This window comes from Maniola jurtina, chromosome W (genome assembly GCF_905333055.1).
Source record: "Maniola jurtina chromosome W, ilManJurt1.1, whole genome shotgun sequence".
In the NCBI taxonomy this organism is placed as follows: Eukaryota; Metazoa; Arthropoda; class Insecta; order Lepidoptera; family Nymphalidae; genus Maniola; species Maniola jurtina.
In genome coordinates, this window is record NC_060057.1 from 6,519,664 (window position 1) to 6,591,752 (window position 72,089).

The following is a 72,089-nucleotide window of genomic DNA, read 5'->3' on the forward strand; positions in this document are numbered from 1 at the left end:
TTCAATACCTTGAGCGGACCCTTCACCCGTCTCCGACATCCTCGATCATCAGCTATTTCCAAATTTTTCCTCGATTTTTTTTTTGTTTTCTATATGAAACCATCAGTGAAAAAAAATAATTTCATACAAAATTTTACAGGAGGAGTTTTTGGGGAAAATCTCGAAAATTTCCCCAAATGTGGCAACACTGTTTACATATTTCGATACTGCTGGTTGAGTCACACAATCGATTGATACATGTCGACTTTCCAAAATGTTGCCAACTGCCACAAAAACATGATCAAAATATCGGAAAATTTAAAGAAAATACAAAATGGCCACCAACTCTTTTTGCAGAAGCAAATTAGATAATTTTACAACTTTCCTATTAACTACAGGATATACCGCTCCCGATGACGGTTCAATCTCTCCTCTCGCTTGCACCCACGCGAAACGATCGCCCCTAAAAAAAGACCACGTCGAAAATAACTTTTTTTTTGATAAATTCCAGTGTTGCCAGTCTCCGGCGACGAAAATACTCAAATGTCATTTGTACGAGCAAAACACGTAATCGTTCATACTCGGATTTTGCAAAAAGTCCGTATTTCGATTTTTTACATTTTCCCAAAAACCTTGAAATTTCCCGAAAAATGGGGTAATTTTTCCCCACCAATCTATACCTCGAGTCTATACGTACAACCGCTTCATAGAAGCCGAATCGCTCCGATGTTGGCAACTTTGAGATATTTAACTTTTAAAATTGCGATTTTTCGTGTCTCTAACATAATGGCCGCCACGACAGCCGCCATCTTGAATTATTAAAAACTACTCCCGTTCTGTCAAAATTCAGGATAATCGTAGACGAAACCAGAACAAAATAATTATTATCGATTTCCCGTTTCGGATCTGTGGCGCCGCGGTTCGGGGTCGAAAAATCAAAATTTTGAAAACGCTACGGCTCGGCCGCCATCTTGTTTTTCCAATTTTTTCTACTTTTTTTATCAATCATTTACTACTTTCTTCAAAGATTGCAAAATTCAACGAAATCGGTTGGAAAACAACGGAGCTGCAAAAATCACGTCGGCCGCCATCTTGTTTTTCCGAAAAGTCATAATTTTTCCCCAGAGGGTTCCCGAATCCAAACACATCTCCTCTACATCACTATATCATTTTCCTTCTCTTTCTAGGAGAACAATTATGTCAATGAGTCAGTCAGTCAGTGGTAATCGAGCTATATATAGTATAATAACTAGCTTTTGCTCGGTGCGCGAGCTGCTAAAGCAGCTCGCGTGACGTGGTAAGGTTAATTTTATTATATAAAACCAAATTGATTTATTAAGATACAAAATTCACCCCGAAACACCATAAAACGACACCCACATAGATTTTTTTCTTAAAAAATGCATGTCCGCCATCTTGGATTACAAAATAAATGTCATTATCAAAATCAGCACCGTGGAAAACTCTGAAAACGACATCCATATAATTTTTTGTAAAAAACGGGGTAGTTGAGGTTAATAAAGTAGGGTGCGTGGGTGCGCGGACCACTAAAGTGGTCCGCGAGCATGCAGAGTTTGTTCCACCGAGTAGACCTTCGGACCCTGATCATCTTTTGCCAAGAAACCACTCTTCCATCTTTTATAGCCTCCGAGATAAACACCGACGAAATTTGTACGGCGGCCATCTTGTTTTTCCAAAATTTTCCACTTTTTCTATTAATCGTTTACTACATTCTTCAAAGATTGCGAGTTTCAACGAAATCGGTGGGAAAACAAAAGAGTTGCAAAAATCACGTCGGTCGCCATCTTGTTTTTCTGAAATGTCATAATTTTTCCCTACTCGCCTCCCCCACCCGAACACATCTCCCCAACATTATCGTATCGTTATCCGTCTCTTTCTAGGAGAATGAGGCATTCAATATTCGCCATACAAAATGTATGGAAAAATAAATTCCGCCATTTTGATTTTTTTTTCTATTCATCGAGTAAACCTTTGGATCCTGATCCTCTTTTGCCAAGAAACCGCACCTCCATCTTTTATACCCTCCGAGCTGGACGCCGGCGAAATTTGTATGGCGGCCATCTTTTCTTCGCCATTTTGAATTTTTTTTCAGCTTTTTGGCAATTGGATGATGTCATGAATGACATTTGGTCGAGCACCCCCCACCTATCTTCAATACCTTGAGCGGACCCTTCACCCGTCTCCGACATCCTCGATCATCAGCTATTTCCAAATTTTTCCTCGATTTTTTTTTTGTTTTCTATACGAAACCATCAGTGGAAAAAAAAATTTCATACAAAATTTTACAGGAGGAGTTTTTGGGGAGAATCTCGAAAATCTCCCCAAATGTGGCAACACTGTTTACATATTTCGATACTGCCGGTTGAGTCACACAATCGATTCATACATGTCGACTTTCCAAAATGTTGCCAACTGCCTCAAAAACGTGATCAAAATTTCGAAAAATTAAAAAAAATACAAAATGGCCGCCAACTCGTTTCACAGAAAGATTTTACACGGTTTCATAATTTTCCTATTAACTACAGGATATACCGCGCCCGATGACGTTTCAATCTTTCCTCTCGCTCGCACCCACGCGAAAGGGGATACCGTGAAAAAGACCGTGTCGAAAATCACTTTTACTTTGATAAATTCCAGTGTTGCCAGTCTCCGGTGACAAAAATACCCAAATGTCATTTGTACGAGCAAAACACGTAATCACTCATACTCGGATTTTGCTAAAAGTGCGTATTTCGATTTTTTACATTTTCGCAAAAATCTTGAAATTTCCCGAAAAATGGGGTAATTTTTCCCCACCAATCTATATCTCAAGTTCATACGTACAATCGCTTCATAGAAGCCGAATCGCTCCGATGTTGCCAACTTTGAGATATTTGAATTTTAAAATTGCGATTTTTTGTACGTCTAACTTAACGGCCGCCATGACAGCCGCCATCTTGAATTTTTAAAAATCACTCCCATTCTGTCAAAATGCAGGATAATCGTGGGCGAAACACGAAAAAATAATTATCCTCGACTACCCCGTCTCGGATCTGTGGCGCCGCGGTTCGGGGTCGAAAAATCAAAATTTTCAAAATGCTGCGGCTCGGCCGCCATCTTGTTTTTCCAATTTTTTCTACATTTTCTATTAACCGTTTACTACTTTCTTCAAAGTTTGCAAAATTCAACGAAATCGGTTGGAAAACAACGGAGGTGCAAAAATCACATCGGCCGCCATCTTGTTTTTCTGAAATGTCATAATTTTTCCCCAGAGGGTTCCCGAATCCAAACACATCTTCCCTACATCATTATATCATTTTCCGTCTCTTTCTAGGAGAACAATTATGTCAATGAGTCAGTGAGTCAGTGAGTGGTAATTGAGCTATATATAGTATAATAACTAGTGTTTTGCTCGGTGCGCGAGCTGCTAAAGCAGCTCACGTGACGTGGTAAGGTTAACTTTACTATATAAAACCAAATTGATTTATTAAGATACATAAATTACCCCGAAAACCCCCATAAAATGACAGGCATTTCTATTTTTTGTAGAAAATGTAAGTCCGCCATCTTGGATTTGAAAATAAATGTCATTATCAAAATCAGCACCCTGGAAAACCCTGAAAACGATATCCATATTATTTTTTGTAAATTAGGATAATATTTTAGTAGGGTGCGTGGGTGCGCGGACCACTAAAGTGGTCCGCGAGCATGCTGAGTTTGTTTCACCGAGTAGACCTTCCGATCCTGATCATCTTTTGCCAAGAAACCACTCTTCTATCTTTTATACCTTCCGAGATGGACACCGATGAAATTTGTATGGCGGCCATCTTGTTTTTCCAAAATTTTCCACTTTTTCTATTAATCGTTTGGTACTTTCTTCAAAGATTGCGAGTTTCAACGAAATCGGTTGGAAAACAAAAGAGTTGCAAAAATTACGTCGGCCGCCATCTTGTTTTTCTGAAATGTGAATTTTTCCCGACTCCCATCCCGCACCCAAACATATCTTCCGAACATCATCGTATCGTTTCTTGTCTCTTTCTAGGAGAATGAGGCATTCAATATTCGTCATACAAAATGTATGAAAAAATAAATTCCGCCATTTTGTTTTTTTTTTCTATTCATCGAGTAGACCTTCAGATCCTGATCCTCTTTTGCCAAGAAACCACACTTCCATCTTTTATACCCTCCGAGCTGGACACCGGCGAAATTTGTATGGCGGCCATCTTTTTTTCGCCATTTTGAATTTTTTTTCAGCTTTTTGGCAATTGGATGTCGTCATGAATGACATTTGCTCGAGCACCCCCCACCCATCTTCAATACCTTAAGCGGGCCCTTCATCCGTCTCCGATATCCTCAATCATCAGCTCTCTCCATAATTTTGGCTTACTAACTTTTTGTTTTCTATACGACACCATTAGTGAAAAAAAAATTTTTCATACAAAATTTTACAGGAGTTTCTTAGTTGAAAATCTCGAAAATCTCCCCAAAAGTGGCAACACCGGTTGCATATTTCTATACTGCCAGCTGACATACACAATCGATTCATACATATTGACTTTCCAAAATGTTGCCAACTGCCTCAAAAACGTGATCAAAATTTCGAAAAATGAAAAAAAATACAAAATGGCCGCCAACTCGTTTCACAGAAAGATTTTATACGGTTTCATAATTTTCCTATAAACTACAGGATATGCCGCTCCCGATGACGTTTCAATCTTTCCTCTCGCTCGCACCCACGCGAAAGGGGATACCGTGAAAAAGACCGCGTCGAAAATCACTTTTACTTTGATAAATTCCAGTGTTGCCAGTCTTCGGTGACAAAAATACCCAAATGTCATTTGTACGAGCAAAACACGTAATCGCTCATACTCGGATTTTGCAAAAAGTCCGTATTTCGATTTTTTACAATTTCCCGAAAATCTTAAAATTTCCCGAAAAATGGGGTAATTTTTCCCCACCAATCTATACCTCAAGTTCATATGTACAATCGCTTCATAGAAGCCGAATCGCTCTGATGTTGCCAACTTTGAGATATTTGAATTTTAAAATTGCGTTTTTTCGTACCTCTAACATAATGGCCGCCACGACAGCCGCCATCTTGAATTTTTAAAAACCACTCTCGTTCTGTCAAAATACAGGATAATCGTGGGCGAAACCAGAAAAAATAACTATCCTCGATTACCCCGTCTCGGATCTGTGGCGCCGCGGTTCGGGGTCGAAAAATCAAAAATTTTGAAACGCTACGACTCGGCCGCCATCTTGTTTTTCCAATTTTTTCCACATTTTCTGGTAACCGTTTACTACATTCTTTAATAGTTGCGAGTTTGAACGGAGTCCCTTAAAAAACAAAGGAGCTGCAAAAATGACGACGGCCGCCATCTTGTTTATCTGAAATGTCATAATTTTTCCCCAGAGGGTTCCCGAATCCGAACACAACTCCCCTACATCATTATATCATTTTCCGTCTCTTTCTAGGAGAACAATTATGTCAATGAGTGAGTCAGTGAGTCAGTGAGTGGTAATCGAGCTATATATAGTATAATAATAACTAGTTTTTGCTCGGTGCGCGAGCTGCTAAAGCAGCTCACGTGACGTGGTAAGGTTAACTTTTTTATTATATAAAACCAAATTGATTTATTAAGATAATTCACCCCGAAAAACCCCATAAAATGACAGGCATTTCTATTTTTTGTAGAAAATGTAAGTCCGCAATCTTGGATTTGAAAATAAATGTCATTATCAAAATCAGCACCCTGGAAACCCTGAAAACGATATCCATATTATTTTTTGTAAATTAGGATAATAAGTTAGTAGGGTGCGTGGGTGCGCGGACCACTAAAGTGGTCCGCGAGCATGCAGCGTTTGTTCCACCGAGTAGACCTTCGGACCCTGATCATCTTTTGCCAAGAAACCACTCTTCCATCTTTTATAGCCTCCGAGATAGACACCGACGAAATTTGTACGGCGGCCATTTTGTTTTTCCAAAATTTTCCACTTTTTCTATTAATCGTTTAGTACATTCTTCAAAGATTGCGAGTTTCAACGAAATCGGTTGGAAAACAAAAGAGTTGCAAAAATCACGTCGGTCGCCATCTTGTTTTTCTGAAATTTCATAATTTTCCCCTACTCATATCGCGCATCCGAACATATCTCCCAAACATCAATGTATCGTTTTCCGTCTCTTTCTAGGAGAATGAGACATTCATAATCGCCATACAAAATGTATGGAAAAATAAATTCCGCCATTTTGAATTTTTTTTCTATTCATCGAGTAGACCTTCGGATCTTGATTCTCTTTTGCCAAGAAACCACACTTCCACCTTTTATACCCTCCGAGCTGGACACCGGTGAAATTTGTATGGCGGCCATTTTTTCTTCGCCATTTTGAATTTTTTTTCAGCTTTTTGGCAATTGGATGACGTCATGAATGACATTTGGTCGAGCACCCCCCACCTATCTTCAATACCTTGAGCGGACCCTTCACCCGTCTCCGACATCCTCGATCATCAGCTATTTCCAAATTTTTCCTCGATTTTTTTTTTGTTTTCTATATGAAACCATCAGTGAAAAAAAATAATTTCATACAAAATTTTACAGGAGGAGTTTTTGGGGAAAATCTCGAAAATTTCCCCAAATGTGGCAACACTGTTTACATATTTCGATACTGCTGGTTGAGTCACACAATCGATTGATACATGTCGACTTTCCAAAATGTTGCCAACTGCCACAAAAACATGATCAAAATATCGGAAAATTTAAAGAAAATACAAAATGGCCACCAACTCTTTTTGCAGAAGCAAATTAGATAATTTTACAACTTTCCTATTAACTACAGGATATACCGCTCCCGATGACGGTTCAATCTCTCCTCTCGCTTGCACCCACGCGAAACGATCGCCCCTAAAAAAAGACCACGTCGAAAATAACTTTTTTTTTGATAAATTCCAGTGTTGCCAGTCTCCGGCGACGAAAATACTCAAATGTCATTTGTACGAGCAAAACACGTAATCGTTCATACTCGGATTTTGCAAAAAGTCCGTATTTCGATTTTTTACATTTTCCCAAAAACCTTGAAATTTCCCGAAAAATGGGGTAATTTTTCCCCACCAATCTATACCTCGAGTCTATACGTACAACCGCTTCATAGAAGCCGAATCGCTCCGATGTTGGCAACTTTGAGATATTTAACTTTTAAAATTGCGATTTTTCGTGTCTCTAACATAATGGCCGCCACGACAGCCGCCATCTTGAATTATTAAAAACTACTCCCGTTCTGTCAAAATTCAGGATAATCGTAGACGAAACCAGAACAAAATAATTATTATCGATTTCCCGTTTCGGATCTGTGGCGCCGCGGTTCGGGGTCGAAAAATCAAAATTTTGAAAACGCTACGGCTCGGCCGCCATCTTGTTTTTCCAATTTTTTCTACTTTTTTTATCAATCATTTACTACTTTCTTCAAAGATTGCAAAATTCAACGAAATCGGTTGGAAAACAACGGAGCTGCAAAAATCACGTCGGCCGCCATCTTGTTTTTCCGAAAAGTCATAATTTTTCCCCAGAGGGTTCCCGAATCCAAACACATCTCCTCTACATCACTATATCATTTTCCTTCTCTTTCTAGGAGAACAATTATGTCAATGAGTCAGTCAGTCAGTGGTAATCGAGCTATATATAGTATAACTAGTGTTTTGCTCGGTGCGCGAGCTGCTAAAGCAGCTCACGTGACGTGGTTAGGTTTATGAGTTGTATTGAACCGATTTTTTTTATTAAGATACACAAATTACCCCGAAAACCCCATAAAACGACACCTATATCAATTTTTTTCTTATAAAGTGCACGCCCGCCATCTTGGATTTCAAAATAAATGTCGTTATCAAAATCAGCGCTCTGGAAAACTCTGAAAACGACATCCATATTATTTTTTGTAGATTAGGATTATAATTTAGTAGGGTGCGTGGGTGCGCGGACCACTAAAGTGGTCCGCGAGCATGCAGAGTTTATTCCACCGAGTAGACCTTTGGACCCTGATCATCTTTTGCCAAGAAACCACTCTTCCATCTTTTATAGCCTCCGAGATAGACATCGACGAAATTTATACGGCGGCCATCTTGTTTTTCCAAAATTTTCCACTTTTCCTATTAATCGTTTACTACATTCTTCAAAGATTGCGAGTTTCAACGAAATCGGTTGGAAAACAAAAGAGTTGCAAAAATCACGTCGGCCGCCATCTTGTTTTTCTGAAATATCATAATTTTTCCCTACTCATATCGTGCACCCGAACATATCTCCCGAACATCATCGTATCGTTTATTGTTTCTTTCTAGGAGAATAAAACATAAAATATTCGCCATACAAAATGTATGGAAAAATAAATTCCGCCATTTTGATTTTTTTTTCTATTCATCGAGTAGACCTTTGGATTCTGATCCTCTTTTGTCAAGAAACCACACTTCCATCTTTTATACCCTCCGAGCTGGACGCCGGCAAAATTTGTATGGCGGCCATCTTTTTTTCGCCATTTTGAATTTTTTTTCAGCTTTTTGGCAATTGTATGACGTCATGAATGACATTTGGTCGAGCACCCCCCACCTATCTTCAATACCTTGAGCGGACCCTTCACCCGTCTCCGACATCCTCGATCATCAGCTATTTCCAAATTTTTCCTCGATTTTTTTTTTGTTTTCTATACGAAACCATCAGTGGAAAAAAAAATTTCATACAAAATTTTACAGGAGGAGTTTTTGGGGAGAATCTCGAAAATCTCCCCAAATGTGGCAACACTGTTTACATATTTTGATACTGCTGGTTGAGTCACACAATCGATTGATATATGTCGACTTTCCAAAATGTTGCCAACTGCCTCAAAAACGTGGTCAAAATTTCGAAAAATAAAAAAAAATACAAAATGGCCGCCAACTCGTTTCACAGAAAGATTTTACACGGTTTCATAACTTTCCTATTAACTACAGGATATACCGCGCCCGATGACGTTTCAATCTTTCCTCTCGCTCGCACCTACGCGAAAGGGGATACCGTGAAAAAGACCGTGTCGAAAATCACTTTTACTTTGATAAATTCCAGTGTTGCCAGTCTCCGGCAACAAAAATATCCAAATGTCATTTGTACGAGTAAAACACGTAATCGCTTATACTCGGATTTTTCAAAAAGCCCGTATTTCGATTTTTTACAATTTCCCGAAAATCTTGAAATTTCCCCAAAAAATGGGGTAATTTTTTTCCTCCAATCTATACCTCGAGCCTATACGTACAATCGCTTGATAGAAGCCGAATCGTTCCAATGTTGCCAACTTTGAGATATTTAACTTTTAAAATTGCGTTTTTTCATACCTCTAACATAACGGCCGCCATGACAGCCGCCATCTTGAATTTTTAAAAATCACTCCCATTCTGTCAAAATACAGGATAATTGTGGGCGAAACACGAAAAAATAATTATCCTCGACTACCCCGTCTCGGATCTGTGGCGCCGCGGTTCGGGGTCGAAAAATCAAAATTTTCAAAACGCTGCGGCTCGGCCACCATCTTGTTTTTCCAATTTTTTCGACATTTCTCATTAATCGTATACTACATTCTTTAATAGTTGCGAATTTGAACGGAGTCCCTTAAAAAACAAAGGAGCTGCAAAAATCTCCTCGGCCGCCATCTTGTTTTTCTGAAATGTCATAATTTTTCCCCAGAGGACTCCCGAATCCGACCACATCTCCCCTACATCACTATATCATTTTCCGTCTCTTTCTAGGAGAACAATTATGTCAATGAGTCAGTCAGTGAGTGAGTGGTAATCGAGCTATATATAGTATAACTAGTGTTTTGCTCGGTGCGCGAGCTGCTAAAGCAGCTCGCGTGACGTGGGTATGTTAACTTTATTATATTTAATAACCCAATTTATTTATTAAGATACACAATTCACCACAAAAACCCACAAAACGACACCCATATCAATTTTTTTCTTAAAAAGTGCATGTCCGCCATCTTGGATTTCAAAATAAATGTCGTTATCAAAATCAGCACGCTAGAAAACTCTGAAAACGACATCCATATCATTTTTTGTAAAAACGGGGTAGTTGAGGTTAATAAAGTAGGTGCGTGGGTGCGCGGACCACTAAAGTGGTCCGCGAGCATGCAGAGTTTGTTCCACCGAGTAGACCCTCGGATCCTGATCACCTTTTGCCAAGAAACCACTCTTCCATCTTTTATAGCCTCCGAGATAGACACCGACGAAATTTGTACGGCGGCCATCTTGTTTTTCCAATATTTTCCACTTTTTTTATTAATCGTTAACTACTTTCTTCAAAGGTTGCGAGTTTCAACGAAATCGGTTGGAAAACAAAAGAGTTGCAAAAATCACGTCGGTCGCCATCTTGTTTTTCTGAAATGTCATAATTTTTCCCTACTTGCTTCCACCAGCCAAACACATCTGTCCTACATTATCGTATCGTTTTCCGTCTCTTTCTAGGAGAATGAGACATTCAATATTCGCCATACATTTTCTATGGGGAAAAAAAATCCGCCATTTTGAATTTTTTTTCTATTCATCGAGTAGACCTTCGGACCCTGATCATCTCTTGCCAAGAAACCATACTTCCATCTTTTATACCCTCCGAGCTGGACGCCGGCGAAATTTGTATGGCGGCCATTTTTTCTTCGCCATTTTGAATTTATTTTCAGCTTTTTGGCAATTGGATGATGTCATGAATGACATTTGGTCGAGCACCCCCCACTTATCTTCAATACCTTGAGCGGACCCTCCACCCGTCTCCGACATCCTCGATCATCAGCTATTTCCAAATTTTTCCTCGATTTTTTTTTTGTTTTCTATACGAAACCATCAGTGAAAAAAAAATTTTTCATACAAAATTTTACAGGAGGAGTTTTTGGGGAAAATCTCGAAAATCTCCCCAAATGTGGCAACACTGTTTACATATTTCGATACTGCTGGTTGAGTCACACAATCGATTGATACATGTCGACTTTCCAAAATGTTGCCAACTGCCTCAAAAACGTGATCAAAATTTCGGAAAATTTGAAGAAAATACAAAATGGCCACCAACTCTTTTTGCAGAAGCAAATTAGATAATTTTACAACTTTTCTATTAACTACAGGATATACCGCTCCCGATGACGTTTCAATCTCTCCTCTCGCTCGCACCCACGCGAAATGATCGTCCCTGAAAAAAGACAATGTCGAAAATCACTTTTTTTTTGATAAATTCCAGTGTTGCCAGTCTCCGGCGACAAAAATACGCAAATGTCATTTGTACGAGCAAAACATATAATCGCTCATACTCGGATTTTGCGAAAAGTCCGTATTTCGATTTTTTACATTTTCGCAAAAATCTTGAAATTTCCCTAAAAATGGGGTAATTTTTCCCCACCAATCTATACCTCAATTTCATACGTACAATCGCTTGATAGAAGCCGAATCGCTCCGATGTTGCCAACTTTGAGATATTTAACTTTTAAAATTGCGTTTTTTCATACCTCGAACAAAACGGCCGCCATGACAGCCGCCATCTTGAATTTTTAAAAACCACTCCCGTTCTGTCAAAATACAGGATAATCATGGGCGAAACGTGAAAAAATAATTATTCTCGACTATCCCGTCTCGGATCTGTGGCGCCGCGGTTAGGGGTCGAAAAATGAAAATTTTGAAAACGCTACGGTTCGGCCGCCATCTTGTTTTTCCAATATTTTCCACTTTTTTTATTAATCGTTTCCTATTTTCTTCAAAGATTGCAAAATTCAACGAAATCGGTTGGAAAACAACGGAGCTGCAAAACTCACATCGGCTGCCATCTTGTTTTTCTGAAATGTCATAATTTTTCCCCAGTTGACTCCTCCATCCGAACACAACTCCCCTACATCACTATATCATTTTCCGTCTCCTTCTAGGAGAACAATTATGTCAATGAGTCAGTGAGTCAGTGAGTGGTAATCGAGCTATATATAGTATAACTAGCTTTTGCTCGGTGCGCGAGCTGCTAAAGCAGCTCGCGTGACGTGGTAAGGTTAACTTTATTACATAAAACCAAATTGATTTATTAAGATACATAATTCACCCCGAAAAACCCCATAAAATGACAGGCATTTCTATTTTTTGTAGAAAAAGTAAGTCCGCCATCTTGGATTTGAAAATAAATGTCATTATCAAGATCAGCACCCTGGAAAACCCTGAACACGACATCCATATTATTTTTTGTAGATTAGGATAATAATTTAGTAGGGTGCGTGGGTGCGCGGACCACTAAAGTGGTCCGCGAGCATGCAGAGTTTGTTTCATCGAGTAGACCTTCGGACCCTGATCATCTTTTGCCAAGAAACCACTCTTCCATCTTTTATAGCCTCCGAGATAGACACCGACGAAAATTGTACGGCGGCCATCTTGTTTTTCCAAAATTTTCCACTTTTTCTATTAATCGTTTACTACATTCTTCAAAGATTGCGAGTTTCAACGAAATCGGTTGGAAAACAAAAGAGTTGCAAAAATCATATAGGCCGCCATCTTGTTTTTCTGAAATGTCATAATTTTTCCCTACTCATATCGCGCTTCAAAACATATCTCCCCTACATTATCGTATCGTTTTCCGTCTCTTTCTAGGAGAATGAGACATTCAATATTCGCCATACAAAATGTATGGGAAAATAAATTCCGCCATTTTGAATTTTTTTTCTATTCATCGAGTAGACCTTTGGATCCTGATCCTCTTTTTCCAAGAAACCACACCTCCATCTTTTATACCCTCCGAGCTGGACGCCGGCGAAATTTGTATGGCGGCCATCTTTTCTTCGCCATTTTGAATTTTTTTTCAGCTTTTTGGCAATTGGATGATGTCATGAATGACATTTGGTCGAGCACCCCCCACCTATCTTCAATACCTTGAGCGGACCCTTCACCCGTCTCCGAAACCCTCAATCATCAGCTCTCTCCATAATTTTGGCTTACTAAGTTTTTGTTTTCTATACGACACCATCAGTGAAAAAAAAATTTTTCATACAAAATTTTACAGGAGTTTTCTAGTTGAAAATCTCGAAAATCTCCCCAAAAGTGGCAACACCGGTTGCATATCTTCATACTGCCAGCCGAGATACACAATCGATTCATACATACTGACTTTCCAAAATGTTGCCAACTGCCTCAAAAACGTGATCAAAATTTCAAAAAATTAAAAAAAATACAAAATGGCCGCCAACTCGTTTTGCAGAAATAAATTACATCGTTGTACAACTTTTCCAATAACTACAGGATATACCGCTCCCGATGACGTTTCAATCTCTCCTCTCGCTCACACCCACGCGAAACGATCGCCCCTAAAAAAAGACCACGTCGAAAATCATTTTTTCTTTGATAAATTCCAGTGTTGCCAGTCTCCGGCGACAAAAATACCCAAATGTCATTTGTATGATCAAAACACATAATCGGTCATACTCGAATTTTGCGAAAAGTCCGTATTTCGATTTTTTTCAATGTCCTGAAAATCTTGAAATTTCCCCAAAAAATGGGGTAATTTCTTTCCTCCAATCTATACCTCAAGCCTATACGTACAATCGCTTCATAGAAGCCGAATCGCTCCGATGTTGCCAACTTTGAGATATTTAACTTTTAAAATTGCGTTTTTTCGTACCTCTAACATAATGGCCGCCACGACAGCCGCCATCTTGAATTTTTAAAAACCACTCCCATTCCGTCAAAATTCAGGATAATCATAGACGAAACCAGAAAAAAATAATTATTATCGATTTCCCGTTTCGGATCTGTGGCGCCGCGGTTCGGGGTCGAAAAATCAAAATTTTGAAAACGCTACGGTTCGGCCGCCATCTTGTTTTTTCAATTTTTTCGACATTTCCCATTAATCGTTTACTATTTTCTTCAAAGATTGCAAAATTCAACGAAATCGGTTGGAAAACAACGGAGCTGCAAAAATCACGTCGGCCGCCATCTTGTTTTTCCGAAAAGTCATAATTTTTCCCCAGAGGGTTCCCGAATCCGAACACATCTCCCCTGCATCACTATATCATTTTCCTTCTCTTTCTAGGAGAACAATTATGTCAATGAGTGAGTCAGTCAGTGGTAATCGAGCTATATATAGTATAATAACTAGTGTTTTGCTCGGTGCGCGAGCTGCTAAAGCAGCTCACGTGACGTGGTAAGGTAGACTTAATTATATAAAATAAATTTATTTATTAACCCCGATTAATTCACCCCGAAAAAACCCATAAAATGACAGGCATTTCTATTTTTTGTAGAAAATGTAAATCCACCATCTTGGATTTGAAATTGAATGTCATTATCAAAATCAGCACCCTGGAAAACCCTGAAAACGACATCATGTTTTTCTGAAATGTCATAATTTTCCCCTACTCATATTATTGCGCATCCGAACATATCTCCCATACATTAATGTATCGTTTTCTGTCTCTTTCTAGGAGAATGAGACATTCAATATTCGCCATACAAAATGTATGGGAAAATAAATTCCGCCATTTTGAATTTTTTTTCTATTCATCGATTAGACCTTTGGATCCTGATCCTCTTTTGCCACGAAGCCGCACCTCCATCTTTTATACCCTCCGAGCTGGATGCCGGCGAAATTTGTATGGCGGCCATCTTTTCTTCGCCATTTTGAATTTTTTTTTCAGCTTTTTGGCAATTGGATGACGTCATGAATGACATTTGGTCGAGCACCCCCCACCTATCTTCAATACCTTGAGCGGACCCTTCACCCGTCTCCGACATCCTCGATCATCAGCTATTTCCAAATTTTTCAATTTATTAAGATACATAATTCACCCCGAAAAACCCCATAAAATGACAGGCATTTCTATTTTTTGTAGAAAATGTAAGTCCGCCATCTTGGATTTGAAAATAAATGTCGTTATCAAAATCAGCACCCAGAAAAACCCTGAAAACGATATCCATATTATTTTTTGTAAATTAGGATAATAATTTAGTAGGGTGCGTGGGTGCGCGGACCACTAAAGTGGTCCGCGAGCATGCAGAGTTTGTTTCACCGAGTAGACCTTTCTAGGAGAACAATTATGTCAATGAGTGAGTGAGTCAGTGGTAATTGAGCTATATATAGTATAATAACTAGTGTTTTGCTCGGTGCGCGAGCTGCTAAAGCAGCTCACGTGACGTGGTTATGTTAACTTTATTATATTTAACCAAATCCACTAAACCACTAAAGTGGTCCGCGAGCATGCAGAGTTTGTTCCACCGAGTAGACCTTCGGTTCCTGATCATCTTTTGCCGGGAAACCAGTCTTCCATCTTTTATACCCTCCGAGATAGACACCGACGAAGTTTGTGTGGCGGCCATCTTGTTTTTCCAAATTTTTCCACTATTTCCATTAATCGTTTACTACTTTCTTCCAAGATTGCGAGTTTCAACGAAATCGGTCGAAAAACAATAGAGTTGCAAAAATCATATAGGCCGCCATCTTGTTTTTCTGAAATATCATAATTTTCCCCTACTCATATCGCACATCCAAACATATCTCCCATACATCAATGTATCGTTTTCTGTCTCTTTCTAGGAGAATGAGGCATTCAATATTCGCCATACAAAATGTATGGAAAAAAAAATTCCGCCATTTTGGATTTTTTTTCTATTCATCGAGTAGACCTTCGGATCCTGATCATCTCTTGCCAAAAAACCTCACTTTCATCTTTTATACCCTCTGAGCTGGACACCAGCGAAATTTGTATGGCGGCCATCTTTTCTTCGCCATTTTGAATTTTTTTTCAGCTTTTTGGCAATTGGATGACGTCATGAATGACATTTGCTCGAGCACCCCCCACCTATCTTCAATACCTTAAGCGGGCCCTCCACCCGTCTCCGAAACCCTCAATCATCAGCTCTCTCCATAATTTTGGCTTACTAACTTTTTGTTTTCTATACGAAACCATCAGTGAAAAAAAAATTTTCATACAAAATTTTACAGGAGTTTCTTAGTTGAAAATCTCGAAAATCTCCCCAAAACTGGCAACACCGGTTGCATATCTCTATACTGCCAGCTGAGATACACAATCGATTCATACATATTGACTTTCCAAAATGTTGCCAACTGCCTCAAAAACTTGATCAAAATTTCGAAAAGTTAAAAAAAATACAAAATGGCCGCCAGCTCGTTTCACAGAAAGATTTTACACGGTTTCATAATTTTCCTATTAACTACTGGATATACCGCTCCCAATGACGTTTCAATCTTGCCTCTCGCTCGCACCCACGCGAAAGGGGATACCGTGAAAAAGACCGTGTCAAAAATCACTTTTACTTTGATAAATTCCAGTGTTGCCAGTCTCTGGTAACAAAAGTACCTAAATGTCATTTGCACGAGCGAAACACATAATCGCTCATACTCGGATTTTGCTAAAAGTGCGTATTTCGATTTTTTACAATTTCCCGAAAATCTTGAAATTTCCCTAAAAATTGGGTAATTTTTTTCCTGCAAACTATACCTTGAGCCTGTACGTACAATCGCTTCATAGAAGCCGAACCGCTCCGATGTTGCCAACTTTGACATATTCGAATTTTAAAATTACGTTTTTTCGTACCTCGAACAAAACGACCGCCATGACAGCCGCCATCTTGAATTTTTAAAAACTACTCCCGTTTTGTCAAAATACAGGATAATCGTGGGCGAAACACGAAAAAATAATTATCCTCGACTTCTCCGTTTCGGATCATTGGCGCCGCGGTTAGGGATCGAAAAATGAAAATTTTGAAAACGCTCCAGCTCGGCCGCCATCTTGTTTTTTCAATTTTTTCGACATTTCCTATTAATCGTTTACTATTTTCTTCAAATATTGCAAAATTCAACGAAATCGGTTGGAAAACAACGGAGCTGCAAAAATCACGGCGGCCGCCATCTTGTTTTTCCGAAATGTCATAATTTTTCCCCAGTCGACTCCCCCACCCGAACACATCTCCCCTATATCATTATATCATTTTCCTTCTCTTTCTAGGAGAACAATTATGTCAATGAGTGAGTGGTAATCGAGCTATATATAGTATAATAACTAGTGTTTTGCTCGGTGCGCGAGCTGCTAAAGCAGCTCGCGTGACGTAGTTAGGTTTATAAGTTGTATTAAACCGATTTTTTTAATTAAGATACACAAATTACCCCGAAAACCCCATAAAACGACACCTATATCAATTTTTTTTTTAAAAGTGCACGCCCGCCATCTTGGATTTCAAAATAAATGACGTTATCAAAATGAGCACCCTGGAAAACTCTGAAAACGACATCCATATCATTTTTTGTAAAAACGGGGTAGTTGAGGTTAATAAAGTAGGGTGCGTGGGTGCGCGGACCACTAAAGTGGTCCGCGAGCATGCAGAGTTTGTTCCACCGAGTAGACTTTCGGACCCTGATCATCTTTTGCCAAGAAACCACTCTTCCATCTTTTATAGCCTCCGAGATAGACACCGACGAAATTTGTACGGCGGCCATCTTGTTTTTTCAAAATTTTCCACTTTTTCTATTAATCGTTTACTACATTCTTTAAAGATTGCGAGTTTCAACGAAATCGGTTGGAAAACAAAAGAGTTGCAAAAATCATATAGGCCGCCATCTTGTTTTTCTGAAATGTCATAATTTTTCCCTACTCATATCGCGCTTCAAAACATATCTCCCCTACATTATCGTATCGTTTTCCGTCTCTTTCTAGGAGAATGAGACATTCAATATTCGCCATACAAAATGTATGGGAAAATAAATTCCGCCATTTTGAATTTTTTTTCTATTCATCGAGTAGACCTTCGGACCCTGATCATCTCTTGCCAAGAAACCACACCTCCATCTTTTATACCCTCCGAGCTGGACACCGGCGAAATTTGTATGGCGGCCATCTTTTCTTCGCCATTTTGAATTTTTTTCCAGCTATTTGGCAATTGGATGACGTCATGAATGACATTTGCTCGAGCACCCCCCACCTATCTTCAATACCTTGAGCGGACCCTTCACCCGTCTCCGACATCCTCGATCATCAGCTATTTCCAAATTTTTCCTCGATTTTTTTTTTTGTTTTCTATATGAAACCATCAGTGGAAAAAAAAATTTCATACAAAATTTTACAGGAGGAGTTTTTGGGGAAAATTTCGAAAAACTCCCCAAATGTGGCAACACCGTTTACATATTTCGATACTGCTGGTTGAGTCACACAATCGATTGATACATGTCGACTTTCCAAAATGTTGCCAAGTGCCTCAAAAACGTGATCAAAATTTCGGAAAATTTGAAGAAAATACAAAATGGCCACCAACTCTTTTTGCAGAAGCAAATTAGATAATTTTACAACTTTCCTATTAACTACAGGATATACCGCTCCCGATGACGTTTCAATCTCTTCTCTCGCTCGCACCCACGCGAAATGATCGTCCCTGAAAAAAGACAATGTCGAAAATCACTTTTTTTTTGATAAATTCCAGTGTTGCCAGTCTCCGGCGACAAAAATACCCAAATGTCATTTGTACGAGCAAAACACGTAATCGCTCATACTTAGATTTTTCAAAAAGCCCGTATTTCGATTTTTTACAATTTCCCGAAAATCTTGAAATTTCCCGAAAAATGGAGTAACTTTTCCCCTCCAATCTATACCTCGAGTCTATACGTACAACCGCTTCATAGAAGTCGAATCGCTCCGATGTTGCCAACTTTGGGATATTTAACTTTTAAATCCATATTATTTTTTAAAAATTAGGATAATAATTTAGTAGGGTGCGTGGGTGCGCGGACCACTAAAGTGGTCCGCGAGCATGCAGAGTTTGTTCCACCGAGTAGACCTCCGAAGGTCCGAACCCTGATCATCTTTTGCCACGAAACCACTCTTCCATCTTTTATAGCCTCCGAGATAGACACCGACGAAATTTGTACGGCGGCCATCTTGTTTTTCCAAAATTTTCCACTTTTTCTATTAATCGTTTAGTACATTCTTTAAAGATTGCGAGTTTCAACGAAATCGGTTGGAAAACAAAAGAGTTGCAAAAATCACGTCGGTCGCCATCTTGTTTTTCTGAAATTTCATAATTTTCCCCTACTCATATCGCGCATCCGAACATATCTCCCATACATCAATGTATCGTTTTCCGTCTCTTTCTAGGAGAATGAGACATTCATAATCGCCATACAAAATGTATGGAAAAATAAATTCCGCCATTTTGAATTTTTTTTCTATTCATCGAGTAGACCTTCGGATCGTGATTCTCTTTTGCCAAGAAACCACACTTCCATCTTTTATACCCTCCGAGCTGGACACCGGTGAAATTTGTATGGCGGCCATCTTTTCTTCGCCATTTTGAATTTTTTTTCAGCTTTTTGGCAATTGGATGACGTCATGAATGACATTTGCTCGAGCTCCCCCCACCTATCTTCAATACCTTAAGCGGACCCTTCACCCGTCTCCGAAATCCTCAATCATCAGCTGTCTCCATAATTTTGGCTTACTAACTTTTTGTTTTCTATATAACACCATCAGTGAAAAAAAAATTTTTCATACAAAATTTTACAGGAGTTTTCTAGTTTAAAATCTCGAAAATCTCCCCAAATGTGGCAACACCGGTTGCATATCTCCATACTGCCAGCCGAGATACACAATCGATTCATACATATTGACTTTCCAAAATGTTGCCAACTGCCTCAAAAACGTGATCAAAATTTCGAAAAATTAAAAAAAATACAAAATGGCCGCCAACTCGTTTCACAGAAAGATTTTACACGGTTTCATAATTTTCCTATTAACTACAGGATATACCGCTCCCGATGACGTTTCAATCTCTCATCTCGCTCGCACACACGCGAAACGATCGCCCCTGAAAAAAGACCACGTCGAAAATCACTTTTTCTTTGATAAATTCCAGTGTTGCCACTCTCCGGCGACAAAAATACCGAAATGTCATTTGTACAATCAAAACACATAATCGCTCATACTCGGATTTTGCGAAAAGTCCGTATTTCGATTTTTTACAATTTCCCGAAAATCTCAAAATTTCCCGAAAAATGGGGTAATTTTTTTCCTCCAATCTACACCTCGAGCCTATACGTACAATCGCTTGATAGAAGCCGAAACGCTCTGACGTCGTCAACTGGGAAAAATTTGAATTTCAAAATTGCGTTTTATCGTACCTCTAGCATAATGGCCGCCACGACAGCCGCCATCTTGAATTTTTAAAAATCACTCCCTTTCCGTCAAAATTCAGGATATTCGTAGACGAACCCTGAAAAAATAATTATCCTCGATTACCCCGTTTCGGATCTGTGGCGCCGCGGTTCGGGGTCGAAAAATCAAAATTTTGAAAACGCTACGGCTCGGCCGCCATCTTGTTTTTCCAATTTTTTCCACATTTTCTGTTAATTATTTACTACTTTCTTCAAAGTTTGCAAAATTCAACAAAATCGGTTGAAAAACAACGGAGCTGCAAAAATCACCTCGGCCGCCATCTTGTTTTTCCGAAATGTCATAATTTTTCCCCAGAGGGTTCCCGAATCCGAACACAACTCCCCTACATCACTATATCATTTTCCGTCTCTTTCTAGGAGAACAATTATGTCAATGAGTGAGTCAGTGAGTCAGTGGTAATCGAGCTATATATAGTATAATAACTAGTGTTTTGCTCGGTGCGCGAGCTGCTAAAGCAGCTCGCGTGACGTGGTAATGTTAAGCTTTATTGTATTAAACCGAATCGAGTTATTAAGATGCAAAATTCACCGCGAAAACACCATAAAACGACACCCATATCGATTTTTTTCTTAAAAAAGGCATGTCCGCCATCTTGGATTTCAAAATAAATGTCGTTATCAAAATCAGCCCCTGGAAAACTCTGAAAACGACATCCATATCATTTTTTGTAAAAACGGGGTAGTTGAGGGTAATAAAGTAGGGTGCGTGGGTGCGCGGACCACTAAAGTGGTCCGCGAGCATGCAGAGTTTGTTCCACCGAGTAGACCTTCGGACCCTAAACATCTTTTGCCAAGAAACCATTCTTCCATCTTTTATAGCCTCCGAGATAGACACCGACGAAATTTGTACGGCGGCCATCTTGTTTTTCCAAAATTTTCCACTTTTTCTATTAATCGTTTAGTACATTCTTCAAAGATTGCGAGTTTCAACGAAATCAGTTGGAAAACAAAAGAGTTGCAAAAATCATATAGGCCGCCATCTTGTTTTTCTGAAATGTCATAATTTTTCCCTACTCATATCGCGCTTCAAAACATATCTCCCCTACATTATCGTATCGTTTTCCGTCTCTTTCTAGGAGAATGAGACATTCAATATTCGCCATACAAAATGTATGGGAAAATAAATTCCGCCATTTTGAATTTTTTTTCTATTCATCGATTAGACCTTTGGATCCTGATCCTCTTTTGCCGAGAAACCGCACCTCCATCTTTTATACCCTCCGAGCTGGACGCCGGCGAAATTTGTATGGCGGCCATCTTTTCTTCGCCATTTTGAATTTTTTTTCAGCTTTTTGGCAATTGGATGATGTCATGAATGACATTTGGTCGAGCACCCCCCACCTATCTTCAATACCTTGAGCGGACCCTTCACCCGTCTCCGACATCCTCGATCATCAGCTATTTCCAAATTTTTCCTCGATTTTTTTTTTGTTTCCTATACGAAACCATCAGTGAAAAAAAAAATTTCATACAAAATTTTACAGGAGGAGTTTTTGGGGAAAATCTCGAAAATCTCCCCAAATGTGGCAACACTGTGTACATATTTCGATACTGCTGGTTGAGTCACACAATCGATTGATACATGTCGACTTTCCAAAATGTTGCCAACTGCCTCAAAAACGTGGTCAAAATTTCGAAAAATAAAAAAAAATACAAAATGGCCGCCAACTCGTTTCACAGAAAGATTTTACACGGTTTCATAATTTTCCTATTAACTACAGGATATACCGCGCCCGATGACGTTTCAATCTTTCCTCTCGCTCGCACCCACGCGAAAGGGGATACCGTGAAAAAGACCGTGTCGAAAATCACTTTTACTTTGATAAATTCCAGTGTTGCCAGTCTCCGGCGACAAAAATACCCAAATGTCATTTGTATGATCAAAACACATAATCGCTCATACTCGGATTTTGCGAAAAGTCCGTATTTCGATTTTTTTCAATTTCCCGAAAATCTTGAAATTTCCCCAAAAAATGGGGTAATTTTTTCCCACCGATCTATACCTCGAGTCTATACGTACAACCGCTTCATAGAAGCCGAATCGCTCCGATGTTGCCAACTTTGAGATATTTACTTTTAAAATTGCGTTTTTTCGTACCTCGAACAAAACAGCCGCCATGACAGCCGCCATTTTGAATTTTTTAAAACCACTCCCATTCTGTCAAAATACAGGATAATCGTGGGCGAAACACGAAAAAATAGTTATCCTCGACTACCCCGTCTCGGATCTGTGGCGCCGCGGTTCGGGGTCGAAAAATCAAAAATTTTGAAACGCTACGACTCAGCCGCCATCTTGTTTTTCCAATTTTTTCGACATTTTCTGTTAATCATTTACTACTTTCTACAAAGTTTGCAAAATTTAACAAAATCGATTGGAAAACAACGGAGCTGCAAAAATCACATCGGCCGCCATCTTGTTTTTCCGAAATGTCATAATTTTTCCCCAGTCGAATCCCGCATCCGAACACATCTCCCCTACATCATTATATCATTTTCCGTCTCTTTCTAGGAGAACAATTATGTCAATGAGTCAGTGAGTCAGTGGTAATCGAGCTATATATAGTATAACTAGTGTTTTGCTCGGTGCGCGAGCTGCTAAAGCAGCTCGCGTGACGTGGTTATGTTAACTTTATTATATTTAACCAAATTTATTTATTGAGATACACAATTCACCACAAAAACCCACAAAACGACATCCATATCAATTTTTTTCTTAAAAAGTGCATGTCCGCCATCTTGGATTTCAAAATAAATGTCGTTATCAAAATCAGCACCCTGGAAAACTCTGAAAACGACATTCATATCATTTTTTGTAAAAACGGGGTAGTTGAGGTTAATAAAGTAGGGTGCGTGGGTGCGCGGACCACTAAAGTGGTCCGCGAGCATGTAGAGTTTGTTTCACTGAGTAGACCTCCGGATCCTGATCATATTTTGCCAAGAAACCACTCTTCCATCTTTTATAGCCTCCGAGATAGACACCGACGAAATTTGTACGGCGGCCATCTTGTTTTTCCAAAATTTTCCACTTTTTCTATTAATCATTTACTACTTTCTTCAAAGATTGCGAGTTTCAACGAAATCGGTTGGAAAACAAAAGAGTTGCAAAAATCATATAGGCCGCCATCTTGTTTTTCTGAAATGTCATAATTTTTCCGTACTCATATCGCGCATCCAAACATATCTCCCATACATCAATGTATCGTTTTCCGTCTCTTTCTAGGAGAATGTGGCATTCAATATTCACCATACAAAATGTATGGAAAATTAAATTCCGCCATTTTGAATTTTTTTTCTATTCATCGAGTAAACCTTTGGATCCTGAACGTCTTTTGCCAAGAAACCGCACCTCCATCTTTTATACCCTCCGAGCTGGACGCCGGCGAAATTTGTATGGCGGCCATCTTTTTTTCGCCATTTTGAATTTTTTTTCAGCTTTTTGGCAATTGGATGACGTCATGAATGACATTTGCTCGAGCACCTCCCACCTATCTTCAATACCTTAAGCGGACCCTTCACCCGTCTCCGACATCCTCGATCATCAGCTATTTCCAAATTTTTCCTCGATTTTTTTTTTGTTTTCTATACGAAACCATCAGTGAAAAAAAAAAATTCATACAATATTTTACAGGAGGAGTTTTTGGGGAAAATCTCGAAAATCTCCCCAAATGTGGCAACACTGTTTACATACTTCGATACTGCTGGTTGAGTCGCACAATCGATTGATACATGTCGACTTTCCAAAATGTTGCCAACTGCCTCAAAAACGTGATCAAAATTTCGGAAAATTTGAAGAAAATACAAAATGGCCGCCAACTCGTTTCACAGAAAGATTTTACACGGTTTCATAATTTTCCTATTAACTACAGGATATACCGCTCCCGATGACGTTTCAATCTTTCCTCTCGCTCGCACCCACGCGAAAGGGGATACCGTGTCTGTGGCGCCGCGGTGCGGGGTCGAAAATTCAAAATTTTCAAAACGCTACGGTTCGGCCGCCATCTTGTTTTTCCAATTTTTTTCACATTTTCTATTAACCGTTTACTACTTTCTTTAAAGATTGTAAAATTCAACAAAATCGGTTGGAAAACAACGGAGCTGCAAAAATCGTGTCGGCCGCCATCTTGTTTTTCCGAAATGTCATAATTTTTCCCCAGAGGGTTTCCGAAACCGAACAAAACTCCCCTCCATCATTATATCATTTTCCGTCTCCTTCTAGGAGAACAATTATGTCAATGAGTGAGTGAGTGGTAATCGAGCTATATATAGTATAATAACTAGTGTTTTGCTCGGTGCGCGAGCTGCTAAAGCAGCTCGCGTGACGTGGTTAGGTTAACTTTATTATATTAAACCAAATTTATTTATTAAGACACACAATTCACCCCGTAAACACCATGATACGACACCCATACCAATTTTTTTCTTAAAAAGGGCATGTCCGCCATCTTGGATTTGAAAATGAATGTCAGTATCGAAATAAGCACCCTGGAAAACCCTAAAAACAACATCCATATATTATTTGAAAAAGCAGAATATTTGAAGATAATAATTTAGTAGGGTGCGTGGGTGCGCGGACCACTAAAGTGGTCCGCGAGCATGCAGAGTTTGTTTCACTGAGTAGACCTTCGTATTGGCGTCACTCAGAAAAGCAGGTATTATTTAAATATTTTTATCGAATTATTGGAATGTCCTCTCCAAAACCAACACAAAAAAACACAAGTTGAATGTGTAAGGTTATCCGAGAGTTTTAATCTAAACAAACTATAATAATAATAATATAATAATAATATAATAAAAGCTTTATTTGATTCCTTACATTAATTATTTCTTAACTCTATAAAACTATTATAACTATGTTTAAAAAGTATTATTTTTTTCTTACATTTATTTTTCTAAACCTAGTTAATCCTATGATATTTACATTTATTTCTATTAATAAACATGCTTGCTCTTTATTTTTACATGTAAGGACCGCCTGTAGCGGTGTAAGCCTCCTCCATTTCTTTCCATGTGCATCTATCTCTAGCTAAAGTACTCCATGTCCTTCCCGCAATTTTTGCGATGTCATCATCCCATCTTTTTATTGGCCTTCCAGGCCTTCGTTTCCAATTCAAAGGATACCAGTTAGTCACGGTTTTCGTCCACCTTTCATCCTGGCACCTTTGAATATGGCCTGCCCATCTCCATTTAAGTCTTAGAATTTGTTTGATGGCATCTCTTGCTCTAGTTTGTCGCCTTATTTCAGAGCATTTCACACGGTCCTTCAGTTTTAAACCAACTAAGCTTCGCTCTAATCCTCTCTGACATGTTCTTATTTTTTTAATCGTTTTGATGGAGAGAGGCCAAGACTGGCATGCGTAAGTAAGACATGGAAGTAAACAAGTCTCTAAAGCTTTAGTTTTAATTTTTGTTGGAAGGTTTCCCTTGAAAATCTCCTTCATACTCCAATATTTCTTCCACGTATTTGTGACACGTCTTTCGATCTCTCTATCGATGGAGGAGTTTTCGAGAGAAATAAGTTGTCCAAGATATATGTACTCGTCGACATACTCTATTTCGACCTTCTCTATCTGTATGCATTTTCTTTCTGAGTTGGTCATCACTTTTGTTTTTTCACGGTTTATTCGGAGTCCCACTTTAACACTTTGTGAATTGAGTGCTATCAGCATATTCTGTAGATCATCCGCAGTTTCGGAGAGCAGCACAATATCATCCGCAAATCTGAGGTGTGATAGATATTTGCCATGTATTTTTATTCCGGTGCTCTCCCAGCTTAATTCTCTAAATATGCTTTCCAGTACAGCAATAAACAGCTTCGAAGAAAGCGGGTCACCCTGTCTGACACCTCGTTCCAATCTAAATGGTTTACCAACTCTGTCTAAACGTATACTGGACGTGCTTTTCCGGTAGAGTTCTTTTATGATGTCTATGTATCCTTTATTGACACCTTGTTCAGCCAGAGCTCTCCAGATATCCTTGTGTGATATAGAGTCAAAAGCTTTGGAATAGTCAATATATCCGATATATAAGGGTTTTCCATATTCCTTGTACTTCTCTATTATATTCTTTAATGTATGTATATGGTCGATTGTTGAAAAACCCTGAATGAAGCCTGCCTGTTCTATTCCTTGGCTTTCATCTATAGCTTTTGTGATGCGCCGTAGCAACGAGGTAGAGAATACTTTGTATAGACATGATGTAAGACTGATAGGTCTATAGTTACATATTTGCTTCGGGTCACCTTTCTTATAAATAAGTGTAATTTCCGAATATGCCCATTGCCATGGTAGCTTTTTTGTCTTTAGAATCATGTTAAAGAGTTTCGTAAGTGGTTTCACAAGAATGTCCTTTCCAGCGATAATACACTCGTTGCTGATACCATCTGGCCCTGGACTCTTGTCTTGCTTTAATTTACTAATCGATAGCTCTATCTCGCTTTCCATAAACAGTGGTACTGGGTCTTCATTGACATTTGCTTCTGATTCGGTTTCATTTTCTTGGTATTGTTGACTGTATAGAGTTTGATAGTACTGGGTGGCTACCTGCATGATTCCATCTCTATTTGTGACGGTAGAGCCTGTTACTGATTTTATTTGGGGCATGAGTGATTTAGTTGTATTCAGCTTTTTATTTACCTTTTTTACTGCTCCAGTCTTTTCCAGTAGGCACTTTATGATATCTAGTCTATACATTTTGGTATTTTGTCTTATTTTTTTATTTATAGTTCTATATAGTATGCTTAAATCTTTCTTTTCTTTTGTCGTTTTGTTATGCTTATTCTTTAATATATGCCTTTTACTTATTAAGTCTTCGACTTCCTTGGTTATGATAAATTGTCTTTTATTTTCTCTACTGGTTATTTTAGATATATTTGAGCTGTCAATAATAATTTTTTCTATATTATTATACATTTCTATAGGGTTTTCGGTGCTTTCCCAGATTATTGCACTGATTTTTCTTGAAAGGGTTGCTTTTAGTTTTTCTCTATCAACATATCTAGCTGCTTTTTTATTATAACAACGTCTTGATGGCTTATTATGGAAAATATTGATAGTACCTCTCACCATTCTATGATCACTGGGAAACTTGAAATTACTAAGGACACTAACATTTTCTATCGACTTGGGTACGTTTGTCGTAAAGAAGTCGATTTCGTTTCTTGTAAGTCCGTTCGGTGACTCCCAAGTCCATCTTAGTTGGGGTGGTTTTTTAAATACTGTGTTCATTATTTTTAACTTATTTTGCTGACAAAATTCAATAAACTGTTCGCCCCTTTCATTTCTGTTACCATATCCGTATAAACCCAAAGCATAGCTGATGTTTTGATTGGTCTGTCCTATCTTTGCATTCATGTCTCCCATACAGATAATGTGCTTGTCGCATTTTTCAATTGCATTTTGTAAGCCTTGATAAAAATAAGTAATGTCATTGTCATTAGCCTCGGATGTAGGTGCATATACTTGTATGATTGAGTAAATCAGGTCTTCGATTTTTACTCTTAGTAGAGCCACTCTCTCGGTTAAACCTATAAAGTCTAATATTTTAAGTTGATTTTGTTTCCTTATCAAGAAACCAATACCCTTTTCCCCCTTCGTTTCTCCGTAGCTATATAGCATGTATTCACCTCTATCTTCTATTTTATAGCCCAGACGGCGTACTTCGGAGAGTCCTATAATATCCCATTTTATTTGTGATATCGCATGCTCTAGTTGTATGACTCTATCTTCGTTCGCCAACGATCTAACATTGAAAGTGGCAATGTAGTATTTTTTCTTTGGTGGAGGGTTTTTGTCTACTGCCCCCGCGGTGACAAGCCGTTCTGGGGGAGATTTTTTATTTGCTCTGTTTATAGTTGTGCTATTTTCTATGCTGCTCGTGTTTTTTGGCTTTGGTCTTTGAATTAGTTGCTATTGATTTTCTGGTGTCGTATTATCTTTATTTCTGTTTTGTGTATACTGGCGTATTCCGTAGGACATTGTTTTATTTTTTTTATTTGTTTGCATATCAGCGTTAGGAATAAGCTCGTTTCGACTCTCTTCCGTATTTTTTGTCTGTGGTGGAGTGATGTTTAGCGGTCGTTTCTGACCAAAATTTGGTTTATTTTTAGAGCTTTCGGTGTTTTTCGTTACAATAATTTTATCGTATTTAATGACTGCTTTATTTCCTTGCTCTTTTTCTATTCTTACTTGCTCTTTTAAGGTTTTTCTGATTTCCAACACTTTCTGCGGGTAATCGTGTTTTATGTATATACTGGAACTCTCTAGGGACTTTTTGAGTTTTAAAATTTTTATTTTTGTTCCTAGTCTTACAAAGGTAATCTTTACTGGTCTTATCTTATCTATTTCCTTCTTTCCGATTCTCTGGACAGCTTCAATATCTCTAGAACTGCATTCTATTTCCATTTTCTTATTAATGATACCTACTATTTTGATTTCTAGCTCTTCATAACTTTTTTCTCCTTCAGGTACTCCAAAAAATATAAGGTTCTTCTCCCTTAGTTGTCTTTCAATCAGAGATATTCTTTTCTCCTGGTCTTTATTTGTAAGTTTTATATCTTGGAGTTCTTTAGTAAGACGTTCAAATTTTTGATCAATATTGTTGTTAATGTTTTTTGTAATTTTTTCTTCCATTTTTTCAAGAGCCTTTAGAAGCTGTTCAGTGTCTCCTGCCATTTTAAATTTTTATTCCAAGGATACTTATCTATTAATTTTTCTCTCGTAAAAGCTCAGTATATATGTAATTTGGTTTAAAATGTATAATGGTTGTTAAACAAACTAATGCCAAAATAAATAATTTAATTAGAGCGTGATTGCTATCACAACATCTAATTATTCAGTTCACAATCCAAATACCGAAAATATGCGATATCGCTCGGAATCTCAGAAGGAGACTAAACTAAAACCTTCGAAACACCCGTATTTATGCAAGTTCAATCTTGTTGGCCGCCTAGCAACAGATTGTATGACATCGAATGAGCCAAATATCGATTTTATCAAACTACCTGCATTAGATAAATTAATAATTTTATATTATTTTTGGCAACTCAAATAATTTTTAAAAATAACCTTACATTCGGATTCTGATCATCTTTGGCCAAGAAACCACTCTTCCATCTTTTATATCCTCCGAGATGGACATCGACGAAATTTGTATGGCGGCCATCTTGTTTTTCAAAAATTTTCCACTTTTTCTATTAATCGTTTACTATTTTCTTCAAAGATTATGAGTTTCAACGAAATCGGTTGGAAAACAAAAGAGTTGCAATAATCACGTCAGCCGCCGTCTTGTTTTTCTGAAATGTCATAATTTTTCCCTTCTCGCCTCCCCCACCCGAACACATCTCCCTTACATTATTGTATCGTTTTCCGTCTCTTTCTAGGAGAATGAGACATTCAATATTCGCCATACAAAATGTATGGGAAAATAAATTCCGCCATTTTGAATTTTTTTTCTATTCATCGAGTAGACCTTTGGATCCTGATCCTCTTTTGCCACGAAACCGCACCTCCATCTTTTATACCCTCCGAGCTGGACGCCGGCGAAATTTGTATGGCGGCCATCTTTTCTTCGCCATTTTAAATTTTGCTCGAGCACCCCCCGCCTATCTTCAATACCTTAAGCGGGCCCTTCACCCGTTTCCGATATCCTCAATCATCAGCTCTCTCCATAATTTAGGCTTACTAAGTTTTTGTTTTCTATCTGACACCATCAGTGAAAAAAAATATTTTCATACAAAATTTTACAGGAGTTTTTTAGTTGAAAATCTCGAAAATCTCCCCTAAAGTGGCAACACCGGTTGCATATCTCCATACTGCAAGCCGAGATACACAATCGATTCATACATACTGACTTTCCAAAATGTTGCCAACTGCCTCAAAAACGTGGTCAAAATTTCGAAAAATTAAAAAAAATACAAAATGGCCGCCAACTCGTTTCACAGAAAGATTTTACACGGTTTCATAATTTTCCTATTAACTACAGGATATACCGCGCCCGACGACGTTTCAATATTTCCTCTCGCTCGCACCCACGCGAAAGGGGATACCGTGAAAAAGACCGTGTCGAAAATCACTTTTACTTTGATAAATTCCAGTGTTGCCAGTCTCCGGCGACAAAAATACCCAAATGTCATTTGTACGAGCAAAACACGTAATCGCTCATACTTGAATTTTGCTAAAAGTGCGTATTTCGATTTTTTACAATTTCCCGAAAATCTTGAAATTTCCCCAAAAAATGGGGTAATTTTTTTACTCCAATCTATACCTCGAGCCTATACGTACAATCGCTTGATAGAAGCCAAATCGCTCCGATGTTGCCAACTTTGAGATATTTAACTTTTAAAATTGCGTTTTTTCGTACCTCGAACAAAACGGCCGCCATGTCAGCCGTCATCTTGAATTTTTAAAAACCACTTCCGTTCTGTCAAAATGCAGGATAATCGTGGGCGAAACCAAAAAAAATAATTATCCTCGATTACCCCGTCTCGGATCTGTGGCTCCGCGGTTCGGGGTCGAAAAATCAAAAATTTTCCCGCCATCTTGTTTTTCCAATTTTTTCCACATTTTCTGTTAACCGTTTACTACATTCTTCAATAGTTGCGAGTTTGAACGGAGTCCCTTAAAAAACAAAGGAGCTGCAAAAATTACGTCGGCCGCCATCTTGTTTTTCCGAAATGTCATAATTTTTCCCCAGAAGGTTCCCGAAACCGAACACAACTCCCCGACATCATTATATCATTTTCCGTCTCTTTCTAGGAGAACAATTATGTCAATGAGTGAGTGAGTGGTAATCGAGCTATATATAGTATAAATAATAACTAGTGTTTTGCTCGGTGCGCGAGCTGCTAAAGCAGCTCGCGTGACGTGGGTATGTTAACTTTATTATATTTAATAACCCAATTTATTTATTAAGATACACAATTCATCACAAAAACCCACAAAACGACACCCATATCAATTTTTTTCTTAAAAAGTGCATGTCCGCCATCTTGGATTTCAAAATAAATGTCGTTATCAAAATCAGCACGCTAGAAAACTCTGAAAACGACATCCATATCATTTTTTGTAAAAACGGGGTAGTTGAGGTTAATAAAGTAGGTGCGTGGGTGCGCGGACCACTAAAGTGGTCCGCGAGCATGCAGAGTTTGTTCCACCGAGTAGACCTTCGGATCCTGATCACCTTTTGCCAAGAAACCACTCTTCCATCTTTTATAGCCTCCGAGATAGACAACGACGAAATTTATACGGCGGCCATCTTGTTTTTCCAATATTTTCCACTTTTTTTATTAATCGTTTACTACTTTCTTCAAAGGTTGCGAGTTTCAACGAAATCGGTTGGAAAACAAAAGAGTTGCAAAAATCACGTCGGTCGCCATCTTGTTTTTCTGAAATGTCATAATTTTTCCCTACTCGCCTCCCCCACCCGAACACATCTCTCCTACATTATTGTATCGTTTTCCGTCTCTTTCTAGGAGAATGAGACATTCAATATTCGCCATACAAAATGTATGGAAACATAAATTCCGCCATTTTGAATTTTTTTTCTATTCATCGAGTAGACCTTCGGACCCTGATCATCTCTTGCCAAGAAACCATACTTCCATCTTTTATACCCTCCGAGCTGGACGCCGGCGAAATTTGTATGGCGGCCATCTTTTCTTCGCCATTTTGAATTTTTTTCCAACTTTTTGGCAATTGGATGATGTCATGAATGACATTTGGTCGAGCACCCCCCACCTATCTTCAATACCTTGAGCGGACCCTCCACCCGTCTCCGACATCCTCGATCATCAGCTATTTCCAAATTTTTCCTCGATTTTTTTTTTGTTTTCTATACGAAACCATCAGTGAAAAAAAAATTTTTCATACAAAATTTTACAGGAGGAGTTTTTGGGGAAAATCTCGAAAATCTCCCCAAATGTGGCAACACTGTTTACATATTTCGATACTGCTGGTTGAGTCACACAATCGATTGATACATGTCGACTTTCCAAAATGTTGCCAACTGCCTCAAAAACGTGATCACAATTTCGGAAAATTTGAAGAAAATACAAAATGGCCACCAACTCTTTTTGCAGAAGCAAATTAGATAATTTTACAACTTTCCTATTAACTACAGGATATACCGCTCCCGATGACGTTTCAATCTCTCCTCTCGCTCGCACCCACGCGAAATGATCGTCCCTGAAAAAAGACAATGTCGAAAATCACTTTTTTTTTGATAAATTCCAGTGTTGCCAGTCTCCGGCGACAAAAATACGCAAATGTCATTTGTACGAGCAAAACACATAATCGCTCATACTCGGATTTTGCGAAAAGTTCGTATTTCGATTTTTTACATTTTCGCAAAAATCTTGAAATTTCCCAAAAAATGGGGTAATTTTTCCCCACCAATCTATACCTCAAGTTCATACGTACAACCGCTTCATAGAAGCCGAATCGCTCCGATGTCGCCAACTTTGAGATATTTAACTTTTAAAATTGCGATTTTTCGTACCTCTAACATAATGGCCGCCATGACAGCCGCCATCTTGAATTTTTAAAAACTACTCCCGTTCTGTCAAAATTCAGGATAATCCTAGACGAAACCAGAAAAAAATAATTATTATCAATTTCCCGTTTCGGATCTGCGGCGCCGCGGTTCGGGGTCGAAAATTCAAAATTTTCAAAACGCTACGGTTCGGCCGCCATCTTGTTTTTCCAATTTTTTCTACATTTTCTGTTAATCGTTTACTATTTTCTTCAAAGTTTGCAAAATTCAACGAAATCGGTTGGAAAACAACGGAGCTGCAAAAATCACACCGGCCGCCATCTTGTTTTTCTGAAATGTCATAATTTTTCCCCAGAGGGTTCCCGAAACCAAACACAACTCCCTTACATCACTATATCATTTTCCGTCTCCTTCTAGGAGAACAATTATGTCAATGAGTGAGTCAGTGAGTGGTAATTGAGCTATATATAGTATAACTAGTGTTTTGCTCGGTGCGCGAGCTGCTAAAGCAGCTCGCGTGACGTGGTTGGGTTGACAAGTATTAAAACGATAGTATTTATTAAGATACAAAATTAACCGCGAAAACACAATAAAACGACACCCATATCGATTTTTTTCTTAAAAAATGCATGTCCGCCATCTTGGATTTCAAAATAAATGTCGTTATCAAAATGAGCAACCTGGAAAACTCTGAAAACGACATCCATATCATTTTTTGTAAAAACGGAGTAGTTGAGGTTAATAAAGTAGGGTGCGTGGGTGCGCGGACCACTAAAGTGGTCCGCGAGCATGCAGGATTTGTTCCACCGAGTAGACCTTCGGACCCTAATCATCTTTTGCCAAGAAACCAGTCTTCCATCTTTTATATTCTCCGAGATAGACACCGACGAAATTTGTACGGTGGCCATCTTGTTTTTCCAAAATTTTCCATTTTTTCTATTAATCGTTTACTACATTCTTTAAAGATTGCGAGTTTCAACGAAATCGGTTGGAAAACAAAAGAGTTGCAAAAATCATATAGGCCGCCATCTTGTTTTTCTGAAATGTCATAATTTTTCCCTACTCACATCGCGCACCAAAACATATCTCCCTTACATTATCGTATCGTTATCCGTCTCTTTCTAGGAGAATGAGACATTCAATATTCGCCATACAAAATGTATGTAAAAATAAATTCCGCCATTTTGAATTTTTTTTCTATTCATCGAGTAGACCGTCGGACCCTGATCATCTCTTGCCAAGAAACCACACTTCCATCTTTTATACCCTCCGAGCTGGACACCGGCGAAATTTGTATGGCGGCCAACTTTTCTTCGCCATTTTGAATTTTTTTCCAGCTATTTGGCAATTGGATAACGTCATGAATGACATTTGCTCGAGCACCCCCAACCTATCTTCAATACCTTAAGCGGGCCTTCCACCCGTCTCCGAAACCCTCAATCATCAGCTCTCTCCATAATTTTGGCTTACTAACTTTTTGTTTTCTATACGACACCATCAGTGAAAAAAAAATTTTTCATACAAAATTTTACAGGAGTTTCTTAGTTGAAAATCTCGAAAATCTCCCCAATAGTGGCAACACCGTTTCTATATTTCGATATTGCCGGCTGAGTCACACAATCGATTCATACATATCGACTTTCCAAAATGTTGCCAACTGCCTCAAAAACGTGATCAAAATTTTGAAAAATTAAAAAAAATACAAAATGGCCGCCAACTCGTTTTGCAGAAATAAATTACATCGTAAAACAACTTTTCCAATAACTACAGGATATACCGCTCCCGATGATGTTTCAATCTCTCCTCTCGCTCGCACCCACGCGAAACGATCGCTCCTAAAAAAAGACCACGTCGAAAATCACTTTTTCTTTGATAAATTCCAGTGTTGCCAGTCTCCGGCGACAAAAATACCGAAATGTCATTTGTATGATCAAAACACATAATCGCTCATACTCGGATTTTGCGAAAAGTCCGTATTTCGATTTTTTTCAATTTCCCGAAAATCTTGAAATTTCCCCAAAAAATGGGGTAATTTTTTTCCTCCAATCTATACCTCGAGCCTATACGTACAATCGCTTGATAGAAGCCGAATCGCTCCGATGTTGTAAACCTTGGGATATTTAACTTTTAAAATTGCGTTTTTTCGTACCTCTAACATAATGGCCGCCACGACAGCCGCCATCTTGAATTTTTAAAAACTACCCCCATTCCGTCAAAACTAAGGATAATCGTAGACGAAACCAGAAAAAAATTATAAGTTTCAATTTCCCGTTTCGGATCTGTGGCGCCGCGGTTCGGGGTCGAAAAATCAAAATTTTGAAAACGCTACGGTTCGGCCGCCATCTTGTTTTTTCAATTTTTTCGACATTTCCCATTAATCGTTTACTATTTTCTTCAAAGATTGCAAAATTCAACAAAATCGGTTGGAAAACAACGGAGCAGCAAAAATCACGTCGGCCGCCATCTTGTTTTTCTGAAATGTCATAATTTTTCCCCAAAGGGTTCCCGAAACCAAACACAACTCCCCTACATCACTATATCATTTTCCTTCTCTTTCTAGGAGAACAATTATGTCAATGAGTGAGTCAGTGAGTCAGTGGTAATTGAGCTATATATAGTATAATATAACTAGTGTTTTGCTCGGTGCGCGAGCTGCTAAAGCAGCTCGCGTGACGTGGTTAGGTTTATGAGTTGTATTAAACCGATTTTTTTTATTAAGATACACAAATTACCCCGAAAACCCCATAAAACGACACTTATATCAATTTTTTTCTTAAAAAGTGCACGCCCGCCATCTTGGATTTAAAAATAAATGTCGTTATCAAAATCAGCACCCTGGAAAACTCTGAAAACAACATCCATATCATTTTTTGTAAAAACGGGGTAGTTGAGGTTAATAAAGTAGGGTGCGTGGGTGCGCGGACCACTAAAGTGGTCCGCGAGCATGCAGAGTTTGTTTCACCGAGTAGACCTTCGGACCCTGATCATCTTTTGCCAAGAAACCACTCTTCCATCTTTTATAGCCTCCGAGATAGACACCGACGAAATTTTTACGGCGGCCATCTTGTTTTTCCAAAATTTTCCACTTTTTCTATTAATCGTTTACTACATTCTTCAAAGATTGCGAGTTTCAACGAAATCGGTTGGAAAACAAAAGAGTCGCAAAAATCACGTCGGTCGCCATCTTGTTTTTCTGAAATTTCATAATTTTCCCCTACTCATATCGCGCATACGAACATATCTCCCATACATCAATGTATCGTTTTCCGTCTCTTTCTAGGAGAATGAGACATTCATAATCGCCATACAAAATGTATGTAAAAATAAATTCCGCCATTTTGAATTTTTTTCTATTAATCGAGTAGACCTTCGGACCCTGATCATCTCTTGCCAAGAAACCACACTTCCATCTTTTATACCCTCCGAGCTGGACGCCGGCAAAATTTGTATGGCGGCCATCTTTTTTTCGCCATTTTGAATTTTTTTTCAGCTTTTTGGCAATTGGATGACGTCATGAATGACATTTGGTCGAGCACCCCCCACCTATCTTCAATACCTTGAGCGGACCCATCACCCGTCTCCGACATCCTCGATCATCAGCTATTTCCAAATTTTTCCTCGATTTTTTTTTTGTTTTCTATACGAAACCATCAGTGGGAAAAAAAATTTCATACAAAATTTTACAGGAGGAGTTTTTGGGGAGAATCTCGAAAATCTCCCCAAATGTGGCAACACTGTTTACATATTTCGATACTGCTGGTTGAGTCACACAATCGATTGATACATGTCGACTTTCCAAAATGTTGCCAACTGCCTCAAAAACGTGATCAAAATTTCGAAAAATTAAAAAAAATACAAAATGGCCGCCAACTCGTTTCACAGAAAGATTTTACACGGTTTCATAATTTTCCTATTAACTACAGGATATACCGCGCCCGATGACGTTTCAATCTTTCCTCTCGCTCGCACCCACGCGAAAGGGGATACCGTGAAAAAGACCGTGTCGAAAATCACTTTTACTTTGATAAATTCCAGTGTTGCCAGTCTCCGGTGACAAGAATACCCAAATGTCATTTGCACGAGCAAAACACGTAATCGCTTATACTCGGATTTTGCTAAAAGTGCGTATTTCGATTTTTTACAATTTCCCGAAAATCTTGAAATTTCCCTAAAAATGGGGTAATTTTTTCCCACCGATCTATACCTCGAGCCTATACGTACAACCGCTTCATAGAAGCCGAATCGCTCCGATGTTGCCAACTTTGAGATATTTAACTTTTAAAATTGCGTTTTTTCGTACCTCGAACAAAACGGCCGCCATGACAGCCGCCATCTTGAATTTTTAAAAACCACTCCCGTTCTGTCAAAATACAGGATAATCGTGGGCGAATACAAAAAAAATAATTATCCTCGATTACCCCGTCTCGGATCTGTGGCACCGCGGTTCGGGGTCGAAAAATCAAAATTTTCAAAACGCTGCGGCTCGGCCGCCATCTTGTTTTTTTCAATTTTTTCGACATTTCCCATTAATCGTTTCCTACTTTCTTCAAAGTTTCCAAAATTCGACGAAATCGGTTGGAAAACAACGGAGCTGCAAAAATCACGTCGGCCGCCATCTTGTTTTTCTAAAATGTCATAATTTTTCCCCAGAGGGTTCCCGAAACCAAACACAACTCCCCTACATCACTATATCATTTTCCTTCTCTTTCTAGGAGAACAATTATGTCAATGAGTGAGTCAGTGGTAATTGAGCTATATATAGTATAACTAGTGATTCGCTCGGTGCGCGAGCTGCTAAAGCAGCTCGCGTGACGTGGTTATGTTAACTTTATTATATTTAACCAAATTTATTTATTAAGATACACAATTCACCGCAAAACCCACAAAACGACACCCATATCAATTTTTTCTTAAAAACTGCATGTCCGCCATCTTGGATTTCAAAATAAATGTCGTTATCAAAATCAGCACCGTGGAAAACTCTGAAAACGACATCCATATCATTTTTTGTAAAAAACGGGGTAGTTGAGGTTAATAAAGTAGGGTGCGTGGGTGCGCGGACCACTAAAGTGGTCCGCGAGCATGCAGAGTTTGTTCCACCGAGTAGACCTTCGGACCCTGATCATCTTTTGCCAAGAAACCACTCTTCCATCTTTTATAGCCTCCGAGATATACACTGACGAAATTTGTACGGCGGCCATCTTGTTTTTCCAAAATTTTCAACTTTTTCTATTAATCATTTACTACTTTCTTCAAAGATTGCGAGTTTCAACGAAATCGGTTGGAAAACAAAAGAGTTGCAAAAATCACGTCGGTCGCCATCTTGTTTTTCTGAAATTTCATAATTTTCCCCTACTCATATCGTGCATCCGAACATATCTCCCGTACATCAATGTATCGTTTTCCGTCTCTTTCTAGGAGAATGAGACATTCATAATCGCCATACAAAATGTATGGAAAAATAAATTCCGCCATTTTGAATTTTTTTTCTATTCATCGAGTAGCCCTTTAGATCCTGATTCTCTTTTGCCAAGAAACCACACTTCCATGTTTTATGCCCTCCGAGCTGGACACCGGCGAAATTTGTATGGCGGCCATCTTTTCTTCGCCATTTTGAATTTTTTTTCAGCTTTTTGGCAATTGGATGACGTCATGAATGACATTTGCTCGAGCACCCCCCACCTATCTTCAATACCTTAAGCGGGCCCTTCACCCGTTTCCGATATCCTCAATCATCAGCTCTCTCCATAATTTTGGCTTACTAAGTTTTTGTTCTCTATACGACACCATCAGTGAAAAAAAAATTTTTCATACAAAATTTTACAGGAGTTTCTTAGTTGAAATTCTCGAAAATCTCCCCAAAAGTGGCAACACCGGTTGCATATCTCCATACTGCCAGCCGAGATAAACAATCGATTCATACATATTGACTTTCCAAAATGTTGCCAACTGCCTCAAAAACGTGATCAAAAATTCGAAAAATTAAAAAAAATACAAAATGGCCGCCAACTCGTTTCACAGAAAGATTTTACACGGTTTCATAATTTTCCTATTAACTACAGGATATACCGCTCCCGATCACATTTCAATCTTTCCTCTCGCTCGCACCCACGCGAAAGGGGATACCGTGAAAAAGACCGTGTCGAAAATCACTTTTACTTTGATAAATTCCAGTGTTGCCAGTCTCCGGTGACAAAAATACCCAAATGTCATTTGTACGAGCAAAACACGTAATCGCTCATACTCGGATTTTGCTAAAAGTGCGTATTTCGATTTTTTACAATTTCCCGAAAATCTCGAAATTTCCCGAAAAATGGGGTAATTTTTTCCCACCGATCTATACCTCGAGTCTATACGTACAACCGCTTCATAGAAGCCGAATCGCTCCGATGTTGCCAACTTTGAGATATTTAACTTTTAAAATTGCGTTTTTTCGTACCTCGAACAAAACGGCCGCCATGACAGCCGCCATCTTGAAATTTTTAAAACCACTCCCGTTTTGTCAAAATACAGGATAATCGTGGGCGAAACACGAAAAAATAGTTATCCTCGACTACCCCGTCTTGGATCTGTGGCGCCGCGGTTCGGGGTCGAAAAATCAAAATTTTGAAAACGCTACGGCTCGGCCGCCATCTTGTTTTTCCAATTTTTTCTACTTTTTTTATCAATCATTTACTACTTTCTTCAAAGATTGCAAAATTCAACGAAATCGGTTGGAAAACAACGGAGCTGCAAAAATCACATCGACCGCCATCTTGTTTTTCCGAAAAGTCATAATTTTTCCCCAGAGGGTTCCCGAATCCAAACACATCTTCTCTACATCACTATATCATTTTCCTTCTCTTTCTAGGAGAACAATTATGTCAATGAGTCAGTCAGTCAGTGGTAATCGAGCTATATATAGTATAATAACTAGTGTTTCGCTCGGTGCGCGAGCTGCTAAAGCAGCTCGCGTGACGTGGTTAGGTTAACTTTATTATATAAAACCAAATTTATTTATTAAGATACACAATTCACCCCGAAAAACCCATAAAATTACACCCATTTCAATTTTTTCTAGAAAATGTAAGTCCGCCATCTTGGATTTCGAAATGAATGTCATTACCAAAATCAGCACCCTGGAAAACCCTGAAATTGACATCGATATTGTTTTTTGTAAAAACGGGGTAGTTGAGGTTAATAAAGTAGGGTGCGTGGGTGCGCGGACCACTTAAGTGGTCCGCGAGCATGCAGAGTTTGTACCACTGAGTAGACTTTCGGACCCCGATCATCTTTTGCCAAGAAACCACTCTTCCATCTTTTATAGCCTCCGAGATAGACACCGACGAAATTTGTGCGGCGGCCATCTTGTTTTTCCAAAATTTTCCACTTTTTCTATTAATTGTTTACTACATTCTTCTAAGATTGCGAGTTTCAACGAAATTGGTTGGAAAACAAAAGAGTTGCAAAAATCACGTCGGTCGCCATCTTGTTTTTCTGAAATGTCATAATTTTTCCCTACTCGCCTCCCCCACCCGAACACATTTCTCCTACATTATTGTATCGTTTTCCGTCTCTTTCTAGGAGAATGAGACATTCAATATTCGCCATACAAAATGTATGGGAAAATAAATTCCGCCATTTTGAATTTTTTTTCTATTCATCGAGTAGACCTTTGGATCCTGATCCTCTTTTGTAAAGAAACCACACCTCCATCTTTTATACCCTCCGAGCTGGACGCCGGCGAAATTTGTATGGCGGCCATCTTTTCTTCGCCATTTTGAATTTTTTTTCAGCTTTTTGGCAATTGGATGATGTCATGAATGACATTTGGTCGAGCACCCCCCACCTATCTTCAATACCTTGAGCGGACCCTTCACCCGTCTCCGACATCCTCGATCATCAGCTATTTCCAAATTTTTCCTCGATTTTTTTTTTGTTTTCTATACGAAACCATCAGTGAAAAAAAAAAATTCATACAAAATTTTACAGGAGGAGTTTTTGGGGAAAATCTCGAAAATCTCCCCAAATGTGGCAACACTGTTTACATATTTAGATACTGCCGGTTGAGTCACACAATCGATTGATACATGTCGACTTTCCAAAATGTTGCCAACTGCCTCAAAAACGTGATCAAAATTTCGGAAAATTTGAAGAAAATACAAAATGGCCACCAACTCTTTTTGCAGAAGCAAATTAGATAATTTTACAACTTTCCTATTAACTACAGGATATACCGCTCCCGATGACGTTTCAATCTCTCCTCTCGCTCGCACCCACGCGAAATGATCGTCCCTGAAAAAAGACAATGTCGAAAATCACTTTTTTTTTGATAAATTCCAGTGTTGCCAGTCTCCGGCGACAAAAATACGCAAATGTCATTTGTACGAGCAAAACGCATAATCGCTCATACTCGGATTTTGCGAAAAGTCCGTATTTCGATTTTTTACATTTTCGCAAAAATCTTGAAATTTCCAGAAAAATGGGGTAATTTTTCCCCACCAATCTATACATCAATTTCATACGTACAATCGCTTGATAGAAGCCGAGTCGCTCCGATGTTGCCAACTTTGAGATATTTAACTTTTAAAATTGCGTTTTTTCGTACCTCTAACTTAGCGGCCGCCATGACAGCCGCCATCTTGAATTTTTAAAAACCACTCCCGTTTTGTCAAAATACAGGATAATCGTGGGCGAAACGTGAAAAAATAATTATTCTCGACTATCCCGTCTCGGATCTGTGGCGCCGCGGTTAGGGGTCGAAAAATGAAAATTTTGAAAACGCTCCAGCTCGGCCGCCATCTTGTTTTTGCAATTTTTTCTACCTTTTCCATTAACCGTTTACTACTTTCCTAAATAGTTGCGAGTTTAAACAAAATCGGTTGGAAAACAAAAGAGCTGCAAAAATCACGTCAGCCGCCATCTTGTTTTTCCGAAATGTCATAATTTTTCCCCAGTCATCTTCCTCACCCAAACACATTTCCCCTACATCACTATATCATTTTCTGTCTCTTTCTAGGAGAACAATTGTATCAATGAGTCAGTGAGTCAGTGAGTGGTAATCGAGCTATATATAGTATAATAACTAGTTTTTGCTCGGTGCGCGAGCTGCTAAAGCAGCTCACGTGACGTGGTAAGTTAAACTTTATTATATAAAACCAAATTGATTTATTAAGATACACAATTCACCCCGAAAAACCCCATAAAATGACAGGCATTTTTATTTTTTGTAGAAAATGTAAGTCCGCCATCTTGGATTTGAAAATAAATGTTGTTATCAAAATCAGCACCCAGAAAAACCCTGAAAACGATATCCATATTATTTTTTGTAAATTAGGATAATAATTTAGTAGGGTGCGTGGGTGCGCGGACCACTAAAGTGGTCCGCGAGCATGCAGAGTTTGTTTCACCGAGTAGACCTTCGGATCCTGATCATCTTTTGCCTAGAAACCACTCTTCCATCTTTTATAGCCTCCGAGATAGACACCGACGAAATTTGTACGGCGGCCATCTTGTTTTTTCAAAATTTTCCACTTTTTCTATTAATCGTTTACTACATTCTTCAAAGATTGCGAGTTTCAGCGAAATCGGTTGGAAAACAATAGAGTTGCAAAAATCACGTCGGTCGCCATCTTGTTTTTCTGAAATGTCATAATTTTTCCCTACTCGCCTCCCCCACCCGAACACATCTCCCCTACATTATTGTATCGTTTTCCGGCTCTTTCTAGGAGAATGAGACATTCAATATTCGCCATACATTTTCTATGGGAAAAAAAAATCCGCCATTTTGATTTTTTTTTCTAATTATCGAGTAGACCTTCAGATCCTGATCATCTTCTTCCCAGAAACCACACTTCCATCTTTTATACCCTCCGAGCTGGACACCGGTGAAATTTGTATGGCGGCCATCTTTTCTTCGCCATTTTGAATTTTTTTTCAGCTTTTTGGCAATTGGATGACGTCATGAATGACATTTGCTCGAGCACCCCCCACCTATCTTCAATACCTTAAGCGGACCCTTCACCCGTCTCCGATATCCTCAATCATCAGCTTTCTCCATAATTTTGGCTTACTAAGTTTTTGTTTTCTATATAACACCATCAGTGAAAAAAAAAATTTTCATACAAAATTTTACAGGAGTTTCTTAGTTGAAAATCTTGAAAATCTCCCCAAAACTGGCAACACCGGTTGCATATCTCCATACTGCCAGCCGAGATACACAATCGATTCATACATACTGACTTTCCAAAATGTTGCCAACTGCCTCAAAAACGTGATCAAAATTTCGAAAAATTAAAAAAAGTACAAAATGGCCGCCAACTCGTTTCACAGAAAGATTTTACACGGTTTCATAATTTTCCTATTAACTACAGGATATACCGCGCCCGATGACGTTTCAATCTTTCCTCTCGCTCGCACCCACGCGAAAGGGGATACCGTGAAAAAGACCGTGTCGAAAATCACTTTTACTTTGATAAATTCCAGTGTTGCCAGTCTCCGGTGACAAAAATACCCAAATGTCATTTGTACGAGCAAAACACGTAATCGCTCATACTCGGATTTTTCAAAAAGCCCGTATTTCGATTTTTTACAATTTCCCGAAAATCTTGAAATTTCCCCAAAAAATGGGGTAATTTTTTTCCTCCAATCTATACCTCGAGCCTATACGTACAATCGCTTGATAGAAGCCGAATCGCTCCGATGTTGCCAACTTTGAGATATTTAACTTTTAAAATTGCGTTTTTTCATACCTCTAACATAACGGCCGCCATGACAGCCGCCATCTTGAATTTTTAAAAATCACTCCCGTTCTGTCAAAATACAGGATAATTGTGGGCGAAACACGAAAAAATAATTATCCTCGACTACCCCGTCTCGGATCTGTGGCGCCGCGGTTCGGGGTCGAAAAATCAAAATTTTCAAAACGCTGCGGCTCGGCCACCATCTTGTTTTTCCAATTTTTTCTACATTTTCTATTAACCGTTTACTACTTTCTTCAAAGTTTGCAAAATTCAACGAAATCGGTTGGAAAACAACGGAGGTGCAAAAATCACGTCGGCCGCCATCTTGTTTTTCCGAAATGTCATAATTTTTCCCCAGAGGGTTCCCGAAACCGAACACAACTCCCCTACATCATTATATCATTTTCCGTCTCTTTCTAGGAGAACAATTATGTCAATGAGTCAGTCAGTCAGTGAGTGGTAATCGAGCTATATATAGTATAACTAGTTTTTGCTCGGTGCGCGAGCTGCTAAAGCAGCTCACGTGACGTGGTAAGGTTAACTTTATTATATAAAACCAAATTGATTTATTAAGATACATAATTCACCCCGAAAACCCCCATAAAATGACAGGCATTTCTATCTTTTGTAGAAAATGTAAGTCCGCCATCTTGGATTTGAAAATAAATGTCATTATCAAAATCAGCACCCTGGAAAACCCTGAAAACGATATCCATATTATTTTTTTGTAAATTAGGATAATAATTTAGTAGGGTGCGTGGGTGCGCGGACCACTAAAGTGGTCCGCGAGCATGCAGAGTTTGTTTCACCGAGTAGACCTTCGGACCCTGATCATCTTTTGCCAAGAAACCACTCTTCCATCTTTTATAGCCTCCGAGATAGACACCTACGAAATTTGTACGGCGGCCATCTTGTTTTTCCAAAATTTTCCACTTTTTCTATTAATCGTTTACTACATTCTTCAAAGATTGCGAGTTTCAACGAAATCGGTTGGAAAACAAAAGAGTTGCAAAAATCATATAGGCCGCCATCTTGTTTTTCTGAAATGTCATAATTTTTCCCTACTCATATTGCGCACCAAAACATATCTCCCCTACATTATCGTATCGTTATCCGTCTCTTTCTAGGAGAATGAGGCATTCAATATTCACCATACAAAATGTATGGAAAATTAAATTCCGCCATTTTGAATTTTTTTTCTATTCATCGAGTAAACCTTTGGATTCTGATCCTCTTTTGCCAAGAAACCGCACCTCCATCTTTTATACCCTCCGAGCTGGACGCCGGCGAAATTTGTATGGCGGCCATCTTTTTTTCGCTATTTTGAATTTTTTTTCAGCTTTTTGGCAATTGGATGACGTCATGAATGACATTTGCTCGAGCACCCCCCACCTATCTTCAATACCTTAAGCGGACCCTTCACCCGTCTCCGAAATCCTCAATCATCAGCTGTCTCCATAATTTTGGCTTACTAAGTTTTTGTTTTCTATACAACACCATCAGTGAAAAAAAAATTTTTCATACAAAATTTTACAGGAGTTTCTTAGTTGAAAATCTCGAAAATCTCCCCAAAAGTGGCAACACTGGTTGCACATCTCCATACTGCCAGCCGAGATACACAATCGATTCATACATATTGACTTTCCAAAATGTTGCCAACTGCCTCAAAAACGTGATCAAAATTTCGAAAAATTAAAAAAAATACAAAATGGCCGCCAACTCGTTTCACAGAAAGATTTTACACGGTTTCATAATTTTCCTATTAACTGCAGGATATACCGCTCCCGATGACGTTTCAATCTCTCATCTCGCTCGCACCCAGGCGAACCGATCGCCCCTAAAAAAGACCATGTCGAAAATCACTTTTTCTTTGATAAATTCCAGTGTTGCCAGTCTCCGGCGACAAAAATACCCAAATGTTATTTGTACGAGCAAAACACGTAATCACTCATACTCGGATTTTGCTAAAAGTGCGTATTTCGATTTTTTACAATTTCCCGAAAATCTTGAAATTTCCCTAAAAATGGGGTAATTTTTTCCCACCGATCTATACCTCGAGTCTATACGTACAAACGCTTCATAGAAGCCGAATCGCTCCGATGTTGCCAACTTTGAGATATTTAACTTTTAAAATTGCGTTTTTTCGTACCTCGTAACAAAACGGCCGCCACGACAGCCGCCATCTTGAATTTTTTAAAACCACTCCCGTTCTGTCAAAATACAGGATAATCGTGGGCGAAACACGAAAAAATAGTTTTCCTCGACTACCCCGTCTTGGATCTGTGGCGCCGCGGTTCGGGGTCGAAAAATGAAAATTTTGAAAACGCTACGGCTCGGCCGCCATCTTATTTTTCCAATTTTTTCTACATTTTCTGTTAACCATTTAGTACATTCTTTAATATTTGCAAGTTTGAACGGAGTCCCTTAAAAAACAAAGGAGCTGCAAAAATCACCTCGGCCGCCATCTTGTTTTTCCGAAATGTCATAATTTTTCCCCAGAGGGTTCCCGAATCCGAACACATCTCCCCTACATCATTATATCATTTTCCTTCTCTTTCTAGGAGAACAATTATGTCAATGAGTCAGTCAGTGAGTGAGTGGTAATCGAGCTATATATAGTATAACTAGTGTTTTGCTCGGTGCGCGAGCTGCTAAAGCAGCTCACGTGACGTGGTTATGTTAACTTTATTATATTTAACCAAATTTATTTATTAAAGATACACAATTCACCACAAAAACCCACAAAACGACACCCATATCAATTTTTTTCTTAAAAAGTGCATGTCCGCCATCTTGGATTTCAAAATAAATGTCGTTATCAAAGTCAGCACGCCGGAAAACTCTGAAAACGACATCCATATCATTTTTTGTAAAAACGGGGTAGTTGAGGTTAATAAAGTAGGGTGCGTGGGTGCGCGGACCACTAAAGTGGTCCGCGAGCATGCAGAGTTTGTTCCTCCGAGTAGACCTTCGGATCTTGATCATCTTTTGCCGAGAAACCAGTCTTCCATCTTTTATACCCTCCGAGATAGACACCGACGAAGTTTGTGTGGCGGCCATCTTGTTTTTCCAAATTTTTCCACTATTTTCATTAATCGTTTACTACTTTCTTCCAAGATTGCGAGTTTCAATGAAATCGGTCGAAAAACAATAGAGTTGCAAAAATCATATAGGCCGCCATCTTGTTTTTCTGAAATATCATAATTTTCCCCTACTCATATCGCGCATCCGAACATATCTCCCATTCATCAATGTATCGTTTTCTGTCTCTTTCTAGGAGAATGAGGCATTCAATATTCGCCATACAAAATGTATGGAAAAAAAAATTCCGCCATTTTGGATTTTTTTTCTATTCATCAAGTAGACCTTCGGATCCTGATCATCTCTTGCCAAGAAACCTCACTTCCATCTTTTATACCCTCCGAGCTGGACACCAGCGAAATTTGTATGGCGGCCATCTTTTCTTCGCCATTTTGAATTTTTTTTCAGCTTTTTGGCAATTGGATGACGTCATGAATGACATTTGCTCGAGCACCCCCCACCTATCTTCAATACCTTAAGCGGGCCCTCCACCCGTCTCCGAAACCCTCAATCATCAGCTCTCTCCATAATTTTGGCTTACTAACTTTTTGTTTTCTATACGACACCATCAGTGAAAAAAAAAATTTTCATACAAAATTTTACAGGAGTTTCTTAGTTGAAAATCTCGAAAATCTCCCCAAAACTGGCAACACCGGTTGCATATCTCTATACTGCCAGCCGAGATACACAATCGATTCATACATGTCGACTTTCCAAAATGTTGCCAACTGCCTCAAAAACGTGATCAAAATTTCGAAAAATTAAAAAAAATACAAAATGGCCGCCAACTCGTTTCACAGAAAGATTTTACACGGTTTCATAATTTTCCTATTAACTACAGGATGTACCGCTCCCGATGACGTTTCAATCTTGCCTCTCGCTCGCACCCACGCGAAAGGGGATACCGTGAAAAAGACCGTGTCGAAAATCACTTTTACTTTGATAAATTCCAGTGTTGCCAGTCTCTGGTAACAAAAGTACCTAAATGTCATTTGCACGAGCGAAACACATAATCGTTCATACTCGGATTTTGCTAAAAGTGCGTATTTCGATTTTTTACAATTTCCCGAAAATCTTGAAATTTCCCTAAAAATTGGGTAATTTTTTTCCTGCAAACTATACCTCGAGCCTGTACGTACAATCGCTTCATAGAAGCCGAATCGCTCCGATGTTGCCAACTTTGAGATATTTAACTTTGAAAATTGCGATTTTTCGTACCTCTAACATAATGGCCGCCACGACAGCCGCCATCTTGAATTTTTAAAAACTACTCCCGTTCTGTCAAAATACAGGATAATCGTGGGCGAAACCAAAAAAAATAATTATCCTCGATTACCCCGTTTCGGATCTGTGGCGCCGCGGTTCGGGGTCGAAAAATCAAAAATTTTGAAACGCTACGACTCGGCCGCCATCTTGTTTTTCCAATTTTTTCTACATTTTCTGTTAACCGTTTACTACATTCTTCAAAGATTGCGAGTTTCAACGAAATCGGTTGGAAAACAAAAGAGTTGCAAAAATCACGTCGGCCGCCATCTTGTTTTTCCGAAATGTCATAATTTTTCCCCAGAGGGTTCCCGAATCCGAACACATCTCCCTTACATCACTATATCATTTTCCGTCTCTTTCTAGGAGAACAATTATGTCAATGAGTGAGTGAGTCAGTGAGTGGTAATCGAGCTATATATAGTATAATAACTAGTGTTTTGCTCGGTGCGCGAGCTGCTAAAGCAGCTCGCGTGACGTGGTTATGTTGACTTTATTATATTTAACCAAATTTATTTATTAAGATATACAATTCACCACAAAAACACATAAAACCCACACCCATATCAATTTTTTCTTAAAAAGTGCATGTCCACCAGCTTGGATCTAAACATGAATGTCATTATCAAAATCAGCACCCTGGAAAACTCTGAAAACGACATCCATATCATTTTTTGTAAAAACGGGGTAGTTGAGGTTAATAAAGTAGGGTGCGTGGGTGCGCGGACCACTAAAGTGGTCCGCGAGCATGTAGAGTTTGTTTCACTGAGTAGACCTCCGGATCCTGATCATATTTTGCCAAGAAACCACTCTTCCATCTTTTATAGCCTCCGAGATATACACCGACGAAATTTGTACGGCGGCCATCTTGTTTTTCCAAAATTTTCCACTTTTTCTATTAATCATTTACTACTTTCTTCAAAGATTGCGAGTTTCAACGAAATCGGTTGGAAAACAAAAGAGTTGCAAAAATCATATAGGCCGCCATCTTGTTTTTCTGAAATGTCATAATTTTTCCGTACTCATATCGCGCATCCAAACATATCTCCCATACATCAATGTATCGTTTTCCGTCTCTTTCTAGGAGAATGAGACATTCAATATTCGCCATACATTTTCTATGGGAAAATAAATTCCGCCATTTTGAATTTTTTTTCTATTCATCAAGTAGACCTTCGGACCCTGATCATCTCATGCCAAAAAATCACACTTCCATCTTTTATACCCTCCGAGCTGGACACCGGCGAAATTTGTATGGCGGCCATCTTTTCTTCGCCATTTTAAATTTTTTTCCAGCTTTTTGGCAATTGGATGACGTCATGAATGATATTTACTCGAGCACCCCCCACCTATCTTCAATACCTTGAGCGGACCCTTCACCCGTCTCCAATATCCTCAATCATCAGCTCTCTCCATAATTTTGGCTTACTAAGTTTTTGTTTTCTATATAACACCATCAGTGGAAAAAAAATTTTTCATACAAAATTTTACAGGAGTTTCTTAGTTGAAAATCTCGAAAATCTCCCCAAAACTGGCAACACCGGTTGCATATCTCCATACTGCCGGCCGAGATACACAATCGATTCATACATATTGACTTTCCAAAATGTTGCCAACTGCCTCAAAAACGTGATCAAAATTTCGAAAAATTAAAAAAAATACAAAATGGCCGCCAACTCTTTTCACAGAAAGATTTTACACGGTTTCATAATTTTCCTATTAACTACAGGATATACCACTCCCGATGACGTTTCAATCTCTCCTCTCGCTCGCACCCACGCGAAAGAGGATTCCTTGAAAAAGACCATGTCGAAAATCACATTTTCTTTGATAAATTCCAGTGTTGCCAGTCTCTGGCAACAAAAATACCTAAATGTCATTTGCACAAGCAAAACGCGTAATCGCTCATACTCGGATTTTGCTAAAAGTGCGTATTTCGATTTTTTACATTTTCCCGAAAATCTTGAAATTTCCCTAAAAATGTGGTAATTTTTTCCCACCAATCTATACCCCAAGCTTATACGTACAATCGCTTCATAGAAGCCGAATCGCTCCAATGTTGCCAACTTTGAGATATTTAACTTTTAAAATTGCGATTTTTCGTACCTCTAACATAACGGCCGCCATGACAGCCGCCATCTTGAATTTTGTAAAACCACTCCCGTTCTGTCAAAATACAGGATAATCGTGGGCGAAACACGAAAAAATAGTTATCCTCGACTACCCCGTCTTGGATCTGTGGCGCCGCGGTTCGGGGTCGAAAAATCAAAATTTTGAAAACGCTACGGCTCGGCCGCCATCTTGTTTTTCCAATTTTTTCCACATTTTTTGTTAATCATGTACTACTTTCTACAAAGTTTGCAAAACTCAACAAAATCGGTTGGAAAACAACGGAGCTGCAAAAATCACGTCGGCCGCCATCTTGTTTTTCCGAAATGTCATAATTTTTCCCCAGAGGGTTCCCGAATCCAAACACATCTCCCCTACATCACTATATCATTTTCCGTCTCCTTCTAGGAGAACAATTATGTCAATGAGTGAGTGAGTGAGTGGTAATTGAGCTATATATAGTATAACTAGTGTTTTGCTCGGTGCGCGAGCTGCTAAAGCAGCTCGCGTGACGTGGTTAGGTTGATAAGTATTAAAACGAATTTATTTATTAAGATTCAAAATTCACCCCAAAAACACCATAAAACGACACCCATATCGATTTTTTTCTTAAAAAATGCATGACCGCCATCTTGGATTTCAAAATAAATGTCGTTATCAAAATCAGCGCCCTGGAAAACTCCGAAAACGACATCCATATCATTTTTTTTTAAAATGGGGTAGTTGAGGTTAATAAAGTAGGGTGCGTGGGTGCGCGGACCACTAAAGTGGTCCGCGAGCATGCAGAGTTTGTTCCACCGAGTAGACCTTCGGACCCTGATCATCTTTTGCCAAGAAACCATTCTTCCATCTTTTATAGCCTCCGAGATAGACACCGACGAAATTTGTACGGCGGCCATCTTGTTTTTCCAAAATTTTCCACTTTTTCTATTAATCGTTTACTATTTTCTTCAAAGATTGCGAGTTTCAACGAAATCGGTTGGAAAACAAAAGAGTTACAAAAATCATATAGGCCGCCATCTTGTTTTTTTGAAATGTCATAATTTTTCCCGATTTCCATCCCACACCCGAACATATCTCCCATACATCAATTTATCGTTTTCCGTCTCTTTCTAGGAGAATGAGACATTGAATATTCGCCATACATTTTCTATGGGAAAATAAATTCCGCCATTTTGAATTTTTTTTTTTCTATTCATCGAGTAGACCTTCGAATTCTGATTATCCTTTGCCAAGAAACCACTCTTCCATCTTTTATACTCTCCGAGAGGGACACCGACGAAATTTGTACGGCCACCATCTTGTTTTTCCAATTTTTTTCACTTTTTTAACTACATTTTTTCACTACATTCTTCAAAAAGTGCGAGTTTCAATGAAATCGGTTGGAAAACAAAAAGTTGCAAAAATCATGTCGGTCGCCATCTTGTTTTTCCGAAAAGTCATAATTTTTCCCTACTCATATTCCGTACACAAACATATGTCCCATACATTAATTTATCGTTTTCTTTCTCTTTCTAGGAGAACAATTATGTCAATGAGACATTCAATATTCGCCATACATTTTCTACGAGAATCTAAATTCCGCCATTTTGAATTTTTTTCTATTCATTGAGTAGACCTTCGGACCCTGATCATCTTTTGCCAAGAAACCACTCTTCCATCTTTTATAGCCTCCGAGATAGACACCTACGAAATTTGTACGGCGGCCATCTTGTTTTTCCAAAATTTTCCACTTTTTCTATTAATCGTTTACTACATTCTTCAAAGATTGCGAGTTTCAACGAAATCGGTTGGAAAACAATAGAGTTGCAAAAATCACGTCGGTCGCCATCTTGTTTTTCTGAAATGTCATAATTTTTCCCTACTCGCCTCCCCCACCCAAACACATCTCCCCTACATTATCGTATCATTTTCCGGCTCTTTCTAGGAGAATGAGACATTCAATATTCGCCATACATTTTCTATGGGAAAAAAAAATCCGCCATTTTGATTTTTTTTTCTATTCATCGATTAGACCTTTGGATCCTGATCCTCTTTTGCCACGAAACCGCACCTCCATTTTTTATACCCTCCGAGCTGGACACCGGCGAAATTTGTATGGCGGCCATCTTTTCTTCACCATTTTGAATTTTTTTTCAGCTTTTTGGCAATTGGATGATGTCACGAATGACATTTGCTCGAGCACCCCCCACCTATCTTCAATACCTTAAGCGGGCCCTCCACCCGTCTCCGAAACCCTCAATCATCAGCTCTCTCCATAATTTTGGCTTACTAAGTTTTTGTTCTCTATACGACACCATCAGTGAAAAAAAAATTTTTCATACAAAATTTTACAGGAGTTTCTTAGTTGAAATTCTCGAAAATCTCCCCAAAAGTGGCAACACCGGTTGCATATCTCCATACTGCCAGCCGAGATACACAATCGATTCATACATATTGACTTTCCAAAATGTTGCCAACTGCCTCAAAAACGTGATCAAAATTTCGAAAAATTCAAAAAATTACAAAATGGCCGCCAACTCGTTTTGCAGAAATAAATTACATCGTTGTACAACTTTCCCATTAACTACAGGATATACCGCTCCCGATGACGTTTCAATCTTTCATCTCGCTCGCACCCACGCGAAATGATCGTCCCTGAAAAAAGACAATGTCGAAAATCACTTTTGCTTCGATAAATTCCAGTGTTGCCAGTCCTCGGCGACGAAAATACCTAAATGTCATTTGCACGAGCAAAACACGTAATCGCTCATACTCGAATTTTGCAAAAAGTCCGTATTTCGATTTTTTTCAATTTCCCGAAAATCTTGAAATTTCCCCAAAAAATGGGGTAATTTTTTTCCTCATATCTATACCTCGAGCCTATACGTACAATCGCTTGATAGAAGCCGAATCGCTCCGATGTTGCCAACTTTGAGATATTTAACTTTTAAAATTGCGTTTTTTCGTACCTCTAATATAATGGCCGCCACGACAGCCGCCATCTTGAATTTTTAAAAACCACTCCCATTCCGTCAAAATTCAGGATAATCGTAGACAAAACCAGAAAAAAATTATTAGTTTCAATTTCCCGTTTTGGATCTGTGGCGCCGCGGTTCGGGGTCGAAAAATCGAAATTTTCAAAACGCTACGGCTCGGCCGCCATCTTGTTTTTCCAATTTTTTCCACATTTCCCATTAATCGTTTACTATTTTCTTCAAAGATTGCAAAATTCAACGAAATCGGTTGGAAAACAACGGAGCTGCAAAAATCACCTCGGCCGCCATCTTGTTTTTCCGAAATGTCATAATTTTTCCCCAGAGGGTTCCCGAAACCAAACACAACTCCCCCACATCATTATATCATTTTCCGTCTCCTTCTAGGAGAACAATTATGTCAATGAGTGAGTGAGTCAGTCAGTGGTAATCGAGCTATATATAGTATAACTAGTGTTTTGCTCGGTGCGCGAGCTGCTAAAGCAGCTCGCGTGACGTGATTAGGTTAACTTTATTATATAAAACCAAATTTATTTATTTTACGAAAAACCCATAAAATTACACCCATTTCAATTTTTTCTAGAAAATGTAAGTCCGCCATCTTGGATTTCGAAATGAATGTCATAACCAAAATCAGCACCCTGGAAAACCCTGAAATTGACATCGATATTGTTTTTTGTAAAAACGGGGTAGTTGAGGTTAATAAAGTAGGGTGCGTGGGTGCGCGGACCACTTAAGTGGTCCGCGAGCATGCAGAGTTTGTACCACTGAGTAGACTTTCGGACCCTGATCATCTCTTGCCAAGAAACCACTCTTCCATCTTTTATAGCCTCCGAGATAGACACCGACGAAATTTGTGCGGCGGCCATCTTGTTTTTCCAAAATTTTCCACTTTTTCTATTAATTGTTTACTACATTCTTCTAAGATTGCGAGTTTCAACGAAATTGGTTGGAAAACAAAAGAGTTGCAAAAATCACGTCGGTCGCCATCTTGTTTTTCTGAAATGTCATAATTTTTCCCTACTCGCCTCCCCCACCCGAACACATTTCTCCTACATTATTGTATCGTTTTCCGTCTCTTTCTAGGAGAATGAGACATTCAATATTCGCCATACAAAATGTATGGGAAAATAAATTCCGCCATTTTGAATTGTTTTTCTATTCATCGAGTAGACCTTTGGATCCTGATCCTCTTTTGTAAAGAAACCACACCTCCATCTTTTATACCCTCCGAGCTGGACGCCGGCGAAATTTGTATGGCGGCCATCTTTTCTTCGCCATTTTGAATTTTTTTTCAGCTTTTTGGCAATTGGATGATGTCATGAATGACATTTGGTCGAGCACCCCCCACCTATCTTCAATACCTTGAGCGGACCCTTCACCCGTCTCCGACATCCTCGATCATCAGCTATTTCCAAATTTTTCCTCGATTTTTTTTTTGTTTTCTATACGAAACCATCAGTGAAAAAAAAAAATTCATACAAAATTTTACAGGAGGAGTTTTTGGGGAAAATCTCGAAAATCTCCCCAAATGTGGCAACACTGTTTACATATTTAGATACTGCCGGTTGAGTCACACAATCGATTGATACATGTCGACTTTCCAAAATGTTGCCAACTGCCTCAAAAACGTGATCAAAATTTCGGAAAATTTGAAGAAAATACAAAATGGCCACCAACTCTTTTTGCAGAAGCAAATTAGATAATTTTACAACTTTCCTATTAACTACAGGATATACCGCTCCCGATGACGTTTCAATCTCTCCTCTCGCTCGCACCCACGCGAAATGATCGTCCCTGAAAAAAGACAATGTCGAAAATCACTTTTTTTTTGATAAATTCCAGTGTTGCCAGTCTCCGGCGACAAAAATACGCAAATGTCATTTGTACGAGCAAAACGCATAATCGCTCATACTCGGATTTTGCGAAAAGTCCGTATTTCGATTTTTTACATTTTCGCAAAAATCTTGAAATTTCCCGAAAAATGGGGTAATTTTTCCCCACCAATCTATACCTCAATTTCATACGTACAATCGCTTGATAGAAGCCGAGTCGCTCCGATGTTGCCAACTTTGAGATATTTAACTTTTAAAATTGCGTTTTTTCGTACCTCTAACTTAGCGGCCGCCATGACAGCCGCCATCTTGAATTTTTAAAAACCACTCCCGTTTTGTCAAAATACAGGATAATCGTGGGCGAAACGTGAAAAAATAATTATTCTCGACTATCCCGTCTCGGATCTGTGGCGCCGCGGTTAGGGGTCGAAAAATGAAAATTTTGAAAACGCTCCAGCTCGGCCGCCATCTTGTTTTTGCAATTTTTTCTACCTTTTTCATTAACCGTTTACTACTTTCCTAAATAGTTGCGAGTTTAAACAAAATCGGTTGGAAAACAAAAGAGCTGCAAAAATCACGTCAGCCGCCATCTTGTTTTTCCGAAATGTCATAATTTTTCCCCAGTCATCTTCCTCACCCAAACACATTTCCCCTACATCACTATATCATTTTCTGTCTCTTTCTAGGAGAACAATTGTATCAATGAGTCAGTGAGTCAGTGAGTGGTAATCGAGCTATATATAGTATAATAACTAGTGTTTTGCTCGGTGCGCGAGCTGCTAAAGCAGCTCGCGTGACGTGGTTATGTTGACTTTATTATATTTAACCAAATTTATTTATTAAGATACACAATTCACCACAAAAACACATAAAACCCACACCCATATCAATTTTTTCTTAAAAAGTGCATGTCCACCAGCTTGGATCTAAAAATGAATGTCATTATCAAAATCAGCACCCTGGAAAACTCTGAAAACGACATCCATATCATTTTTTGTAAAAACGGGGTAGTTGAGGTTAATAAAGTAGGGTGCGTGGGTGCGCGGACCACTAAAGTGGTCCGCGAGCATGTAGAGTTTGTTTCACTGAGTAGACCTCCGGATCCTGATCATATTTTGCCAAGAAACCACTCTTCCATCTTTTATAGCCTCCGAGATAGACACCGACGAAATTTGTACGGCGGCCATCTTGTTTTTCCAAAATTTTCCACTTTTTCTATTAATCATTTACTACTTTCTTCAAAGATTGCGAGTTTCAACGAAATCGGTTGGAAAACAAAAGAGTTGCAAAAATCATATAGGCCGCCATCTTGTTTTTCTGAAATGTCATAATTTTTCCGTACTCATATCGCGCATCCGAACATATCTCCCATACATCAATGTATCGTTTTCCGTCTCTTTCTAGGAGAATGAGACATTCAATATTCGCCATACATTTTCTATGGGAAAATAAATTCCGCCATTTTGAATTTTTTTTCTATTCATCAAGTAGACCTTCAGACCCTGATCATCTCATGCCAAGAAACCGCACCTCCATCTTTTATACCCTCCGAGCTGGACGCCGGCGAAATTTGTATGGCGGCCATCTTTTTTTCGCCATTTTGAATTTTTTTTCATCTTTTTGGCAATTGGATGACGTCATGAATGACATTTGCTCGAGCACCTCCCACCTATCTTCAATACCTTAAGCGGGCCCTCCACCCGTCTCCGAAACCCTCAATCATCAGCTCTCTCCATAATTTTGGCTTACTAACTTCTTGTTTTCTATACGACATCATCAGTGAAAAAAAAATTTTTCATACAAAATTTTACAGGAGTTTATTAGTTGAAAATCTCGAAAATCTCCCCAAAAGTGGCAACACCGGTTGCATATCTCCATACTGCCAGCCGAGATACACAATCGATTCATACATATCGACTTTCCAAAATGTTGCCAACTGCGTCAAAAACGTGATCAAAATTTCGAAAAATTTAAAAAAATACAAAATGGCCGCCAACTCGTTTCACAGAAAGATTTTACATGGTTTCATAATTTTCCTATTAACTACAGGATATACCGCTCCCGATGACGTTTCAATCTTTCCTCTCGCTCGCACCCACGCGAAAGAGGATACCGTGAAAAAGACCGTGTCGAAAATCACTTTTAATTTGATAAATTCCAGTGTTGCCAGTCTCCGGTGACAAAAATACCCAAATGTCATTTGTACGAGCAAAACACGTAATCGCTCATACTCTGATTTTGCTAAAAGTGCGTATTTCGATTTTTTACAATTTCCCGAAAATCTTGAAATTTCCCTAAAAATGGGGTAATTTTTTCCCACCGATCTATACCCCGAGCCTACACGTACAATCGCTTCATAGAAGCCGAATCACTCCGATGTTGCCAACTTTGAGATATTTATCTTTTAAAATTGCGTTTTTTCGTACCTCTAACATAATGGCCGCCACGACAGCCGCCATCTTGAATTTTTAAAAATCACTCCCATTTTGTCAAAATAGAGGATAATCGTCGGCGAAACCAAAAAAAAAATATTATCCTCGATTACCCCGTCTCGGATCTGTGGCGCCGCGGTTCGGGGTCGAAAAATCAAAATTTTCAAAACGCTGCGGCTGGGCCGCCATCTTGTTTTTCCAATTTTTTCTACATTTTCTATTAACCGTTTACTACTTTCTTTAAAGATTGCAAAACTCAACGAAATCGGTTGGAAAACAACGGAGCTGCAAAAATCACCTCGGCCGCCATCTTGTTTTTCTGAAATGTCATAATTTTTCCCCAGAGGGTTCCCCAAACCGAACAACATTCCCCTACATCATTATATCATTTTCCGTCTCTTTCTAGGAGAACAATTATGTCAATGAGTCAGTCAGTGAGTCAGTGGTAATCGAGCTATATATAGTATAACTAGTGTTTTGCTCGGTGCGCGAGCTGCTAAAGCAGCTCGCGTGACGTGGTTGGGTTAACTTTATTATACTAAACCAAATTTATTTATTAAGATACACAATTCACCCCAAAAAACCCACAAAACGACACCCATATCAATTTTTTTCTTAAAAAGTGCATGTCCGCCATCTTGGATTTCAAAATAAAGGTCGTTATCAAAACCAGCACCCTGGAAAACACTGAAAACGACATCCATATCATTTTTTGTAAAAACGGGGTAGTTGAGGTTAATAAAGTAGGGTGCGTGGATGCGCGGACCACTGAAGTGGTCCGCGAGCATGCAGAGTTTTTATTTATAGTAAAAAGTATAAGTCTGCCATTTTGGATTTGGAAATGAATGTCATCATCAAAATCAGCACCCTGGAAAACCCCGAAAACGACACCTATTTTTATTTTTTGTGAAAAGTGTAAGTCCGCCATCTTGGATTTGAAAGTGAATGTCACTATCAAAATCAGCACCCTAGAAAACCCTGAAAACGACATCCATATTATTTTTTTGTAAAAACCGGGTAGTTGAGGATAATAATTTAGTAGGGTGTGTGGGTGCGCGGACCACTAAAGTGGTCCGCAAGCATGCAGAGTTTGTTCCACCGAGTAGACCTTCGGACCCTGATCATCTTTTGCCAAGAAACCACTCTTCCATCTTTTATAGCCTCCGAGATAGACACCGACGAAATTTGTACGGCGGCCATCTTGTTTTTCCAAAATTTTCCACTTTTTCTATTAATCGTTTACTACATTCTTCAAAGATTGCGAGTTTCAACGAAATCGGTTGGAAAACAAAAGAGTTGCAAAAATCACGTCGGCCGCCATCTTGTTTTTCTGAAATGTCATAATTTTCCCCTACTCATATTGCGCATCCGAACATATCTCCCATACATCAATGTATCGTTATCCGTCTCTTTCTAGGAGAATGAGACATTCATAATCGCCATACAAAATGTATGGAAAAATAAATTCCGCCATATTGAATTTTTTTTCTATTCATCGAGTAGACCTTCGGATCCTGATTCTCTTTTGCCAAGAAACCACACCTCCATCTTTTATACCCTCCGAGCTTGACACCGGCGAAATTTGTATGGCGGCCATCTTTTCTTCGCCATTTTGAATTTTTTTTCAGCTTTTTGGCAATTGGATGACGTCATGAATGACATTTGCTCGAGCACCCCCCACCTATCTTCAATACCTTAAGCGGGCCCTTCACCCGTCTCCGATATCCTCAATCATCAGCTCTCTCCATAATTTTGGCTTACTAACTTTTTGTTTTCTATACGACACCATCAGTGAAAAAAAAAATTTCATACAAAATTTTACAGGAGTTTCTTAGTTGAAAATCTAGAAAATCTCCCCAAAAGTGGCAACACCGGTTGTATATCTCCACACTGCCAGCAGAGATACACAATCGATTCATACATGTTAACTTTCCAAAATGTTGCCAACTGCCTCAAAAACGCGATCAAAATTTCGAAAAATTAAAAAAAATACAAAATGGCCGCCAACTCGTTTCACAGAAAGATTTTACACGGTTTCATAATTTTCCTATAAACTACAGGATATACCGCTCCCGATGACGTTTCAATCTCTCATCTCGCTCGCACCCAGGCGAACCGATCGCCCCTAAAAAAGACCATGTCGAAAATCACTTTTGCTTTGATAAATTCTAGTGTTGCCAGTCGCCGGCGACAAAAGTACCTAAATATCATTTGCACGAGCAAAACACGTAATCGCTCATACTCGGATTTTGCTAAAAGTGCGTATTTCGATTTTTTACAATTTCCCGAAAATCTTGAAATTTCCCTAAAAATGGGGTAATTTTTTTCCTCCAATCTATACCTCGAGCCTATACGTACAATCGCTTCATAAAAACCGAATCGCTCCGATGTTGCCAACTTTGAGATATTTAACTTTTAAAATTGCGTTTTTTCGTACCTCGAACAAAACGGCCGCCATGACAGCCGCCATCTTGAATTTTTAAAAACCACTCCCGTTCTGTCAAAATACAGGATAATCGTGGGCGAAACCAAAAAAAATAATTATCCTCGATTACCCCGTCTCGGATCTGTGGCGCCGCGGTTCGGGGTCGAAAAATCAAAAAATTTAAAACGCTACGGCTCGGCCGCCATTTTGTTTTTCCAATTTTTTCCACATTTTCTTTTAGTCATTTACTACTTTCTTCAAAGTTTGCAAAATTCAACGAAATCGGTTGGAAAACAACGGAGCTGCAAAAATCTCGTCGGCCGCCATCTTGTTTTTCCGAAAAGTCATAATTTTTCCCCAGAGGGTTCCCGAAACCGAACACAACTCCCCTACATTATTATATCATTTTCCGTCTCCTTCTAGGAGAACAATTATGTCAATGAGTGAGTGAGTGAGTGGTAATTGAGCTATATATAGTATAACTAGTTTTTGCTCGGTGCGCGAGCTGCTAAAGCAGCTCACGTGACGTGGTAAGGTTAACTTTATTATATAAAACCAAATTGATTTATTAAGATAATTCACCCCGAAAAACCCCATAAAATGACAGGCATTTCTATTTTTTGTAGAAAATGTAAGTCCGCCATCTTGGATTTGAAAATAAATGTCATTATCAAAATCAGCACCCTGGAAACCCTGAAAACGATATCGATATTATTTTTTGTAAATTAGGATAATAATTAAGTAGGGTGCGTGGGTGCGCGGACCACTAAAGTGGTCCGCGAGCATGCAGTGTTTGTTTCACCGAGTAGACCTTCGGACCCTGATCATCTTTTGCCAAGAAACCACTCTTCCATCTTTTATAGCCTCCGAGATAGACACCGACGAAATTTGTACGGCGGCCATCTTGTTTTTTCGAAATTTTCCACTTTTTCTATTAATCGTTTACTACATTCTTCAAAGATTGTGAGTTTCAACGAAATCGGTTGGAAAACAAAAGAGTTGCAAAAATCACGTCGGTCGCCATCTTGTTTTTCTGAAATGTCATAATTTTTCCCTACTTGCTTCCACCAGCCAAACACATCTGTCCTACATTATCGTATCGTTTTCCGTCTCTTTCTAGGAGAATGAGGCATTCAATATTCGCCATACAAAATGTATGGAAAAAAAAATTCCGCCATTTTGAATTTTTTTTCTATTCATCGAGTAGACCTTTGGATCCTGATCCTCTTTTGCCAAGAAACCACACCTCCATCTTTTATACCCTCCGAGCTGGACGCCGGCGAAATTTGTATGGCGGCCATCTTTTCTTCGCCATTTTGAATTTTTTTTCAGCTTTTTGGCAATTGGATGATGTCATGAATGACATTTGGTCGAGCACCCCCCACCTATCTTCAATACCTTGAGCGGACCCTTCACCCGTCTCCGACATCCTCGATCATCAGCTGTCTCCATAATTTTGGCTTACTAAGTTTTTGTTTTCTATACGACACCATCAGTGAAAAAAAAATTTTTCATACAAAATTTTACAGGAGTTTCTTAGTTGAAAATCTCGAAAATCTCCCCAAAAGTGGCAACACCAGTTGCATATTTCGATACTGCCAGCCGAGATACACAATCGATTCATACATATTGACTTTCCAAAATGTTGCCAATTGCCTCAAAAACGTGATCAAAATTTCGAAAAATAAAAAAAAATACAAAATGGCCGCCAACTCGTTTTACAGAAATAAATTTCATCGTTGTACAACTTTTCCAATAACTACAGGATATACCGCTCCCGATGACGTTGCAATCTCTCCTCTCGCTCGCACCCACGTGAAATGATCGCCCCTGGAAAAAGACCATGTCGAAAATCACTTTTTCTTTGATAAATTCCAGTGTTGCCAGTCTCCGGCGACGAAAATACCCAAATGTCATTTGTACGAGCAAAACACATAATAGCTCATACTCGGATTTTGCACAAAGTCGTTATTTCGTTTTTTTACAATTTCCCGAAAATCTTGAAATTTCCCTAAAAATGGGGTATTTTTTTCCCACCGATCTATACCTCGACTCCATACGTACAATCGCTTCATAGAAACCGAATCGCTCCGATGTTGCCAACTTTGAGATATTTGAATTTTAAAATTGCGATTTTTCGTACGTCTAACTTAACGGCCGCCATGACAGCCGCCATCTTGAATTTTTAAAAACCACTCCCGTTCTGTCAAAATTCAGGATCATTCTGAGCGAAACAAGAAAAAAATAATTATTATCGATTTCCCGTTTCGGATCTGTGGCGCCGCGGTTTGGGGTCGAAAACTCAAAATTTTGAAAACGCTACGGCTCGGCCGCCATCTTGTTTTTCCAATTTTTTTCACATTTTCTGTTAACCGTTTACTACATTCTTTAATAGTTGCGAATTTGAACGGAGTCCCTTAAAAAACAAAGGAGCTGCAAAAATCACGTCCGCCGCCATCTTGTTTTTCCGAAATGTCATAATTTTTCCCCAGTCGATTCCCCCACCCGAACACAACTCCCCTACATCATTATATCATTTTCCTTCTCTTTCTAGGAGAACAATTATGTCAATGAGTCAGTCAGTGGTAATCGAGCTATATATAGTATAACTAGTGTTTTGCTCGGTGCGCGAGCTGCTAAAGCAGCTCACGTGACGTGGTTGGGTTAAATTTATTATACTAAACCAAATTTATTTATTAAGATACACGATTCACCTCAAAAACCCCACAAAACGACACCCATTTCAACTTTTCTCTTAAAAAGTGCATGTCCGCCATCTTGGATTTCGAAATGAATGTCATTACCAAAATCAGCACCCTGGAAAACCCTGAAATCGACATCGATATTGTTTTTTGTAAAAACGGGGTAGTTGAGGTTAATAAAGTAGGGTGCGTGGGTGCGCGGACCACTAAAGTGGTCCGCGAGCATGCAGAGTTTGTTCCACTGAGTAGACCTTCGGACCCTGATCATCTTTTGCCAAGAAACCACTCTTCCATCTTTTATAGCCTCCGAGATAGACACCGACGAAATTTGTGCGGCGGCGATCTTGTTTTTCCAAAATTTTCCACTTTTTCTATTAATCGTTTGGTACATTCTTCTAAGATTGCGAGTTTAAACGAAATCGGTTGGAAAACAAAAGAGTTGCAAAAATCACGTCGGTCGCCATCTTGTTTTTTCTGAAATGTTATAATTTTTCCCTACTCGCCTTCCCCACCCGAACACATCTCCTCTACTTTATCGTATCGTTGTCCGTCTCTTTCTAGGAGAATGAGACATTCAATATTCGCCATACAAAATGTATGGGAAAATAAATTCCGCCATTTTGAATTTTTTTTCTATTTATCGAGTAGACCTTTGGATCCTGATCCTCTTTTGCCACGAAACCGCACCTCCATCTTTTATACCCTCCGAGCTGGACGCCGGCGAAATTTGTATGGCGGCCATCTTTTTTTCACCATTTTGAATTTTTTTTCAGCTTTTTGGCAATTGGATGACGTCATGAATGACATTTGCTCGAGCACCCCCCACCTATCTTCAATACCTTAAGCGGGCCCTCCACCCGTCTCCGAAACCCTCAATCATCAGCTCTCTCCATAATTTTGGCTTACTAAGTTTTTGTTTTCTATCTGACACCATCAGTGAAAAAAAAATTTTTCATACAAAATTTTACAGGAGTTTCTTAGTCTCGAATCTCGAAAATCTCCCCAAAAGTGGCAACACCGGTTGCACATCTCCATACTATCAGCCGAGATACACAATCGATTCATACATATTGACTTTCCAAAATGTTGCCAACTGCCTCAAAAACGTGATCAAAATTTCGAAAAATTCAAAAAATTACAAAATGGCCGCCAACTCGTTTTGCAGAAATAAATTACATCGTTGTATAACTTTTCCAATAACTACAGGATATACCGCTCCCGTTGACGTTTCAATCTCTCATCTCGCTCGCACCCAAGCGAACCTATCGTCCCTGAAAAAAGACCATGTCGAAAATCACGTTTTCTTTGATTAATTCCAGTGTTGCCAGTTTCCGGTGACGAAAATATCCAAATGTCATTTGTACGAGCAAAACACGTAATCGCTCATACTCGGATTTTGCTAAAAGTGCGTATTTCGATTTTTTACAATTTCCCGAAAATCTTGAAATTTTCCCAAAAAATGGGGTAATTTTTTTCCTCCAATCTATACCTCGAGCCTATACGTACAATCGCTTCATAGAAGCCGAATCGCTCCGATGTTGCCAACTTTGAGATATTTAACTTTTAAAATTGCGTTTTTTCGTACCTCGAACAAAACGGCCGCCATGACAACCGCCATCTTGAATTTTTAAAAACCACTACCGTTCTGTCAAAATACAGGATAGTCGTGGGCGAATCACGAAAAAATAATTATCCTAGACTACCCCGTTTGGGATCTGTGGCACCGCGGTTGGGGGTCGAAAAATGAAAATTTTGAAAAAGCTCCAGCTCAGCCGCCATTTTGTTTTTCCAATTTTTTCTACTTTTTTTTATTAATTTTTAACCAATTTCTTTAAAGATTGTAAAATTCGATGAAATCGGTTGGAAAACGACGGAGCTGCAAAAATCACGTCAGCCGCCATCTTGTTTTTCCGAAATGTCATAATTTTTCCCCAGAGGGTTCCCGAATCCGAACACATCTCCCCTGCATCACTATATCATTTTCCGTCTCCTTCTAGGAGAACAATTATGTCAATGAGTCAGTGAGTCAGTCAGTGAGTGGTAATCGAGCTATATATAGTATAACTAGTGTTTTGCTCGGTGCGCGAGCTGCTAAAGCAGCTCGCGTGACGTGGTTAGGTTGACAAGTATTAAAACGAATTTATTTATTAAAATACGCAATTCACCACAAAAATCCACAAAACGACACCCATATCGATTTTTTTCTTAAAAAGTGCATGTCCGCCATCTTGGATTTCAAAATAAATGTCGTTATCAAAATCAGCACGCCGGAAAACTCTGAAAACGACATCCATATCATTTTTTGTAAAAACGGGGTAGTTGAGGTTAATAAAGTAGGGTGCGTGGGTGCGCGGACCACTTAAGTGGTCTGCGAGCATGCAGAGTTTGTTCCACCGAGTAGACCTTCGGATCCTGATCATCTTTTGCCGAGAAACCAGTCTTCCATCTTTTATACCCTCCGAGATAGACACCGACGAAGTTTGTGTGGCGGCCATCTTGTTTTTCCAAATTTTTCCACTATTTCCATTAATCGTTTACTACTTTCTTCCAAGATTGCGAGTTTCAACGAAATCGGTCGAAAAACAATAGAGTTGCAAAAATCATATAGGCCGCCATCTTGTTTTTCTGAAATATCATAATTTTCCCCTACTCATATCGCGCATCCGAACATATCTCCCATACATCAATGTATCGTTTTCTGTCTCTTTCTAGGAGAATGAGGCATTCAATATTCGCCATACAAAATGTATGGAAAAAAAAATTCCGCCATTTTGGATTTTTTTTCTATTCATCGAGTAGACCTTCGGATCCTGATCATCTCTTGCCAAAACCTCACTTCCATCTTTTATACCCTCCGAGCTGGACACCAGCGAAATTTGTATGGCGGCCATTTTTTCTTCGCCATTTTGAATTTTTTTTCAGCTTTTTGGCAATTGGATGACGTCATGAATGACATTTGCTCGAGCACCCCCCACCTATCTTCAATACCTTAAGCGGGCCCTCCACCCGTCTCCGAAACCCTCAATCATCAGCTCTCTCCATAATTTTGGCTTACTAACTTTTTGTTTTCTATACGACACCATCAGTGAAAAAAAAATTTTCATACAAAATTTTACAGGAGTTTCTTACCCTACTTTGTCACCCTACTTTATTAACCTCAACTACCCCGTTTTTACAAAAAATGATATGGATGTCGTTTTCAGGGTTTTCCAGGGTGCTGATTATGATAACGACATTTATTTTGAAATCCAAGATGGCGGACATGCATTTTTTAAGAAAAATTTCGATATAGGTGTCCTTTTATGGTGTTTTTGGGGTGAATTTTGTATCTTAATAAATAAATTCGTTTTAATACTTATCAACCTAACCACGTCACGCGAGCTGCTTTAGCAGCTCGCGCACCGAGCAAAACACTAGTTATACTATATATAGCTCGATTACCACTGACTGACTCACTGACTCATTGACATAATTGTTCTCCTAGAAAGAGACGGAAAGTGATATTGTGATGAAGGGGAGTTGTGTTCGGGTGGGAAATTCGACTGGGGAAAAATTATGACATTTCAGAAAAACAAGATGGCGGCCGATGTGATTTTTGCAGCTCCGTTGTTTTCCAACCGATTTCATCGAATTTTACATTCTTTAAAGAAAGTAGTAAACGATTAATAGAAAATGTAGAAAAAATTGGAAAAACAAGATGGCGGCCGAGCCGTAGCGTTTTGAATATTTTCATTTTTCGACCCCGAACCGCGGCGCCACAGATCCGAGACGGGGTAATCGAGGATAATTATTTTTTTTGCTTTCGCCCAAGATTATCCTTAATTTTGACAGAACGGGAGTGGTTTTTAAAAATTCAAGATGGCGGCTGTCATGGCGGCCGTTTTTTTCGAGGTACGAAAAAACGCAATTTTAAAAGTTAAATATCTCAAAGTTGGCAACATCGGAGCGATTCGGTTTCTGTGAAGCGATTGTACGTATAGGCTTGAAGTATAGATTGGAGGAAAAAAATTACCCCATTTTTAGGGAAATTTCAAGATTTTCGGGAAATTGTAAAAAATCGAAATACGGACTTTTCGCAAAATCCGAGTATGAGCGATTACGTGTTTTGCTCGTGCAAATGACATTTAGGTACTTTGGTTACCAGAGACTGGCAACACTGGAATTTATCAAAGTAAAAGTGATTTTCGACACGGTCTTTTTCACGGTATCCCCTTTCGCGTGGGTGCGAGCGAGAGGCAAGATTGAAACGTCATCGGGAGCGGTATATCCTGTAGTTAATAGGAAAATTATGAAACCGTGTAAAATCTTTCTGTGAAACGAGCTGGCGGCCATTATGTATTTTTTTTAACTTTTCGAAATTTTGATCAAGTTTTTGAGGCAGTTGGCAACATTTTGGAAAGTCAATATGTATGAATCGATTGTGTATCTCGGCTGGCAGTATAGAGATATGCAACCGGTGTTGCCAGTTTTGGGGAGATTTTCGAGATTTTCAACTAAGAAACTCCTGTAAAATTTTGTATGAAAATTTTTTTTTCACTGATGGTGTCGTATAGAAAACAAAAAGTTAGTAAGCCAAAATTATGGAGAGAGCTGATGATTGAGGGTTTCGGAGACGGGTGGAGGGCCCGCTTAAGGTATTGAAGATAGGTGGGGGGTGCTCGAGCAAATGTCATTCATGACGTCATCCAATTGCCAAAAAGCTGAAAAAAAATTCAAAATGGCGAAGAAAAAATGGCCGCCATACAAATTTCGCGGGTGTCCAGCTCGGAGGGTATAAAAGATGGAAGTGAGGTTTTGGCAAGAGATGATCAGGATCCGAAGGTCTACTCGATGAATAGAAAAAAAATCCAAAATGGCGGAATTTTTTTTTCCATACATTTTGTATGGCGAATATTGAATGCCTCATTCTCCTAGAAAGAGACAGAAAACGATACATTGATGTATGGGAGATATGTTCGGATGCGCGATATGAGTAGGGGAAAATTATGATATTTCAGAAAAACAAGATGGCGGCCTATATGATTTTTGCAACTCTATTGTTTTTCGACCGATTTCGTTGAAACTCGCAATCTTGGAAGAAAGTAGTAAACGATTAATGGAAATAGTGGAAAAATTTGGAAAAACAAGATGGCCGCCACACAAACTTCGTCGGTGTCTATCTCGGAGGGTATAAAAGATGGAAGACTGGTTTCTCGGCAAAAGATGATCAGGATCCGAAGGTCTACTCGGTGGAACAAACTCTGCATGCTCGCGGACCACTTAAGTGGTCCGCGCACCCACGCACCCTACTTTATTAACCTCAACTACCCCGTTTTTACAAAAAATGATATGGATGTCGTTTTCAGAGTTTTCCGGCGTGCTGATTTTGATAACGACATTTATTTTGAAATCCAAGATGGCGGACATGCACTTTTTAAGAAAAAAATCGATATGGGTGTCGTTTTGTGGATTTTTGTGGTGAATTGCGTATTTTAATAAATAAATTCGTTTTAATACTTGTCAACCTAACCACGTCACGCGAGCTGCTTTAGCAGCTCGCGCACCGAGCAAAACACTAGTTATACTATATATAGCTCGATTACCACTCACTGACTGACTCACTGACTCATTGACATAATTGTTCTCCTAGAAGGAGACGGAAAATGATATAGTGATGCAGGGGAGATGTGTTCGGATTCGGGAACCCTCTGGGGAAAAATTATGACATTTCGGAAAAACAAGATGGCGGCTGACGTGATTTTTGCAGCTCCGTCGTTTTCCAACCGATTTCATCGAATTTTACAATCTTTAAAGAAATTGGTTAAAAATTAATAAAAAAAAGTAGAAAAAATTGGAAAAACAAAATGGCGGCTGAGCTGGAGCTTTTTCAAAATTTTCATTTTTCGACCCCCAACCGCGGTGCCACAGATCCCAAACGGGGTAGTCTAGGATAATTATTTTTTCGTGATTCGCCCACGACTATCCTGTATTTTGACAGAACGGTAGTGGTTTTTAAAAATTCAAGATGGCGGTTGTCATGGCGGCCGTTTTGTTCGAGGTACGAAAAAACGCAATTTTAAAAGTTAAATATCTCAAAGTTGGCAACATCGGAGCGATTCGGCTTCTATGAAGCGATTGTACGTATAGGCTCGAGGTATAGATTGGAGGAAAAAAATTACCCCATTTTTTGGGAAAATTTCAAGATTTTCGGGAAATTGTAAAAAATCGAAATACGCACTTTTAGCAAAATCCGAGTATGAGCGATTACGTGTTTTGCTCGTACAAATGACATTTGGATATTTTCGTCACCGGAAACTGGCAACACTGGAATTAATCAAAGAAAACGTGATTTTCGACATGGTCTTTTTTCAGGGACGATAGGTTCGCTTGGGTGCGAGCGAGATGAGAGATTGAAACGTCAACGGGAGCGGTATATCCTGTAGTTATTGGAAAAGTTATACAACGATGTAATTTATTTCTGCAAAACGAGTTGGCGGCCATTTTCCGAACCGAGCAGCAGTTCCACTGGCGATGACTGGTGGAAGTGGGGATCTGCTAAACTTAAGCCGGTGGCTAGGTCTTTCACCGAATCATCCAAGGTCACCGTAGGTAATTTTCCTATAACCGTTTGCATACACAAAACAGGAGTAGTAATTTTAGGAAATCTTTTATTTATCGGAGAAAATGTCACCGAAGACCGACCGATTATAGTTGAGGTTGTTTCAATACCTCCAACACCCATGATCCGTTCGCTGCACGGATCTAAACATATGCCCAACCTGCCCACTAAATCTGTACTAATTAAAGACCCCTGAGATCCACTGTCAAGTAAGGCTCTGGTCGAAACCCCCATTTCCGAATTTATTTCTGAATTAAAATAGACTTTGACTATAACAGTGGGTAAGAGTACAGTTAGTAAAGGGCAAGTGGGCGCCGAATCCTAGCGTCTGGTAGGTGAATAGAGGAGAGCACGATCGTCATCTCGCCTACCACTCTCATTCCGCTCGTCAGAACGCCCGTACCGAGGCTTATCACTACGATTTACATTAGGTGGGTCATCTCGCTGCTCCTCACGTCGTCGTGGAGGAGATGAGGTACGTTGAACGGGTGAAAGATCGCGAGGTGACTTGACCCTTCCGACGTTAGATTGCTGCCGAAAGCCCCCGCCCGTGCGAGGGGCTGACCGCTCGGCCGAGCTCCGATTATTATTATTATGTCGCTGTTGCACCCCCGACCGATTAAAACATAGCATCGGGTGATGCTTAGTGCTTCCACAGCTGCAATGAAGCTCCCGGCGGCAATCGCGGTAGCTGTGGTTCCCCAGACAGTGGAAACATAGACGTTCCTTGTCAACAAAATCTTTCCGTGCAAAAGGCGACATGGATTTAAACTCCGGACAAATTGTTAAGCTCGAATGTTTTGAATCCCCACAGCATATACACGGCTGCTTTACTTCAGCAGCGGCATAATGAACCGATCTGCGAGCGGGCTTCGCTTGCCTCGAATTATTATAGTCATACTGATTTGTTGATTCCAAATTCGCGCACTCGATTAAGCGGCATTCCGTTTCTAAAAATTCAACTAAGTCCGAATATTTAGGTATGGTATCCGATTCGCAACCAAATTTTTGTTCAAAACGAGATTTAAGTGACGCTGGTAATTTTGATAGACATATGTGTAAAAGTATAAACGACCATTCCGAAACAGGAAAACCGAGACGCTCTAATTGATTAACCGCCATAATCAGTGGATTTAAAAATTGTGACCGAAGACCGCTAAGCCGACCCGAAATAGTAGGTAATTTTAAAATTTGGTCAACGTGTACGTCACCTAAACGCCGAGTGTTCTGATACCGTTTCATTAAAAGATCACGGGCAATACTATATCCTTCATCCGCAATCTTGAGGTGTTGGACCAATCCACGGGGTTCACCGGATAAACACGACATCAAGTATGCCAGTTTCTGTGCCGGTGACAAATCTGAACGTTTATCGACCAGACTATCAAATAGATTGTTAAACCCCACCCATTGGTCCATCTCCCCAGCAAAGGACGGAAGCCGAAGGGCTGGCAAACGTGACAGCAGCGCGTCCAGATCGGCGACCTCCGATCTAGCATTTACCGTAGAACTGCTAGAATTCGCAGGAGCCTCTTCTAACTTAATCGACATTAGTCTATCAAAAGCTTCTAAAGCACGTGCATAATCTGCGCGGGCTCCCAGAACTATTTCCCTCTCAGCTGGAACACCCTCATCCACCAACTCAAGGATGCGCTGATATGAGTTTTCCAAATTCATGAACTCCGAATTCACAGTCAGAAGTCGTACTGATAAGCGCCTTGAATGGTCAGGCCTATCTATAAGGTCCGCGCTGTCCAACAACCATTGTAGCTTAACCCTAAACTGGGACCAATTCGCTCTGACAGACATCTTTAATGCATAAAAGAATCCAAGAAAAACCGAAAATCCGTAAAATACCGAAATAATTAAAAAATTACCGAAATAATAAAATACCGAAATAATGAAATACGTAAAACACCGAAATAATTAAAACATAACCGAATTAATAAAATACCACATTCAAATCATTTACGATTTCCAAAAATCACCAAGAACCCATGTGTCGGCCTCAACAAAATCAGTACGTGAGTAGCCGCCTTACAATATAGGTACGTGAGGTGCCACCTTAACGTGTCTTCGTAACCAACCCGCGATAATTTTATTTTTACCGAGAGGTAGGTAGATAGAAAAACTTTTGAAACTCGTATTATAACCAAAAAATATCGTGTTTTAATCACGAAAAAGACCGAAAACCACGCTCTGCTACCAAATGTTTCGTCCGCGGTTCGCGGAGCTCCCCAGAAACCCCAAAATTCCTAATCAATCGCTGTATAGTGAGTAGGGCATGCAGGTACCTCGTGCAGTGCTCTTCGTTGCCGGCGAATATCGGGCCCGATTCTTCTTGCTTCTTGCTTGATGCACTTTAGTGTGTTTAGTGGGTGTGGTGGAATGTGGTATTGAACTCTAACCGAAATTAAATTAACAATTATGCCGAGAGAAGGCAGCGAGTCGCGGCCGCTCCAACCGAAAACCGATGAATGAATTTGACAGTGACACTGTCACCTGTCAGACGACAAACGACAGCTGGAGTTGCCGCTTAAAGAATAATTACCAAACACATCTCCCCTACATTATCGTATCGTTTTCCGTCTCTTTCTAGGAGAATGAGACATTCAATATTCGCCATACAAAATGTATGGGAAAAAAATTCCGCCATTTTGATTTTTTTTTTCTATTCATCGAGTAGACCTTCGGACCCTGATCATCTCTTGCCAAGAAACCACACTTCCATCTTTTATACCCTCCGAGCTGGACACCGGCGAAATTTGTATGGCGGCCATCTTTTCTTCGCCATTTTGAATTTTTTTTCAGCTTTTTGGCAATTGGATGACGTCATAAATGACATTTGGTCGAGCACCCCCCACCTATCTTCAATACCTTGAGCGGACCCTTCACCCGTCTCCGACATCCTCGATCATCAGCTATTTCCAAATTTTTCCTCGATTTTTTTTTGTTTTCTATACGAAACCATCAGTGAAAAAAAATATTTTCATACAAAATTTTACAGGAGGAGTTTTTGGGGAGAATCTCGAAAATCTCCCCAAATGTGGCAACACTGTTTACATATTTCGATACTGCTGGTTGAGTCACACAATCGATTGATACATGTCGACTTTCCAAAATGTTGCCAACTGCCTCAAAAACGTGATCAAAATTTCGGAAAATTTGAAGAAAATACAAAATGGCCACCAACTCTTTTTGCAGAAGCAAATTAGGTAATTTTAAAAACTTTCCTATTAACTACAGGATATACCGCTCCCGATGACGTTTCAATCTCTCCTCTC

At 39.2% G+C, this 72,089-nt stretch overlaps 1 protein-coding gene across 1 annotated transcript; it reads right to left on the bottom strand.

The window, feature by feature from the left end:
* Positions 1-28,082: 28,082 nt before the first annotated feature.
* On the bottom strand, positions 28,083-28,847 carry LOC123879856 (putative leucine-rich repeat-containing protein DDB_G0290503). Its single transcript, XM_045927746.1, has one exon. It carries the CDS (start codon positions 28,845-28,847, stop codon positions 28,083-28,085), a length of 765 nt encoding a protein of 254 aa, XP_045783702.1.
* Positions 28,848-72,089: the final 43,242 nt, after the last annotated feature.

Excerpts from the sequence above, each read along its gene's own strand:
- LOC123879856 (XM_045927746.1), bottom strand. The coding sequence starts at position 28,847 with ATGGCAGGAGACACTGAACAGCTTCTAAAGGCTCTTGAAAAAATGGAA.